This window comes from Silene latifolia, chromosome 7 (genome assembly GCF_048544455.1).
Source record: "Silene latifolia isolate original U9 population chromosome 7, ASM4854445v1, whole genome shotgun sequence".
NCBI classification, from domain to species: domain Eukaryota; kingdom Viridiplantae; phylum Streptophyta; class Magnoliopsida; order Caryophyllales; family Caryophyllaceae; genus Silene; species Silene latifolia.
The window spans coordinates 59875593-59947681 of NC_133532.1; the positions used below are offsets into that span (position 1 = coordinate 59875593).

A 72089-nucleotide genomic window follows, 5' to 3' on the forward strand; every position below is an offset into this window, starting at 1 on the left:
ACGTGCAGCTGCCAAGTCGTCCTCTGGGCCGTCCACTGACGGTGATGCTGCTGCTGCTGCTGCCGGTGGCGAGCGGCACCAAGCATAGGGAGACGGGCGGTCGTCACCAGACTCACCTGGCCCTTCGGACAGCTTCAGCTGTTCGGGGGCCAACTTTTGAGCCTTTCCTCCCTGCCATCCTTTTGGCGCTTCATGTCTTAATGTTGTAATTTTTGTTGTTCCTTCTTTTTTGTTAAACTTTGGTAGGTTGAGCTTAGGCTATCCTTGTGGGGACGGCCGTCGACTTTATTTTGTCTCACTTGTAAACATTTTCAATGAAGTTTGTTTATTTGCCTTCGGCTTGGCCGAGGCTTTGATCTCATCCTCCATTCAATTGTCTTCTTACGTTTTTAAACATATTGAGCGCTTTTTTCGTTTTACATTCGGCTTGGCCGAGGCAATTAGATTGCGCATCTCAACTGTACTTAAACGTTTTTAGCATATTGGTCGTGCCCTCTCTTTGCTGACCCGAATGGCCTAGGTAGCAAGATTCACGTTTCCCAATTTGCTCAGCAACATGTTGGCATGTCGGTCGCTTCCTCCTCCGCTCTCGGTCTGGCCGAGGTGGTCAGATTTGCGCTTCCCAACTGCTGTTGTAAACATGTTAGCATATCGGTCGTTTTCCCCCGTCACTCCCGGCTTTGGCCGAGGCAATCGAGGTTACGGCTCGACTGCATTCGTATCTATAGACATATTGATCGCTTCATCTGCCACTCCCGGCTTGGCCGAGGCAGTCAGATTTGCGTTTCTCAACTGTACTTATACGTTCTTAAGCATGTTGGTCGCTTTCGAGTATCAATCGCATTTGTAGTGATTTGCCGGCTTTGGCGTGGCGTCTACTTTGGTACGACTACGGAGGGGACAAGCATTTCGATGGAAAACTTGGATCATTCTTCATAAGATATAATCACGCGTTGGGGTGCCCACAACAGTCTCGGACACCTCCGCCGTTATACGAAATATTTCCTAAGGCTGTCTGTGTTCCAATGGCTCATTAGAGGCACACCCTCCATGTCTGTCAGCCGGTATGTCCCCGGCCTCATTTCTTCAACCACCTTGTAGGGTCCCTCCCAGTTGGTCGTCATCTTACCATGGATGTTTCCTTTGTTGGTTGCGGCCGACTTTCTCAGGACTAGATCTCCTACTCTCAAGTCCCTTTTGTGGACCCTACGGTTGTAGGCTCTTCTCATTCGGTTTTGATATACTTGCGCAAGTTGAGCCGTGCCGTATCCCGACTTTCTTCGACCAGGTCTAGGAGGCTCTCAAGCCTTCTTCATTTTCGATCAAGGTTAAAGGTTTGCGTTACGAATGCTCGGCACACCGCTTCAATTGGCGGGACAGCCTCAGACCCATAAACAAGGTGGAATGGACTGTACCCTGTTGCTTCTTTCTCCGTGGTTCGAAGGGACCACAGGACGCCGGGTAGTTCATCAGCCCATCTTCCCTTTAGATCTTCAACCTTCTTTTTCAACCCGTTCAGTATTGTTTTATTAGCTGCCTCCACCTGCCCGTTGCTCTGAGGGTGGCAGACGGAGGAGTATGTGAAGGAAATGTAGATCTATATACATAAACATACTCATATATGTTTTAAATTAATTTGTCATAAAATTAAATAAAGGTCTTATGCATGCAAACAAGGTAGCAAAATAAAGAAGAAATCACCCTTACATTGTAATTTCGGTTCTTATGGGCACAAGTGAGTTCTCCTACTCACTTGTTCTTGGGCTCTCCAAATGGAAGAACAAGGATTCAAGTATAGAATCCCTCCCAAAAGCATATACCCAAGGAATACTCATAATAACTAATATTATTTAGATCTAGTAATAATATTAGTTTTACTATAAAATTGACACAATATAAATTGTAATTTTACTCTTGAATATTTCGGTCAAGAGAGGAGTAATTTTTGTGAGTTTATTTCTCTAGAAAAATCATACATTGTAGAGATTATCCATTTTCTTACACTAGAAAATTGTATTTTGTATCACAAAAATGAATGAATAATTAGAGAGGAAAAATTGCTCTCTTTCTTTTGATAGGGCCGAAAAAGAGAAGAGAGAGAGGGCCTTGGGTAGGTAGCCCAATACCTTTTATTTTTGCTCTTCTCAAAAGCATAGGTGTGCATGGCTACTCTTTTAGGTATAATTATTGTGTTTTCCACTCAAGATAAAAACACAATGTATATCATATACTTCCTCCATTATTTCGGCATATACAACATAAAATGGATGCTCCATTTTATTTTGTCATTTGTCAATTGTAACATATGTGACATGTTACTTGACATATGAAATTGTAATGTATTTTTAACATATTAAAAATCAACATACTCATAAAATATGTCATTTACAAAATCGACTAGTAATTCGTAATTACTTGTACCAAAAGTTCCAAATTATAAACTACAACATTCTGTATTTATAATAATTTATTCATTTTGTTTCAATTGTTTCTGTAAACAATAATTTCATCTAAGTAATAAAACAATTCGATTACTTAGACCGTGTCTTATTTAATCATATTTACAATAAGATACGTAAATTATACTCACAAAATTATCCGTCAATTTTAAGCAATTTAATTAACTCGTATCGGTATACGATTAATTAAATAATCAATTAAGAGTATTTCCCTATAGGTATGACCTAAGGGGATCAACTGATCACCACCGTCGCACGACAGTAATGTCAAACTCTAGTCAGCCAATCATTACCGATATGTGTGGACCAGTTGACTTGTAAAATATTACATCCCACATGTATTCTTAAAATGAGATTTAATAATGATATTTAAATCATGTGATCGCACTATTGTTGAGGACACATTTCCCAACAATCTCCCACTTGTCCTCGACAAGTGTGCGTCACCAATTCTCTTGTCCGATTACTATCTCCCACTCAATGCAAGGTGTCTTTCAGGTCGTACTTGCAAGTGATCATATCGAGAGTGGTTTCCTCGATCTGGAGAATAACTGTTTGACCGGATTTATCTATCATAGATACCTTCCGAGCGTGGCCACGCATTTCCAATTCATTACTCCTCGAGTGGCCCCGAGATATTGTTTTAACCCTGACAAGGGGATGGACAATTCCTATCGCACTCATTCCCTTCGACTAGCCACGACCATCATAACCCAAAATATGCCCATTTGACCCCATTTACGAAGGTCGTAGTAACACAAATCAAAGTTAATCAAAATCGTGCCATCTTAGGCGAATAGTCTTTAGTCAAAAGAATCGACTCATTTGAATACTATAGTAGCTCTCGCCACGACCAGGCTATATAAATTGCCCGAACTCTATAAGCGGTCATAAGGCCCGACAAAATGTTCCTAACATCTGCCTATGTGATCGACTAGTCATCTCACATGACTCTATGGCACTTGAACTTGCCATCAATCGCATCACACTCTAGTCACTTCGAGACGTCACCTCATACAAGTAACTATGGGCAAATACAATGTTAATCCGTGTTCACTTTAACTGGGTTCAATTGTCTCCACAACCCGTTTGGATGTAACAAAGTATAATAAAAGAGTTTTAAAATAAAACTCGAACGACAAATGCGATTATCACACATGAATAGTCAATGCCCGATTACTATTTCATGTTCTATAATCTAATTTGATCTTGTACGTAGTTGTTCATTTCAATTCAATTGAAATGACATGACTCATCATGTTTAGCCTTTGAGAAGGCTTTGGTTAGTAGGTTTTATCAATTTCTTGTACCTTACTCAACCTTACTACATACTCGTTTTCCTTTGTAATGTATACATTTGCATTACAAAACTTTCTGAGTACGTGTCGAAATCCAATCAAGACATAGGCCCTCTAGCCTAAGAATAGCTCCCACTTTGTTTTCACGATTAATGCGGGACTCATCCTCTTGCACATCTCATGATTGCGAGTGTACTAAATTTCGTTATAAATATCTCTCATTGTTCTTTATTGCCTAGAACGATTCTAGAAAATCTACTTCTTAATTAACATAGCCACAATGGTATCTTAACCATCTTAATGTGTTTTGATTATGGTTTTGTCGGAAAACCATGCGCAATCTCAATTGTCAATTGTCACTTGTGTAACACCCTTACACAAAATTGCATCATAAACACTTTGCTTTACTTCTTTAATGCTTCTGCAAGCACTTAAGGGTAATCTTTATAACTTACTTGGTAAAGATTACTTAAATTCGATTTTTGAAAACAATTCATCATACTCAAAGCATATGAAGTGTTATACATCATTTCTTTTTAATTGATTCGGCAGTGGAAGCAAATGAAATCAATCAAATATGTTCAATTTAATTGAACTAGTCATGAATCTTATCAACATAAGACTTCTTAACGACGCTAATATCATGTGGATTTATCTTCATAAATCCGGATATTCAAGATGTATTATAATACTCCAAAAGTCTTAAATCATTCGCAATGATCAATATGTCATCCACATATCGGACTAATTAAAATTTCCGTAACTCCCACTAAACTCCATGTATAAACACAACTTCTCGACTTATCGAGAAATGTTTTATCACATGATCAAAATGTTGATTCTAACTCATTGATGTCCTACTTAAGACCCTCTCTCAAGTTTCACATTATCTTAGGGTTGCAAGAATCTACTAAACTCAAGACATGTATTGAATACATTCCTTCTATTGAAGAAGTGGGTTTTAGATTCACTCGCTATGTATTTCATAACCTCATAATGAAACACAATCCCTAAGAAGATCCAAATAGACTTAATCATTTCAATTAGTGCAAAACCCTTTGCAACCAATTTTGCTTTGAAATATCTCTTTATTAGTGCAAAACCCTTTGTCACTAATCAAGCCCTTTTGATTCGGATTTTTATGACTCTAAGCCTTGTATTGAGTTGTGACTTAAACACTCTTATGTAAGTCATATGTTCATTACTTTCTAGAAGTAATCAACTTGAATCAAACAATTTCTTTTGTAAGTTATAAGCTCCTTTCTTTCTTAAAAGTAGCATGAATTCATCATTTTTAACAAGTGACGAATTTAACCTCCTAGGTTTTAAAGAAACAATATTTTACACAAAACGTCTCATGTAGCCAAGAAATACCAGTTTATACCAGTTTCTTGCGACATAACATTCTCTGTGGCTCTTGAATAATTTTCTCCCACTCTGTCTTCTAGAAATAAACTTGCATTTTAGAAAGACAGCTTCACGAGCCACAAACCCGGTGTACTCGTGATAATTGAAAAGGGAAAAATGAACATTTGTTTCTTGTGAAAACTTACAAACATGGTACCCTTACCATTTCATATCTCATATGATTCGATTTAGTGGAAAAATAATTTAGACAAAAATGATAAAATCCCCAAAAGGATCAAGTAACTCAAAGTAACTTGATTGAAGTCCAAACCATATCGAATAGCGTTTGATTTCTTATTCAATCACACATTATTTCATAATGCGTGCTAAGAGAGATTAACTTGTGATATTAGATCACATTTCCATTGGCTTATATCAAAGTCTTCACTTTGATAATCCCATCACGACTAAATCGTGATTTCTTTAACTCTTTAAACTTCTTTAAAGATTTTCTATTTACCTTATTAAGTTAACACATTAGCGTCAACTTAAATCGTTGGTAAAAGAGAATGATCAACCTATTATGGATCAATGATTTATAACCTCGATCTCCTTTTCAACCAAAAGGCACGAGACATCTTGCTTTGAATACAAGATACGCATATACCATTAACAATCTAGTGGTTTCAAGAGTACTCGATAACTCTTTGCATTCATCATTCCAAAATTTTAAGGTTTAATCTTGGGTTACCAATTTTGAGTCTTGCATCATCTTCATGATATATTATTCTAGTTTGGTTTAGAATATAATCACCTTGATGATGGGCTAGTCATACATCAAATCATGGTGTATAGGGTCACAAAAGTGAAACCTCTTTTGTATCTTTAACAAATTGTATTCTTATTTAGAGTTTATGTACTTAATAGTCACAATTAAGTACAACTCCAAACCCGAAAACTAGATTTAGTACACAATGACTCTATATCTTGACTTCATTGTTGCTAGTCGTCATATTCTAATCATCCTATGTATCAAACATAATGATGAAAACCACCACCGGTTTCTAATATTGACGAAGTAATACTAGCAAAATTATGTTTAATCAAATAAACATTTAACGAAGAAGGTCCCATTAGATGTCCCACAACTAACTTGTTGATTCTTCAATAATTTGGGGTAGTTTCCTTTCTTGTGTCCAACATTTAAGACAATGGAAACTTTATTGGTCGGGATTGGTAGGTTTAGTATCGTCATTCCTCAATGACTTTACTTTTAACATTACCTTGTATCAATTCCATTATTATCTTTACTTCTTGAACCTCGTCCTCATCTTAACGGTTTAAGAGAATGCTCCCACTCATTTCAATGAGTCTTTGCTTTGAGAAGCAAAATTGAATTCATGAAGATTACTCTTCATTTGTTCGTTTTAGTCTTAAAACTTTCATTGAAGTGGTTGCGTTATTTTGGTCAATTACGAATTCTTGACAAAACTAATTACCAAAACAATTTATCGCTTCAAGGTACTTAATTCATTTAAGTACATGAAAAATAATCCATTGTAAGTAGATGTGTTAGTCAAGAATCAAAAACCTGTTTGATAATGAATAACTTTAATCTATACTCTTTACCAAAGATCCTTAGCAATGGTTCATATGAGGTTTTAGAAGCAAATTCATATTTGTCTTTAGTTACGATGTTTTAATGGAGTTTTGAATCAAAAACGAAATGATATCGTATATTAATTGTGATAAAGAAATAGAACAATATAACAACGGAATAGTGGAAAACTTAACATTTATCGTTTTATTAATACTTGAAAAACAAGTATAGCATTTACATAGTGACCTCTACCCAACTATGATAAATGATTCCAAGACCCAAATTCATATTGACTTAGGCACGGTGGGGCCGATACATCCTTTATCAATATAACTCGGTGGATTAACGTTTAATCGATTCTACTTTTAGAACTCTTGGTCGATAATATTACATTAACATTTATCTTTAGCCCAAAACACATTCGACAAGGGCACGGTGGGGCCGATACATCCCTTATCAAAAACTTTTGTTGAGTTCAATCCAAATTTCGAATAAATGTGTCCATGATCCAAACCCACATTAACTTGGGCACGGTGTGGCCGATACATCCCTTATCAACATGAATTCGGTGGATAGACATTTATCACCCACTTCCCCTACGTAACAAGGTTTGTACCCCGGTGGGGCCGAGCGCACTCCCTCGCGAAATAGGTTTTCATGGTTTCTACTATTTGGTAAGGCTATGTCTCAATTGATTGTTTTAGCGAGAGGTCATGTCAATTTATTATCTATCACGTTTTAAGTGAACTAAAGCGATGAACTACGATAATTTTAATTGACACGGTCGATGAACTCGATAAAATAGGATGCATGTTTTAGTTATGGCGATTTAGCGATGCATGCGACATAAAATAAAATGCAAGCATAAAAATAAATAAATCCTAGTATGGCCTTTCCTAAAATAGAAAAACTATTTAACTATTACATATTCGGAAACCAACTCCATTGGTCCCTTGAACTTCGGTTGTGGCACGCATCTCGAGGTAACACCGTCTTTATGTATCGCCATTCTTGAAGAAATCCGTCTTTTGGAACTCCGGAATGAATAAAATTACATAATAAATTACATAATTTCCTATTATACATTTGTAACTAAAATAAAATAAATCTATTAAATTACAAAACGGTGATACGAGATCACAATAAAATTACAACCGAATCGATATTCCCATACATTTCGGGAAATACCAATTAAAATCTAAGGTCATACTAAGTAAAATTACATAATACAAAATTACATAAATTAAAATTATGGCAATCATAAAGAAAAATGCAGCATTATAATATGTATGAACATGCTCAATTTTATGCTAAATCGCCTTTAAATAGCCAATATCGTATATTACTCGGTTTTTTGACGTTTGCGTGATTTCAACATTTTATAATCACAAAAATACATAAACTCATATTTATGCATAAGTTAATTACCCTAACCTCTTAGGACTCAAAATTTAGTCTTCACTAATAATTTGACCATAATTAACCTATATTTTATAGAATTGTTCATAAATGGACCAAAAATTACAAAAATAAGCTATAAACTTCAAATAAATCACAAAATTTCAAATAAATTCAAAATTTGAAATTTAAATTCATGAACATTCTGGAAAAATACCATGACACTCATAATGTTCAAAATCTTAGGTTAAAAATTTCGAAATTTTTCCGGAAAAACAATGTTGCGGTTTATCGATTTTTAATAAAATAATCATAAAAACATGGAAAAATTATTTTCATTAACTTTTCAATTTTAGATCTGAAAAAGATAATAAAATGCAACATTAGAAGTTTTTCCTAAGTCATAGATTATGTTTTATTAATTTTTCACTAATAATGTCACTATTTATGCTATTTCTCTTCAAAAATCCATAAATCATGCAAAAAGACTTCTTTAGAGCCAATTATTTTACACACATCTTGTAAAATTGCATGTGACAACATATTAATTTTCTATGACCAGATTCGAAATTTAACTCATATTAACCTATTTTTCACCTAAATCCGAATTTAATAATGAAAAATCCATTTTTCCAGCATAACAAGTCCAAAAATTATGAAAATTTACAGGTTATCTCAAAATAAAATATGTGACAACATATCCAAAAATCAATGGAAAATTCGAAGTATAGCTAATTTTAGACCAAAAATGACATTTTTACTCATAAAATCATATTTAAATGCCATTATTGTATAATATGAACAATAAAAATCCGAAAAATTAACCAAAATATCTTAAAACATTTTAGGACCAGAAATATTAACATGCATGGATTAATTTCGTGATATATCATAATAACACAAATTTTACAAGTTTTATATGTTATTCTTATAACTCTGAAAAACTTTTAACCGATTTGCATGCAAACAACCGTGGCTCTTGATACCGATTGAAGGAAATGTAGATCTATATACATAAACATACTCATATATGTTTTAAATTAATTTGTCATAAAATTAAATAAAGGTCTTATGCATGCAAACAAGGTAGCAAAATAAAGAAGAAATCACCCTTACATTGTAATTTCGGTTCTAATGGGCACAAGTGAGTTCTCCTACTCACTTGTTCTTGAGCTCTCCAAATGGAAGAACAAGGATTCAAGTATAGAATCCCTCCCAAAAGCATATACCCAAGGAATACTCATAATAACTAATATTATTTAGATCTAGTAATAATATTAGTTTTACTATAAAATTGACACAATATAAATTGTAATTTTACTCTTGAATATTTCGGTCAAGAGAGGAGTAATTTTTGTGAGTTTATTTCTCTAGAAAAATCATACATTGTAGAGATTATCCATTTTCTTACACTAGAAAATTGTATTTTGTATCACAAAAATGAATGAATAATTAGAGAGGAAAAATTGCTCTCTTTCTTTTGATAGGGCCGAAAAAAAAGAAAGAGAGAGAGGGCCTTGGGTAGGTAGCCCAATACCTTTTATTTTTGCTCTTCTCAAAAGCATAGGTGTGCATGGCTACTCCTTTAGGTATAATTATTGTGTTTTCCACTCAAGATAAAAACACAATGTATATCATATACTCCCTCCATTATTTCGGCATATACAACATAAAATGGATGCTCCATTTTATTTTGTCATTTGTCAATTGTAACATATGTGACATGTTACTTGACATATGAAATTGTAATGTATTTTTAACATATTAAAAATCAACATACTCATAAAATATGTCATTTACAAAATCGACTAGTAATTCGTAATTACTTGTACCAAAAGTTTCCAAATTATAAACTACAACATTCTGTATTTATAATAATTTATTCATTTTGTTTCAATTGTTTCTGTAAACAATAATTTCATCTAAGTAATAAAACAATTCGATTACTTAGATCGTGTCTTATTTAATCATATTTACAATAAGATACGTAAATTATACTCACAAAATTATCCGTCAATTTTAAGCAATTTAATTAACTCGTATTGGTATACGATTAATTAAATAATCAATTAAGAGTATTTCCCTATAGGTATGACCTAAGGGGATCAACTGATCACCACCGTCGCACGACAGTAATGTCAAACTCTAGTCAGCCAATCATTACCGATATGTGTGGACCAGTTGACTTGTAAAATATTACATCCCACATGTATTCTTAAAATGAGATTTAATAATGATATTTAAATCATGTGATCGCACTATTGTTGAGGACACATTTCCCAACAGTATGCAAATTTGATACCGAGCTCTTCCAACCAATTCATCACCGTGTCGCTCCAAAACTCTCGGCCGTGGTCAAATACAATGACTTGGGGTAACCCAAAACGAGTTATGATGTTCTCCCAAATCACCTTTCTTACGGCCGTAGTGGTCTTGGCAGTACCGCGACGCCTCGACCCATTTGGTGAAGTAGTCAACGGCGACAATCAGGTACTTCCTTCCTCCGGAGGCCGTCGGAAATGGTCCTAATAAATCCATCCCCCACTGCGCAAATGGTAGGGGATTAAGTACCGGTTGCAGGTCTCGGGAAGGTGCATGTATTACCGGAGCATGCATCTGACAATTCTTGCACTTCTTGGTTTTTGCCCTGGAATCTTTCAGCATGGTAGGCCAGAAGTAGCCGGCTCGGAGAGCTTTGTGGGCTAGCGTTCTCGGCCCCATGTGATGTCCACAGATGCCTTCGTGAATCTCTGTCAGTATAAGCTCCGCGTCGGCTGGGCCGACACATTTCAAGAGTGGTCTTATTACGGACCTTCTGTACAATTCTCCTTCGAACACTAAGTACCTTGCAGCGATCCTTGTATATTCTGAGACAGACTGCGGTCCTCCGGCAACTCTTTTGTCAGCTTGTATTTCATTATCGGAGTCATCCACGTCGTCTCGGCTTCGATGTCGCCCACCATGCCGACGGTCTCGGTGATGCTTTTAGCATTTCGATATCCACCAAAGACGGTTCGACCGACATTTTTGATGCTTGAACTAGCAAGTTTTGAGAGAGCGTCGGCTCGGTTGTTCTCGGACACAGGGATGCACCGTATTTGGAAAGATTTCAATTTTGAGGTGTCGGCTTTTACCCTCTCCAGGTACCTTACCATCCCATCGTCTCGAGTCTCATACTCTCCTCGGATTTGATTAGTCACTAAGAGCGAGTCTGTTTTCAACACAATATGCTCCGCCCGCGAGCTCTAGCTAACTCGACTCCTGTTATCACCGCCTCATATTCGGATTCGTTATTTGAGGCCGAGAAGGTAAACTTCAAGGCGTACTCAAACTCGTTTCGATTAGGGCGATGATAAGGATGCCGGCTTCTGAGCTGTTCGCCGTGGAGGACCCGTCGGTATACACTTCCCACACGCCGGGATGTGATTCTTCTTGATACGTGCACTCGGCCAGGGAGTCCGCAAGCGCTTACCCCTTTATCGAAGGCCTCGGCTTGTCATCGAATGCCGGCCGGAGAGCTCCACCGCCCATTTGATAAGTCTGCCGGATTTTTCGAATTTTTCTAATGCTTTCTCCAATGGCTGGTCGGTTAAGACCGTCACGGATGTGCGTCAAGTAGGGTTTCGGCTTCCTTGCGGCAACGACGACGGCGAGGGCTGCCTTTTCGATTAGTGGGTAATTTCTTTCGGCGTCCCGGTGTATGGGCGATAAAGTAAATTGGGTATTCTTTGCTTATTTTCTTCCCCGACGATTACGACACGACCGTGGCCGAGGTAATCTGCTAAGTATAGATATATAGCGTCTCCCCAGCGTCGGCCTGGACAGGGTCGGCGGTGTCGAAGGTGGGCTTTCATTTGCACGAAAGTCGTGCTCGTTCCTCCCCCGCTAAAGTTTTTATTCCCTTTCAAAGACTTTAAAGAACGGAGTGCTCTTGTCGGCCGACCGAGAGATGAAGCGGGCGAGAGCCGCCATCCTTCCGGTCAGCGTCATAACCTCTTTTCGATTTCTCGGCTCCGGTAGGTCTAGTATTGCTTTGACTTTCTCCGGATTGGCATCAATTCCCCTGGCGCTGACAAGCACGCCGAGGAACTTGTCGGCCCGGACACCGAAGTTACATTTCTTTGGGTTAAGCTTCAATTTTATATTTCCTTAGTGAACAAAATGTCTCGCCTAAATCGGCTAAGTGCTCGCTGTCAGACTTGCTTTTTACAATAGCGTCGTCGACGTAAGCCTCGATGTTTCGCCCTTTTTTATTTTGGAACACTTTGTCCACCAACCTAGTGTAAGTTGCGCCAGCGTTCTTCAAACCGAACGGCATCATTTTATACATGAATGTGCCGTGAATGGTGATGAATGCGCATTTAGGCATATCTTCCTCGACCATAAATACCTGATGATACCCTGAGAAGGTGTCTAGCAGGCTTAGCATAGTGTAGCCTGCTGTGGCGTCAATTAAACTATCTATTCGAGGCAAGGGATAGCAATCTTTAGGGCACGCTTTATTAATATTGGTAAAATCAACACACATCCTCCACGCCCCTGACGATTTCCTCACCATTACAACATTTCCTAGCCACTCAGGGTAAGTACAAGGCATGATAAAGTCCGCCGCTAATAATTTGTCTACTTCAGCTTTGATGGCCTCATCCTTCTCGGCCGAGGAGTTCCTCATCTTCTGCTTGACCGGCCGAGCGGTGGAGAGTACGTTCAGCTTGTGAACGATCACCTCCCGGCTCCACGCCTAGCATCTCGGCGAGAGTATGCGAAGACATCTTTGTTCTTCCTCGCAGGTCTAGGAGATCGCCCCCGAATTTTGGCTCCAGTTGTTGACACCGATTCACGGTGCGCCCTGGGTCAATTTCCACTTCCTCGGTCTCGGCTCCTTCGACCATGCCGACATTAGTATTCATCGGTTCGCCCTCCTGTTGCAAGGATGGGCTCTTCTCTTTCTCCGATTTCTTCGCCACTTTGAGGGATTGCATGTTGCACCCCCTGGCAGACACTTGGATGTTGACTATTTCATCTTTCTCGTCCTTTGAGACGAGCTTTTGTGCTTCCCCCCGGTCCGAGACGTACATCAATGTCAGGGCCCGGATGGACATCACTGCATCGGCCTCGCTCAAAGTGACCCGGCCTATGAGGACATTGTAGGCAGACGAACCATCGATAACCACGAACTCAGATAAAACATTTTTAGCCGCATCCGCTTGGCCGAACATCACCGGCAGTCTGATTGACCCCAGGGGGTACCAGGCCTACTCGAGAAGTCAGATAGCGGGTTAATGCGAGGGCTCGGTCTCCAATCTTCAGACCGAGATTAAGAAAGCACTCCCCGAACATGATGTTCGTGTAGGCGCTGTGTCAATCGTGCACCTTTTGACCAAGTGGTTGGCTATATCCAGGTGGACTACAAGCGGGTCGCTGTGCGGGGAGACGACTCCCTCGTAGTCCTTCTTTCCAATGGTTATATCGGGGATGGTGGAAGCGGGGATCGCTGTTTTAGGCACAAAGTTGATGGCTTGGTATAACTCATTTAGGTACCGTTTGTCCCCATTAGCTGACCCACCGTTCTCGTTTCCCCCGATGACAACCTGGATTACTCCCATCCGTTGGAAAACTGATTTTCTATTCGCCCCGTCGGCGCTTGTTCCTGGGCCTCCAGCTACATACTTGTTGAGGCTCCCCTTTCGGATTAGCTCTTCGATGGCGTTCCTTAGATGCCGACGCTTGTCGGTTTATGGCTGTGTGGCCGTGGTACTCGCAAAAGCGGCTTGTGTCACCGTCCCCCTCGCCTTGGGGGCCTTGCCCACTTCGTCCGTCATTCTTGCTTAGGGTAAAGACCTCGGCTGGAGAGGCGACCAGGGGGGTGAGACTACTGTACCGCTTCTGGTAGTATGGTCCCGAACTCCCCCCGGCGCCCGCCGAGTGTTGTTTCCTATTAGATCTCTCAGGCCGTGACCTATTCCCGTCACGGCGACCTTCATCTATGTTGTCCCGGCGGCTCTTCCTCTCTGGGTGCCCAGCTTCACTGTGGCCTACCCAGGTTTTGTGATAGTCTTCCACCTTTACGGCTCGGTCGGCCATCTTTCTCGGCGGAGTCTAAGTTGAGGTCTTCGAACTTGATCGGCTCGTTTTTGAACTCGCCTTTCGGAGGCCTTTCATCGCGCGAAGGCCGCCGGTTCGGTGTTCACTCACGGATCTGCTTGAACCTTAGCGTCGAATCTTTTCACGTAGCTTCGGAGGGACTCGTCCTCCCCCTGTCGGATAGTTAGGAGATCCGATGTTTCCACGACCCTTCTCTTGTTGCAAGCATACTTTGGGCTATGAAATTGTCTCTCGTGTCGGCATAACAAAGATATCTGAGCCATTAGGTAGCCCCTTGTACCAACTCTGAGCCATCCCATGCAGGGTCATTGGGAAGACTCGACACCACACCTCATCAGGCTACTCCCATACCGACATGTACGACTCGAAAGCCTCGACATGGTCGGTCGGGTCGCTATCCTCTTTGTATGATATGGGCGGCGGCTTGACTTAGTCGGCACGGGGATCTCGAGCACATAGGTGCGGGAGGGGTCGTCGACCACGTGTCGAATGACACGCGGCGATCGGCTCCTCGCAACCTTAGTCCTGCTTCTCTCCCTCTGGCGGGAAGGGCTTCTTGTTGTCCGACTTTGGTGAGTCGGACTTCTTTCATTCCTTCGGTGGCCTCGTTGTTGCCGCGGCGATGCTTGTCCTCCCGCGAGTGGGGAAGGACTCGGGTGCCGCCACGCACCACGGGCTCTGCTGGCGTTCTAGCATGCCCGACTCCTTGTATCGCTCCGGACAAGTTGTTCGAGTCACTCTATGGGCCCCGATCACCCGTGGATGGCCGCTGCCGCCCCGTCGTCGTGACGGGATAACCGGCATTACCCATCGGGTCCAGGAATAGCTTTTAATTTGGCCGCATCGACCACATGTCCCATGACATGACTTGGTCGGTAGGCGGCGTGGTGTTCGGCTCTTTCGGCATCCGGGCGCCGTGACGATGACTCGGCGGTGGGGGGCTCGCCGATCTCGAATGAACGTGTCATCCTGGTAGAATGCAGTTCCTTCACTCACAGTTTCTTGTTGCTTTGACATCTTCTTAGCTCGCTGAATGGTTTTTTTTTTTTTTTTTTTTTGGTAATGTAGGTGACTAGCTTTTAGTACGTTCTCCCCACAGACGGCGCCAATTGTTCCGGGTGTAATTCCGGAGCAGGATTGTGACCACTTGAGCTTGTAGAATGATGTCGTTGCTCGTCTCTTCCTTTCACTCTTTTCTGTAAAGATTAACAAACTGAGGGCTCGGCTTGGGGCCAAGCGTACTCACTCCGACGCTCAAGTCAGTAAACTTAGAGAGATAAGTTGTATGTTTAACTTGGCAAAGTATATTGTAGAGAGATAAGGGAGTTTTATACCAGATTATTCAGTTTCTTTCTCAATGAGAGATGTGGAGTATTTATAGACTTTCACCTTTTGTCACGTAGTGGCCAAGTGGCGTAGCAGGTGGAAAGACGGTCTTACCCTCGGCCGAGGGACCCATGACAGGCCGGTAGGCCTGGTTGACTCCATGCCGAGGGGACTGGATGCGAGTATACGGATATGCTTCTCGGCTGGCTAGTTGCCGAGCCGAAACCCAAGTGACAGGCCGACAGGCTTTGTCGGCTAGGCCGTTTTTCTTTTGACTTGTTGTCTTTTAGCTTTGACCTTGGTCAATATGTTCACTTGGTCAACGGGTGCAGAATATGCCCCATCACCATATTTAAGCTTTAGCACTTTAGAGAGAAAATTTTAGAGAAATTTTATTCTCTTAGTATATAAGAGGATTTTGACCATAATTACCGTTGATATTTATGGTATATAACTATTAAGGAAGTAAATTTTGTAATAAGAGTTAATATAGATATTGAGATCAATTAAATAGAAGGCAAATATATTATTGTAGAGTGTCACCTAGGTGGGGAAATTTAGAGACGTATTAATCTTTTAGTAGATAGAGGATTTTATTTTATTTTAGAATATTCTACCTCTCAACTTTTTCATTTTCTAAGGTGTACACTCTCTCTTCTTACCAAAAAAACGTTGATAGTTAATAACTCTCGGCTACGAGTTCTGAAAACGATAATTTTATTTTTTCAAATTGACCGTCTTTACGAGATCTTCAATTTGAAAAAAAAAACTTCAGTGTTGTCTGAACTCGTAGTCGAGAATTATAGTCGGTCAAAGTTTATTCGTTAAAGAAATTTTGATCAATCATAACTCCCGGCTACGAGTTCATAAAGCGGTGAATTTTTTTTTTTTTTAAATTCAAGGCCTTTGCGAGATTAGTGGTTTAAAAAAAATTAATACCATTTTCTAAATTCGTAGCCGAGAGACATTGTCGATCAAAGTATTTTTGTGAAAAACGAGGATCTAGAAAACGAAAAAGTTGAGGGATACAACTCATACAAGTGAGCATATCTCTTTTATTTTACAATCTTTCTATAGAGCAAGGATCCTCTTCGGAGAGTCCATTTCTCTCTCACAACGCAATTTAATATTGTTGTTTTGATTCCACTTGCTTTTAACTTTATTTTTCATACTAAAATCGGGTCCGTTAAATTCTTTGCAAGATGAAATCTAGACCGTTTATAGAAAATGGCTTCTCCATTTCTTTTAGGAAATAGAGAGAATCCTAATGTCTTTCTATATGGGTCACCTTCATAAATTTTGGTCCACATGTATCCTATAACAAGCCCAACATTGCCCCTCCCCCGTCCCTTTTTGGTTACAAAAATAAACAAACGACTGGAATGAAGCAAGTATTATGTAGTACTCGCTAGTGTGACAGGATTTGGACTGTTCATAATTTTAAATCTGCGAACCAAATAACAGGCCAAATCCTGTTCTGATGTTGGTAAAACATCAACATATTCTTACATTCTTTGGATCACACCTTGACCTTACCCTTGAAGTTTGCTCCATTTTTGTATAGATGAATAAATTCATTTGAAATATTGATAGAATAGTACTACAAACTAAGCCACAATCCAAGATTTTATCAACTAACTGTTCATGTCAATTGTTTGCTAGGTAAATCATTTTATTGGTCTCTGAACACGGAGTAAGATGCTTTTTGTTTGCGTATTTTTCGCGTACTCATGCTTGGCCTTGCTAATGTCCACTGGCATAGCCGATGCTACAACCATTCAACTCCTTGAGGATTCTGAAACCTTATTCTCCCCAAACGCTAAATACAGGCTCGGATTCTTTAGTCCTCCAGACAACACAAATAGGTATCTTGGGATATCGTTCAATGCAGTTTCTCCAACGTATTACTTTTGGATAGCAAACCGGAACAACCCTGTTAAAGATTCTTCAGGTGTATTAAGAATATCTGAGGGTGGGATTCTCGAAATTGTCAACGGGAGAAACAACACTTTGTGGTCATTTAATTCGTCAAGTCAAGCACTTAATGCTACTCGGAAGATTCAGCTTTTAGATTCCGGGAATCTCCAACTAATAGAGCTCGATAAAGGAGGGAATAGTAGAGTCATATGGCAGAGCTTTGAGTATCCTACTGATGCACTCTTGCCGAGCATGAGCATTAGCATTAGCATTCAGAATACTACTGCCACAAAGTTACAAGCTTGGAAAAGCCCGTCAGATCCATCAGAAGGAAGGTTCACTCTCGCTCTTGATTCTGCAACGAATACTCAAGTAATAGTGTGGGATGGTGATCAACGACATTATAGAACTGGTCCATGGAACGGTAATCTTTTTCTGGGTTTAATCTATCCTGATTCAACTAATGACTATGCCGACACTTTCATTCAGAAAAATGTTGCTCAAGATGAAGTTATATTTCTTTACATTGGAGTAAATCAGCTGTCCTTTCCACACTACTACTTTAGCTATGATGGTACTGTAAGTGAGATATACTGGGACCTCGGTAAGAAGTCGTGGCAAACACTGTATAAGGTTCCAGATGACCTGTGTGATTATTACGGCAAATGTGGGGATTTTGGTATCTGTGACCCAGTAAAGTCGCCTATTTGTCAATGTTTGAAGGGATTTGTACCAAAGAATAGTCGGGAATGGAAAGCAGGGAACTGGTCTAGTGGTTGTGTAAGGAGGACAACCTTGCAGTGTGGAAAACAAGGAGGTGGTAAACCAGATGGTTTTCAAGTCCTGAATACCGTAAAATTACCTGACCTTGAAGTGTGGTTACAGGGAATAAATCTAATTAATTGCAGAACCATGTGTTTAAATAACTGTTCTTGTCTAGCTTACGCGTATGATCAAGGTGCTGGCTGCATGTATTGGACTAACACTTTGATTGACATTCAACAGTTTCCTAGTAGTGGAATTACACTAAATCTTCGTCTGGCACACTCAGAACTCGGTAAGTTTTAATTAAAAAATATATATCTTCATGCTGGAATGAAATTCAGATCCATTTCCCAAGGCGCCAAAGATTCACACTTTTCTTTGATCCTTGATTGTGATAGAATAAATCAAAATTACTCGCTAGAATGGCTGCACTTCTTTTTGTTGTGAAGTCACCGTCATTCAAAGCTATTTTCATCAAGGTTTAATGGAAACTGCCTCTCCCTGTTGTCAACACAGGGGAGCCCTCGAGGCACTGGGGTAACGTTATTATTGTTCTTGTGGTTTAATATGCAATTTTTTTTCCTGACTTGCAGGTAACAAAGGTAGACTGAAAGCTGTTATTGCAGCAACAGTGACAGTTGGAACTGGCTCAATCATCGCACTCATTGTTTTGCGGATGTGGTTCAATAGGTGGAAAGGTAACATGTTTTTTTCACAACTTATGTGAAGAAACCCAAAGTTCCCACATCTGAGGGTTGTCCCACATTGATAAAAGAGGAGAAGAATTACCACCTTATAAGGCAAGGGGCTACACCCTCTATCGCCAATTGGTTTTAGAGTGGAACCCTCTTGGGCCTCTATTGTGGACTCTTTACTAAGTCTTGGTTGCGAGTGCAAGTGCGTTTCGTAGTGTTGGACTCTATCTTGAAAAACTTTCACGTTCTTAGTCTAAAATGAATGTCATGCCATTAGAGCTGGCCAAAGGAACGGCGTGCTGACCTGCCACACGAGCCACTAGGGCCCGGCCTGCCTATCGACATACAAGTACCGCCCAATACACAGACCGGGCCCGGGTTCCATATATCCAGCGCGGCCCGCACATGGCCCGCTATAGGGAAATTTTTGAAAAAATATATGTGAGGCCCGCCAGCCCGGCCCCTTGCCCGCCTCTGGCCTGGATCATACATAGACCTATCAAATTCTGACTCACCCGTTTTTTAGGGTCAAGACTCGGAAATTTTGACTCGGCGACCCGTTACTTGAATCCGAAATGATCCGTTATTTTAGGGCCGACACCCAACCCGAACGGGTCGACCCGTTGGATAAAAGGTAAATCAGGAATTTTATTAAAATTTTATTATTTTTATATTATATATGAAAAAATAGATAAAAATTATTTTTTTATTACTTAAAATTACAAACACGATTAAAAAGTTCATTTTACTTAAATTTTATAATATTTAATAATAAAATAATTATTTAAAATACTGTTTTTAAATACTTATGTCAATATAATTAATGTAAACATTGAATATAACTAAAATATTAATTTTAAATATGTTTTACATTTTTAAGAAATATTTTATTGATTAAAAAAATCGTTAAAAAAGGCGTTAATAAAATAATTTTTAGACTCATACTCTGACTCTAACCCGGCCCGCGACCCGTATGACCCGACTCGTATCTGGCCGACTCATATTCTGACTCAACCCAGGACCTGGCCCATTTGACAGGTTTAGTCATACAATCAACCAGCTCGACCTGGCCCAGCTAGATGAACCCGGTCCGGCCCGGCCCGAACCCAGCCTGAGTACAGCACTAAGTGCTATGTATGAAGAAGGGTCATGAATCATGATGACCTACGAACGTGTCCATTGTGAAGGGATGAGTAACATAATAGATACTCCCTCCCTTCACGTCCAAATTCGCCAGACCACTCTTTCTTTTTAGCGGATTTTTGAATTTATAGGGTGTTCCGATGTGAAGGGAGAGTATGTATTTGTGTTGGTAGTAAATAGATAGTACTGTAATACTCAAAAAAAATTGCAATTTGCAAGTCAATATCATATACATATTCTTCCCAACAGCAAAACAAGCCAGTAAGAGAAGCATCTTGGACCACCTAAAGCATGGGGATCATAAGAACCAAACGAAACTCGAAGAGCTACCTTTGATAGATTTTAAAGATCTAGCTGTTGCTACGGACAACTTCAACGATAACCAGATGCTTGGACAAGGTGGTTTTGGGCAGGTCTACAAGGTAAGTTTGGCTACATCCCAAGTGTGGTAGACGTTGAGCTTCAATAGGAAACCTAGTGGCCATGTAGAATCAATTGTTGAATTCTGGTTTTCAGGGATTACTGGGAGATGGGCGAGAAATAGCTGTGAAAAGGCTTTCAGCTGCTTCTTTACAAGGAGTACAAGAGTTTACAAACGAAGTTATTGTTATTTCCAGACTACAGCATAAGAATCTGGTTAGCCTTATTGGTTTTTGCGTAGAAGGCGACGAAAAATTGCTTGTCTATGAATATATGCCTAATAAGAGCTTGAGCGCGTTCTTGTTTGGTATGTATTACAATTTCCTCCTATTTATCGTCTTAATTCTTCGCACATTTCCAGTTGCTGTTTATGGGTTTATTAATGTAGTATTCTGACTTTTAAGAAAATTCACTATTAACATGATTTGTAATTGTATGTATCTAGATTCCACCATGCGAGAACTTCTTGACTGGCCAACACGCTTCAACATCATCGAGGGGATATGTCGAGGCCTGATTTATCTTCATAGAGATTCTAGGTTAAGGATTATTCACAGGGATCTCAAAGCAAGCAACATTTTGTTGGATGAACAGCTCAATCCAAAGATTGCAGACTTTGGCATGGCAAGAATCTTTGGTCATGGCCAAGACAAAGACGAAACAAGAAGGGTCGTTGGCACATAGTAAGTAATAACTAGACTGATCGGAGTTAACTGTCTTTCCCCTTCCCTCCCATTCCTCTTGAATATAAAGCCGTTCAGAGCTTTGAAACCTACTCCTACTTTACTCTGCTTCTTATGATCTCACGTTCCCATGTCGAGGGTCTCAGGCACAATTATGACACATGAACACGTCATTCTAAGCCAAAAACATCATAAATTTTCAGATACTTCTAACCGAGTCTAAGTAATATTAGGTGTAAGACGACGTGCTAAGAAAGTAAAAGCTCATATGTTAATGATAAACTTGTAATTGCATTTTGTTTCGTCAATGATGTAGTGGCTATATGGCGCCCGAGTATGCAATGGATGGTCACTTCTGGAGAAGTCGATGTCTATAGTTTTGGTGTACTTGTTGCTAGAAATCTTGACAAAGACAAAGAATAATGCCTTCTGGTACGAGGACGAATCACTTACACTCCTCGGATATGTAAGTTGTATATCTCTGATAACTTCTTACTCCGCTTTATCTCTGTACTAGTATCTAATCAAGTTCGGAAAAATGTCCTAAATATGAATACACGAAGTTTAACATTTTCATATGTGGTTCCGGTATGGAAACTATGGGCGAGGGTGATGCGGGTCGATCATCGATCCATTAATATCTGATCCGCTTAACAAGAAGGAGATTGATAGGTCCATAGTGGTCGGGCTGTTGTGTGTTCAAGAAAATGTAAACGATCGACCAAATATGTCGAATGTGATGTTGATGTTTTCTAGTGAAATTGCAGATCTTCCACAGCCTAAAGAACCAGGTTTCAACAAAAGACATGTGTTTATGGACACCACCAGCACTAACCTCCATCAAATGTCTACAGAGCCTATATCTATAACAGCTCTTAGTGGTCGATAGTTCGTCAGACTCAGAGATATCAAGATCTTTAAGTCCATACAAAATTTATTAGGCATACATACATTATTGAAAAATTGATAGCGGCTCGACGGTGTGAAAAGATACCATAGCGCATAAAAACACCGATTATCGGTTATTTCTGTTCGTTTTTTGCGTTCTATACTCGGAGGGGACGAGCATTGAAGCTGTAAATCCTCCATGAAGGCGAGAAGCAATTTCACAGCCGACTTAGCCATGATTCACAAATAGGATCCTACAACCTTATACAATAGGAATCCTCTGTGATCTTGACTCTATCAATCAATACTATATATTAATTCCAGAAACCAAAGGACTTCAATGTAATTAAAGAAAGTTATACAAATTAATTATTTTATATAGTTTTAAATCCATAGCACCGTGTGATGGACCCAATTAAGAGATCTCAATGCAAATACTATATAGTTTGGGTTAAAATTAAATTATATAGAAGCTTGATAATTTTCCTAAACATGGTCAATCCTTAAAATAAAACAATTAATTAAGATGATCAATTTCCTTAAAATAAAATAATTAATTAATATGGTCAATTTAAAGGAGACTAAAAGAAAGAAGATGGTTGATAATTTTCCTACATATTTATAGAAGACTAGAAAATGGTCAATTTCCTTAAAATAAAATAATTAATTAACATAAACATGCACACTTATGGTATTAATTATTATCATCATAAAGTTATATACTAAATTTAAAATCTATGCAATTTTATTAAACTTTATTATAGTTAATTAGATGTATAGAGATGTTAATTATTTAAAATAAAAAAATATAATAAGTAGGTTATATATAATTCAAGTTAGATTCCATAATATATAATATTGCATAATTCTTTCGATTTGATTTAATGCATATATGTAATATATTTATATAAATATAGAATCCTCTTATAATTGCATGCCTAAAGAGTAAAAGTAATTTCGTCAGTAAAGAAAAGAATTGTAGTAACATTGTATATAGCTATATGATATTAATCACTCATTTGAATAGTAAAGTAATAATATTATCAACGAGATTAGTGAGAGCCGTAGAAACAACAACGGGAGTAGTGAAATAATCAATATTAAAGCGGGCGGGAATAATGAAATTATCAAATGCGGCAGTAGTGACAGTAACAATAATTACGGCGGGAGTAGTGAAAGTAACCATGATAACGGGCAAGTAGTGAAATGTTATTACTATTGTTTCATTAATAAGAGGAAAATATTAATAGCGGGAGTAATGAATTTGTCTCAAAATTTATTTCATCGTAATTTTAGGATTTGTTATAAAAAATATATTAATGATAAATTTATGGGTTATGCAATTTAAATAATTTTATTTAATGAAAAAAAAAATAATGGTAAGTAGAGGTAGCCCGGGCGAAGCCGGGCACCAATACTAGTATATAATATAATGAGATAGAGTTTCTATAAGACAATATATTCTAAAATATTATGAGATATGGACAATTCATATAATAATATTTTATAATAGTTTTGTTTTTTTTTTGTAAAATTATTATTTTGAAACCTAAGGGCATCCGCAAAGTAAGGCTCCCCATATTTTCTCTTTTCTTTTCTTATTCATCCACCTCATTTTTCACCGTCTTTTTCATTTACTCTCCTCATTTCGTAACTATATCTATGCAACAATGGAGTTCCCCAATTCACACACAAAAATTTGAAAACCTCTCCAAAAGTTTGCGGATGCTCTAATAGAATGGGCCTCTTTTTAGTTTGGACTTTAAACAATCGGCCTTCAAACGATACTCAAAATCGACCCTAACGACTTTTAGGGTGTGTTTGGATTGAAGGATTTGGAGGAAAAAGAAAGGGAGGGAGAGTAGGGGATTTAAAATCCTTGTTTGGATAGCAAATGAAGGTGGAGGAAATGGAGGAGGAGAGATTTGGAGAGATCCAATTTCTCCCCTTCAAACCTAATTAAAATCTCTTCATAATAGGCAAGATTTGGAGAAAAATTGTATCAAAACACCCACACTCCATTCCCCATCCTCTTCCCTTCTCTCCCTTTCCCTTCCCTCCTTTCCCCTCCCTTTTCTTTTCCTTCACTTTTACCATCCAAATACACCATCAGACTTTGTATCCCGTGGGAGTAGTTAGTGAGCAACGAAGAGTACTTCCAAAGAGGCGACGACCCCTCTTCCCCCTCCTACACGTTAGAAAGTTAATTGGAATGGGTCAAACAACTGGACACATACATCGGTCCGTCTCATTGAAGACGGCCACTATCTGTCACAAGCTGAAGACGGATAGTGGCCCTCTCACAAAAATGTAAGTGAGAGGGCAAGTGGGAGTATCCATTTTTCCCCAACTTGCATTATCTATTTGCATTTTGTGAGAGGGACACTATCCGTCTTCAGCTTGTGACGGATAGTATCCGTCTTCAATGAGAATTTGTATAAATTAACGGTCCGTCTCATTGAAGACGGCCACTGGCCCTCTCACAAAATGCAAGTGGGAGGGCAAGTGGGAGTATGCATTTTGTGAGAGGGACACTTGAGGTTAATTTCCGAGTGATTGTGAAGGCATGCCAGTCTAGAAATTCTCTTTTGTTTTCATCATTCATTTCCAGTCCAGATTCTTTCAATTACTTGAAAAGGAATTGACCTTTATTATTTTTGAACGGTCCGGATTAAATCTTAGAACGATCTAATAGTTTTAATTATTTTATAAAAGTAATGTTTTAATGAATGGAGAGAAAAGATATAGGAGTATTAGAATAAGAGAGTATTAAAGATGAAATGGAGAGAAAGTAATGGATAGGATCCAAACTCATTCATTCCTTTGTTTATTTGATTTAATAACTGACAACGCCTCGCCTCATTTATTCCCTTCTAGGACTAGTATTTCCGAAGACTTTTAAGTAGGTTATATATTCGATATACTATTATCAGTTGCATAGTTTCTGGGCATTATAATAAAGTTTGTATTTTATTTTTAAAAATTATGAATTTTACTATAAAATTTTTAAGTTCATTCAATTAAACATTAAACTCAAAATATTAAAATATAACTCAAAAAATTACATATAGGCTCAATTAAATTTGAGTTTTGAGTGAACAAAATTAAAATCTAACTTATTAACTTTAATAAGCTCAGAAAAAATACACATATGCTCAAAAACAGATAAGGTATGAGGTACTACATCCGATGTATGTTCCTTTTTTTCCCTTTTACATATACCTGTTAAATCCCAACCCGCCCAAAAACCCCACTCCTCATTCCCGAATCTGTTTTTCTTAGGGTCATGACCCGGTAAATTTCAACCCGCAACTTGTACTCGAAATTAGACCTGACAAAAGCAACCCGACGCGATTGACCCGACCCGAAAAAGCTGACCCGAGACCCGAAGTGACCCGAACTGTATCACCCGAATGTGGCCCGAAAACCCGAATTGACCCGACCCGACCCGAACATGACCCGAGCTTTCTTGACCCGTACTGGCCCGACCCGAAAATGACCCGATCCGAAACCACCAAACCCGAAAATGACCCGACAAAATATAACTCTAATTAAACCGAAAAGACTTGAAATGACTATTTCTCTATTATTCATTGACCCAAAAATGACCCGACCTGAAACAACCCGACCCGCTTGACCCGAAACAGACCCGTCAACAAACCTGAAACAGACCCGTCCCGACCCGAATTAACCCGAACACAACGAGAGACCCGAATTGGCCCGATCCGAATTGGCCCGACCCGAACCCGACCAGTTTTGCCAGGTCTACTCGAAATTGCCTGTAAGTTTAGGATCGAAATCCAATCCAAACGGAGTGATCCATTTGATCAAAGATGAATATTCTAACTCTAATGGCCTAACCCAACTTATACAACCCGACTCGTTTGAGGGGTCTACAGTCTATTCTCACATCTTCTTCATTCTCTTGTCCACACTTCCTCGCTTTCAGACCATTTTGTACCAACTAGGGAGTACAAATCCACAATCTTGAAATGTTCAAACACCCAAAACTCTACTCTATATTATATTCAATGTTTCAATTTACAAGCTTCCCTCTCCTACACTTTCCACTTTATTTGATCTTCGCCTTCATTGGTTTGTTCTCTAATTCCTTTTCACTTCTTTATTTCTTTCTTCTTTTTTCAGTTGCTGACGACTACTCTCCTCTGCCAGGTTATTTGTTTACCTATTAGTATAGATCTCGCGCGCGGGGGTATATATATAGAACTTTTAAGTTTTACTGTAATATTTGTAGATTTTAGATTTATATCTCATGAATTTTCTAAAAATTAATCAAGAGAAGTGAGTAATTCCTTGAAGTGTATTTTTTATGAAAATATTTTAATTATCTAAAATTATTTTAATAAATTCTTTTCTCGTCACGAAGTTAATAATAGGGGTAATAGTGTAATAGTTTATGTTTATGTGTAGTAGTGGTTTATAGTTTTATAAAAACTAGTATTGATGCCCGGCTTCGCCCGGGCTACCTCTACTTCCCATTAAATTTTTTTTTTTATAAAATAAAATTACTTAAAGTTGCATAAACCATAAATTTATCATTAATATATTTTTCTATGACATACCCTAAAATTACGATGAAATAAATTTTGAGACAAATTCACTACTCCTCTATTAATATTTTACTCTTATTAATGAAACAATAGAAATAACATTTCACTACTTGTCCACTACTTGCCCGTAATCATTGTTACTTTCACTACTCCCGCCGTAATTATTGTTACTGTCACTACTGCCGCATTAATATTAATAGTTTCACTACTCTCGCCGTAATTATTCTTACTTTCACTATTGCCGCATTAATATTGATGATTTTATTACTCCCATTATTATTTCTACCACTTTCACTAATCTCGCTGATAATATTGTTACTTTTACTATTCAAATGAGTGATTAGTATCATATAACCATATCCAATGTTACTACAATTCTTTTCTTTACTGACGAAATTACTTTTACTACTTAGGCACAATTTTAAGAGGATTATATATTTATATAAATATATTACATATATGCATTAAATCAAATCGAAAGAATTATGCAATATTATATATTATGAAGTCTAACTTGAATTATTTATAACCTACTTATATTATATTTTTGTATGTTAAATAATTAACATCTCTATACATCTAATAAACTATAAAGTTTAATAAAATTGCATAGATTTTAAATTTAATATATAATTTTATGATGATAATAATTAATACCATAAGTGTGCATGTTTATACTAATTTATTATTTTATTTTAAGGAAATTGACTATCTTCTAATCTTCTATAAATATTTAGTAAAATTACAAAACATCTTCTTTCTTTTAGTCTCCTTGAAATTGACCATCTTAATTAATTATTTTATTTTAAGGAAACTGACCACCATCTTAATTAATTATTTTATTTTAAGGAAATTGATCATGTTTTAGTCTCTTACAAATGTTTAGGAAAATTACCAAGATTCTATATAATTTAATTTTAACCCAAACTATATAATATTTGCATTGAGATCCCTTAATCGGGTCCATCACACTGTATTATTGATTTAAAACTATATAGTATAATTAATTTGTATAACTTTCTTTAATTACATTGAAGTCCCTTGGTTTCTGGAATTAATATATAGTATTGACTAGTATTGGTGCCCGCCTGCCCGGCTTTGCCCGGGCTACCTCTACTTACCATTAATTTTTTTTCATTAAATAAAATTACTTAAAGTTGCATAACCCATAAATTTATCATTAATATATTTTTTTTATAACATATCCTAAAATTACGATGAAATTAATTTTGAGACAAATTCACTACTCCCACTATTAATATTTTACTCTCATTAATGAAACAATAGTAATAACATTTCACTACTTGCCCGTAATCATTGTTACTTTCACTACTCCGCCATAATTATTGTTACTATCACTACTCCCGCCGTAACTATTATTACTTTCACTATTGCCGCATTAATATTGATTATTTTACTACTCTCGTTGTTGTTTCTACCACCCTCACTAATCTCGTTGATAATATTGTTACTTTTACTATTCAAATAAATGATTACTATCATATAACTATATCCAATGTTACTACAAATTTTTTCTTTACTGAAGAAATTACTTTTATTACTTAGGCATGCAATTTTAAGAGGATTATATATTTATATAAATTTATTACATATATGCATTAAATCAAATCGAAAGAAGTATGCAATATTATATATTATGGAATCTAACTTGAATTATTTATTACCTACTTATTATATTTTTGTATATTAAATAATTAACATCTCTATACATCTAATAAATTATAAAGTTTAATAAAATTGCATAGATTTTAAATTTAATATATAATTTTATGATGATAATAATTAATACCATAAGTATGCATGTTTATACTAATTAATTATTTTATTTTAAGGAAATTGACCATTTTATAGTCTACTATAAATATTTAGGAAAATTACCAGACATCTTCTTTTTTTAGTCTCCTTGAAATTGACCATCTTAATTAATTATTTTATTTCAAGAAAATTGACCATCTTAATTAATTATTTTATTTTAAGGAAATTGACCATGTTTAGGAAAATTACCAAGCTTCTATATAATTTAATTTTAACCCAAACTATATAATATTTGCATTGAGATCCCTTAATCGGGTCCATCACACGGTGCTATTGATTTAAAACTATATAGTATAATTAATTTGTATAATTTTTTTTAATTACATTGAAGTCCCTTGGTTTTTGGATTTAATATATAGTACTAGTATTGGTGCCCGGCTTCGCCCGGGTTACCTCTACTCACCATTATTTTTTTTATTAAATAAAATTACTTAAAGTTGCATAACCCATAAATTTATTATTAATATATTTTTCTATGACATATCCTAAAATTACGATGAAATAAATTTTGAGACAAACTCACTACTCCCGCTATTAATATTTTACTCTTATTAATGAAACAATAATAATATATAACATTTCACTACTTGCCCGTAATGATTGTTACTTTCAGTATTCCCGCCGTAATTATTGTTACTGTCACTACTGTCGCATTAATATTGATAATTTCACTATTTGCTCGTAATCATTGTTACTTTCACTACTCCCGCCGTAATGATTGTTACTGTCACTACCGCCGCATTAATATTGATAATTTCACTACTCCCGCCGTAATTATTGTTACTCACTATTGCCGCATTAATATTAATTATTTCACTACTCTCGTTGTTGTTTCTACCACTTTCACTAATCTCGCTGATAATATTGTTACTTTTACCATTCAAATGAGTGATTACTATTATATAACTATATCCAATGTTACTACAATTCTTTTTTTTACTAACGAAATTACTTTTACTACTTAGGCATACAATTTTAATTGGATTATATATTTATTTTACATATATTACATATATGCATTAAATCAAATCGAAAGAATATGCAATATTATATATTATGGAATCTAATTTGAATTATTTATAATCTACTTATATTATATTTTTGTATGTTAAATAATTAACATCTCTATACATCTAATAAACTATAAAGTTTAATAAAATTGCATAGATTTTAAATTTAATATATAATTTTATGATGATAGTAAATGTGCATGTTTATACTAATTAATTATTTTATTTTAAGGAAACTGACTATCTTCTAGTCTTCTATAAATATTTAGAAAAATTACTATGCATCTTCTTTCTTTTAGTCTCCTTGAAATTGGCCATCTTAATTAATTATTTTATTTTAAGGAAATTGACCATGTTTTAGCCTCTTACAAATGTTTAGACCCAAACTATATAATATTTGCATTAAGATCCATTAATTAGGTCCATCACACGACGCTAGTGATTTAAAACTATATAGTATAATTAATTTGTATAACTTTCTTTAATTACATTGAAGTCCCTTGGTTCTGGATTTAATATATAGTATTGATTTTGCTTTTTTTTAGTTAAAATATTATATTTTTAAATTTGATGATTAAAAGATTATTTTTAATGAAAAATTAGTTTAATGAATAAAAAATTAATTTATTTCCATATTTAAGCTTGAGCACTTTGGAGAAAAAATTTTAGAGAAATTTTATTCTCTTAGTATATAAGAAGATTTTGACCATAATTATCGTTAATATTTATGGTATATGTTTAGGTATTTTTTATCGAATTGATTGATTCGGGTTAATGTAGTCTTACTCGTTGGTTAATTGATTGATTGTTTGTATGATGATGTTTAAATAAGGAAATAAAGTACGAAATATAAATTGACACGTAAGATTTGGTGACGCGGAAAACCCAATGTGGGAACAACCGCGGGAGGGACGATACCCTGCCAAATATTGTACTATGCTTAAATGGGAAGACGATTACAATTGAAACGTAATGCTTTCTTTGCTAGCACGAGGTATCGAGCTCGTAAGATCTTGGATGATAGTATGCGTGTGTATGTGAATGAGTTGATATCTTGATGAGAATCCCCTTCTTTGATTGCTTCCTCGGCTATTTATAGGGTAAGAATCCTAGGCATGTCCTTCCTTGATTATGGAAAGGGAATATAACTTCCATAATAACTCTTTCCATGTTTGGTCGCCTACCTCCATTCTCCCTGATCTCCCTGACGTCTCCCTAACTTCTCCCTGACTCCCCCCTGTCCTTATTCCAGACGCCTCCTTCGATGGGCTCCAGTCCTCTCCTGCGTGCATGTCGGCCCATTCTCCTTCTCCGTGCTTATTCCAATCGTGGGCTCCCTTTCTTCTCATTAGACCCATTTATTTATTAAGTGGGCTTTTCCCTATTGTGTGATTTTTGGCCCAAACAGTTTACCCCAAATTTCTTGTGAAGTACGCTTCGAGGTGTCGAGCAAGGAATTTACGTAATCGAATGCTAAAACCCTAAGCCGTCATTTACACTCCTTTTCATGCAACTCGATCACGTCAGCCGCCCACCCCCTCATTTCTCGCACCCTACTCCCTCTCTCTTCCTTTATAACCTCAACATCCACCTTCCACTTCCATTAATCTCAAATCATTTCAAAAACTGTCCCCCTCTCTAAACCCCCAACCTTCCTATTCTCTCACCTCGTCGGCTCCACTGTTTCACTCTCCATCGTCTCTTTCACCAGGTATCCTTCCCCTTTTTCTTCTTAATTTATGTTTTCTCTTTCTTCACCATGGGTAAAACCCGACAATCGTCATCGACTTCCGCTCCTACTGATCGCAACCTTGACCCAGTCTTTCCTTCTCGGGGACTCTTTACTTACCCCCATGACTGTGACTCCTTCTTAACCCCCGCTAACATTCCCATGATCAAGGGCTTGCTTGGTCTTGGTGATGGGGTGGATATCGCCATCCCTGAACCGGGTCAGAAAGCTGATTCCCTTCGTCCCGAATGGGTTTGTTTTTATCTGTACCCGTTTAAATATTGCCTCCGTTTTCCTTTTCCCAAACTCATCCAAGATTTCATTTTTACGAACAATTTTGCCATGGCACAAATTTCTGCCACCGTTTGGAGGGTTCTCCTCTACTCCTTGGCCGCTGGTCAAAACACTGGTAATCTTATCTCCCTGGGCGATCTGGCCCATATGTACAACATCAGGTCCCTGGGTAGGGGCCAATTCTCACTCCGGGGACGTGGAGAGGCTCCCTTCAGGCATGTGTCCAAATCCCGAGATGAGAAATGGTTTGAGGACTTCTTCTTCGTGAGGAAGGACTCCATCCAACCGCCTGCTGATTACATCTTCGAGAAATGGGTCATAACTTCGAGTAAGTACCCTCCCTGTCACCTGATTTATTTATCTCGCTGCTTACTAGCTTACTTCATCGTCCTCGTGCAGGACCCTATGACCTGACTCGCATTGGTGCCAAGATCCCTGCCTGCAGCAAGCTGTTCTGTATCTCTGAATCCGAGAGAAAGTTTCCTGATCTGCTTCCTGGTTTCTCATCTGCTTCCTCCTCCAACCCTCTTCAGTCAGCTCACAGCATGTCTTCTGGTAAGCTTCCCACAATTGTTTCAATTTGCACGCAGCTTCTCCTGATGCTCTAAGTATCCTGACGCCTGAGGTGATGCCTGTTTAAAGGTTCCAAGGCTGATCCTTTAGAAATCATCCTCCAAAGTGAAAAAAGAAAGAGATCTTCTGCCAGTCCTGACGTGGCATCCGCCTCCAAGAGGAGTGCTCCTGCCGCCTCTTTCCAGACCCCTCCTACGTACTCCAGTTCTGCTAGGCCTGAGCCCGTAGAGGTTGACCCGTTGTCTCGCCATCCGCCTATTCCTCCTGTCAGTCCTCGTGCCTCAGCTAGCGGAGGCACTATTGCTCACTTCCCAGAAAGTTTTGGGAATGTGGACAAGATACCATACTGGCCAGAGATCGACTAGTTGCTCTTCCCTCCTCTAAACGAGACGTTCTCAGAGTTTTCTCCAAAGGAGATGGCTGAGAATGACGTGCACAACGCCTTTATGGTGAATGATCTTCGTCTTCTACTTGTTTTTTAAATTTTACCCTTTGATTTCTCTTGCTGACTTCTGACTTTTCTTGCCCCAGACCCTTCAGTCCGCACTTTACAATAGGAAGATGATCAACATAGTGCAGACCACCAGTCGCGCCACCAACGCCAAAAACCAAGAGCTGAAGAGGACAATTGCCGACTTGGCGCACCAGCGATCTGATCTGAAGGAACGCGTGGTGGAATTGAAGGTTGAGCTTGATGTCGCCAAGAAGAAGCTGAAGGAAGGAGCTAATCAGCTGGCCCGCACTCAGGAGGTGTGCAGCACCTTCTCTTACTCCCTCACGCGTTCTGATGAGAAGATCAGTGAGCTGATCTCTCTGGCCACCAATGTTGTCGCCTATGCTACCTGGCGGGGAAAAATCAGCGGGATGCATGCTGCTCTTGAGGAGGCTCCCACCCAGCAAGCTATAGAGGAGGAGGAGAGACAGCTGGGGATGCTCTACCCTACCCAACCTGATCTGAGTGCGCTGATGCCTGAAATTGGGGAGGTGAATTCTCCTGCACTGGCTCAGCAAGCTGCTGGTGGAGATGCTGGAATATCCCAGGATGCTGCTGACGGAGCTCAGGAAGCTATGGCAACTGAGAATGTGCAAGCTGGTGCGGTACCTGAAATAGGGGTCAGCAGGCAGAGGAGGTGCCAGAAGTGGAGGTCATTAATGTGACCGATAATTAAGTATTTTCTTTATGTTTAATGAACTTTTTGGCAGTCTGGCCCAGAGGTGGCAGACTTGTAAGTTTTTAAACTCTTTTTGGTTGTTCCGTCAGGGTGGCGGTTGAACTCAGGGGCCGTATTTTGGCCATGTTTTGGAATGCCCCTTGCCTTAATTTCTGGCAAGTTTCAGTTTATATTCTGTGTGCTTGTTTTTAGGCTTCCCTAGTTTAGGAGGTTGCCGTGTCAGCCTGTTGGCTGATTTAGGCGAGTCTTGTCATCCTGGAAAGGCGACTTTCGACTCGACTAGTTGCTTTCGACGATGGGTGATTTAGGCATATCTTGCAACGTAAGGAGGAGTGGCCGTATCAACTCGAGAGGTGATTTAGACCGATCTTGTCGGCTGAAAGAGGCCGATCCGGACTAAGCTAGTTTGTCGTGTCACCGATGGCTGATTTAGGCGTATCTTGCATTTTGGGTTACTTAACCTTGTTCATGACGCAAGGTGTGTTCATCACGTTTAAAGCCAACGGGGGCGTAATTTAGGCAAGTTTATCGTCATTCTAGGACCAATGGGACGCCGGGATTCTCAGTAGCGTAGAAATCCCTACGTTCCATGTATGTGCATGCATCTTTGGGGCCCGATTAATGAGATTAGTGCGAGCTACTTCCGGGGGTGGTATCGGGGGTAGGCGGGTAAGCGTGTTTAGTCCGTCATCCGGCTCCCTTTCGTATGTTCCACATCACTTTGGTGAGGGTGCTCCTTGTGGAGAAAATAGGTTAGGCATATTGGAGTGCCATGTGCCTTGTCACCCCGCGTTGGCAGTTGACAGTCCTACTAGATAGCCTTTCAACGTACCATAGACACTAGGATTCAGAGTGATGTACCTAGAGAAGCCTGAAAATAGGAAAATCTATTAAAATATTGTGAAGTACATGTCGCCATCTCATGGGGTACCAGAGCAATTGTGGTCCCAGGACGCTGCCAGACCACACTATCTAATAGCAGTTTAAAATCTTAAAATAGTTAGAGACACCAGAAATAGGAGTGAAATTGGCAGTAGGCCTACTACCGGATTTTTATTTTTATTTCAAAATGATTTGGCTTTTCATAGTACATCATCCTGAAGGCTAAAATCTACTTCTTATTAAAAGTAATATCTCTTTAGGTGAAGTATGTTCCATGGGCGTTGTATGATTTGACCGTCCATAGTCATCAGTCTGTATGCACCATGGCCAACAACTCCTTCTACCTGGTATGGTCCTTCCCATTTGTAGGCGAATTTGCCTGCCTTTCGATTCTTAGTGTTTTGAAACACCTCTCGGAGAACCAGGTCTCCTACCTCCAGGAGCCTGACTTTCACATTCTTGTTTTAACTTCTGGCCACTGACTGCTTGTAGGCAGCCAGACGTATTTTTGCGCTTGCTCGCAGCTCATCGACTATGTCTAGGCTTCTGACCATCTCTGCAATGTTCAGTTCTCCTGTCATACATCCATACCTGTGGGTGGGAACTAGAACTTCTGATGGGATGACTGCTTCCGCGCCAAACACCAGGCTGAAGGGTGTTTGACATGTTATTACCTTTGGTGTCGTTCTATCTGACCATAATACTAATGGCAATTCATCTGCCCACTTTCCTCCTAACTCCTGTAACCTCCTTCTCAGATTGTCCATGATGATTTTGTTGCTGGACTCAGCTTGCCCGTTGGACTTTGGAGTCCTGGGTGCTGACTTTTTAGGGTGATGTTCCACCGGCACAAAGATCCCGGTATCGTTGGATATGAATTGTGAGCCATTGTCACATATGATTTCTGATGGGATACCAAACCTGCAAATGATGTTTCGTTTTATAAACAAAATGACTTGTTTGTCCTTTACTTATGTGAATGCTTCTGCCTCTATCCACTTGGAGAAGTAATCTGTCATCGCCAGCATCCATGTCCTGTTTCCTGTGGCTCTTGGCAGAGGTCCTACTATGTCCATGCCCCATGCCATGAATGGCCAGGGAGAAATGATAGGGTGCAAGGGTTCTGCTGGCTGATGGATCATTGGTGCTAAGCGCTGGCAGGCGTCACAATTACGTGTATATTCTGCTGCATCTGCCTTTATTGTGGGCCAGAAGTATCCTTGCCTGAGGGCTTTATTTGCCAGACCCCTGCCCCCTGCATGGTTTCCACATTCGCCACTGTGGAGAGCGTGTAACACAGTCTGCGCCTCTTCCTTGTCCAAGCACCATAAGTAGGGGCCTACCAGTGATTTCCTGAATAGTATATCGTCAATAAGTATGAACCTGGAGGCCTTCACTCTGAAAGCCTTTACTTCCTTCTTGTCATCTGGTAGCTTGCTATGACGCAGCCAGTTTAGGTAGGGTGTGCGCCAATCCCAGTCATCTGCCTGTTAGTTCGTTTGATCGGCTGGCTGAGAGTTCTCACCTACCTCTTTAGCTGCCTGGACTCCTTCTCCATTCTGTGGATCCTCCAGTTCTCCTTTATCTATTTCATCTGCCTTCTGGATGGAAGGCTCTAGCATGTGTGCTATTGGAATGCTGGAAAGTTCTGTCGGTTTTAATGTTGCCCCTAGAGTTGCTAAGGCATCTGCTTCCACGTTCTGATCTCTGGGGATTTGCTTAAACTTGCAAGTTCCGAATTTCTATTTTAACTCATTTGCTACTTTTAAGTATGCAACAATTTTTGAATCTCTGACTATAAACTCATCATTTACGTGGTTCACTATTAGTAGGGAGTCACTGGATATGCGCAGGTGCCTGACTCCTAATTTCAGAGCTAGCTTCATTCCTAATATCAAGGCCTCGTACTTTGTTTCATTGTTGGTTGCCTTGAATTCACATCTTACCGCTTGTGCTATCAGGTCTTCCTGTGGTGGCCGCAGGATTAACCCTACTCCTGCCCCCTTTTGGTTGTAGGCTCCATCAATATGCATCTGCCAGATCAGACCTCTGCCTCCTTGTTCCCCATAGGGTGAGGATTTCCTCATCTGCCAGATTTTGGATGGCTGGGCTGAAGTCTAACACAAAATCGGCCAGTGCTTGCGATTTGATTGCTGTTCTGGGGTCATACTGGATATCGTACCCACTGAGGTGTACAGACCACTTCGACATTCTGCCTGACAGTTCAGGCTTCCTCATGATAGATTTCAACGGTTAGGTGGTCACGACATGTATGATGTGGGACTCAAAATAGGGGCGTAGCTTGCGAGATGCTACTACCAGTGCTAGTACTAATTTTTCAAGAGACATGTACCTGGTCTCTGCTGGTAGCAGAGACTTGCTTACGTAGTATACTGACTTCTGCTCCTTTTCCTGCTCTCTAACCAGAACAGCGCTCTACCAGCAGAGACTTGCTTACGTAGTATACTGACTTCTGCTCCTTTTCCTGCTCTCTAACCAGAACAGCGCTCACTGCCACCTCTGTGACGGCCAGGTACAGGAATAGTGGTTCTCCTAGTTCCGGCTTCCACAGCAGTGGTGGGCTGCTGAGGTAGTGCTTCAACTCTCTGAAAGTTTGCTCGTGATCCGCGGTCCACTCAAACTTCTGGCTCTTTTTCAGTATGTCGTAAAACAGCCTACACTTATCTGAAGATCTTGAGATGAACCTGCTTAAGACTGCTACCTTTCCAGCTAGTCTTTGAACATCCTTAGGCTTTTCAGGTGATTCTAGTTGTAAGACGGCTTTGATCTGCTCGATGCTAGCTTCTACCCCCCTTTGAGTTACAATGTAGCCTAAGAATTTGTCAGAGGATATCCCGAAGATACATTTAGATGGATTTAGCTTCATTTTGTATTCCCTCAGGGTGCTGAATGTTTCTGCCAGGTGCCGCATGTGATCTTTGGCTTATTCTGATTTTACCACCATGTCATCAATATATACCTCCATAGTTCTTCCTATCTGCTCTTTGAACATGCGGTTAACCAGCCTTTGATACGTGGAGCCTGCGTTCTTTAGGCCGAATGGCATGACGTTGTAGCAATATATTCCTCTTTAAGACATGAATGCCGTCTTCTCTTGATCTGCAGGATCCATCTTGATCTGATTGTATCCACTCCATGCGTCCAGGAATGTCAACATCTCATGTCCAGCTGTTGCATCTACCATTGCATCAATATGAGGCAGCGGGAAGGGATCTTTAGGGCATGCCTTGTTGAGGTCAGTGAAGTCCACACATACTCTCCACTTCCCATTCTTCTTAGGCACCACCACCACGTTAGACAACCATTCTGGATATTTTACTTTTCTTATTTTCTTTGCTGCCAGCAGACTATCTACCTCTTGGTTGATCACCTTGTTTCTTTCTACTGCAAACTTTCTTCTTCTCTGCTGGATGGGTTTACACTTTGGGTCCACACTAAGCTTATGCGTTATGATGGACGGATCTATTCCTATCATGTCATCGTGTGACCATGCGAAACAATCCATGTTATCCTGCAGGAATTTGATTAGTTCTTTGTCGTAAGCTTTCTCGTGCATCCCGCTCCACCAGTTAGCACGATTCTTTAAGGTGCAGTTTGTCCAAGTTAATTTGATCTAGCTCTTCTATCGGGGGCTCGATGTATTCGTCATGGACAGGCTGCTTCTGTAATTGCTATGCGGGAGGGTTGGCATAGCACTTTAGTGTCTTCTTATAGCAGCCTATAGCTTCCTCCTGATCTCCTCTTATTGTCTCTACTCCCCATGGTGTGGGGAACTTTATGCATTGGTGATATGTTGAGGGATCGCTTTCCCACAGTGTAGCCACGGCCTTCCCGAATGACATTGTAGGTGGAAGGTCCGTCTATAACCGGATACCGACTTGCTTGTTGACTCCTCCCACATAGGTTGGGATGACTATCTCGCCTAGTGAGTTGGGCTGTCTCCCCCACCGAAGCCTACTAGCGGAATAGTCTTCTTCTTCAGATCCTTCTCGAATCCCATGTTTTCTATGGTCTTGACATGATCGGGTTGACCGAGTCTGCCTGTATCTACCAGGACCTTTCTAACTGTGCAATTGGCCATTGATAAGGTGATAATAAGTGCGTCTTGATGCTCTCGTTCGTCGTATGTATCTCCTTCATCAAAGCTCACAGCTGGTAAGTCGCTGTGAGAAATTCTGTAAGAATTTGTTGGCCTATCTCCTTTGGTCTCGGTAGCATGTCTCTTATCTGCTGAGTATGTCAGCCCACTTAAGTCTGAGCCGCCTGTTATCACGTTTATGATTTTGGTGCATGTGGGTGGGGTTACAGGTTTGGTGGTGCCTACCTTATCCCGTTGCTTGCCACCACGTGGTAATAGGTGGCTCAGCTTTCCTTGTTCATATAGGCGCTTGACCTCTCTCCGTAATGTGTAGCAATCCTCAGTATTGTGCCCAATATCACGGTGGAATTCACACTTCTTTTTGTTATCCTTTCTCCATGCTTGTCCTTCTACTGGTGGGTTGGGCCACCTGACTCCATCTGAGTGCCTTCAGGATTCCTCCGACGCCCGTAGTGAATCCATATTCTGCCAGAGTAGGGAGTTGCTGATTTTCCTCGATTCTGTTGACTCCCCTTCCATATGGCCTATATCTCTCGTCCTTCTTGCTGGTGGTTTGCTTTCTTCCTGATTTTTCCACGGCTGAGGTACTAGAAACACTTGGTGTATTAGGTAGGTGGCTCGCTAGGATGTATTCTTCCCGGTCGATTGCGGCGGTACGCTTTTCTTATCTTTGCCTCAAAACTATGGCAGGGATGCATAGTCAGCTGTTTGTATAGGTCAGAGTCATGGTGGAGGCCTCTTCTGAAGGCTTCTACCGCTGTCGAAACGTCGCACTCTCGTACTGCTACCTTCTCATTGTTGAACCTAGTATTGTACTCTCCAATGGTCTCTCCTGCCCCCTGGGCGATTCTGTACAGATCTCCTGCATGCTTCCGCGGCTTCCTGCTGCTTGCAAATTGTTGAGTGAATGCGTTCACTAATTCAGTAAATGTGAATATCGACCTGTTGGGTAGGCTCACAAACCATCGAAATGCCGGTCCTGTTAAGGTGGATCCAAATCCTTTGCACACGCAAGCCTCCTTGACTTGCCCCCTAGGCTGTTACTGTCATCATCTTCTGCTTGTACTGGCTTATATGGTCAAAGGGACCTGCTGTGCCGTCGAAGAGAGGCATATTTGGATTTGTGAATCCCTTTGGCATGGCCGTGATGGATATGGTGTCCACGAATGGTGAGTCGGCATAGTTGTCTAGTCTTGCTTTCTCGAGTGGGGTGGCGACCACAGGACCTGCTCGATATTTCTTTTAGCTCAATCTGATTTGTTATCTTTCGAATCAAAGTCCGCTTTGTCATTGTCTGTTTGGTTCAATATACTGCCTCCTGACCCGAGCTCTTGAAGGTTCTGATGTGTTCCAGCAGCTAGAGGGGTTGAAGTAACGATTTTCCCCTGTTGCTAGTTCACTTGCTGGTCCACTCGGATCCTGCTCCAGGGGTCTGATCAGTTGCTGCGAAACTGCTGACAGGGATGCCACCCGTTCATGTCTCCGCACAGCTGGCGGATGGCCAGCTGTCTTGTGTGAGGTATCCCAGCCCTTGCGGAGTTATTCTTCCATCCGTCGGTACTGTAGTTAGATCCAACCTTGTTACCAGTTCGGCTGGTATCTGTCGAAGTGGATTCCTGCTGCCTGATGCCCCATGTGTCAGATATACTAGTGGAGACCTTCCTTCCTCTGCCCTGCTCATCGGGGTGGAAGACTGCTGTTTCAGGATGTCTATCTGCGCCCAGAGCTCTCTGTCCCTCTTCCTTACTTCAGCTTCTGCTTTCCTCTGGTCTTCTCTCATGTTTTCCATGGCTTTCTGGAGGTTCTCCACGCCAGTGAGCAAGATTTGTGTGGGACTAGGTGGCGGGGTGAGGCCTGAGCTTGCTGCTCCCTTATCTGATTCGGCTTGGGTTATGACAGTAGGAGTCTTAGGAGGTAGAGAGGTTTTTGTTGTTTGTGTTGTTCTCGAAGTATGTCCGGGAGCCTGTGTTGCCACTGTTGATGCTGGATTTTGAGTAGAAGTGTGTGGTGGCGACGGTTGTCTGCTCCCTGACACGGCGTCCGATGCTTGCTTATCCATCGTGTATTTAGAGTATCAACGATTGACGACCACAATGCCCCACGGTGGGCGCCAAACTGTTTAGGTATTTTTTACTGAATTGATTGATTCGGGTCAATGTGGTCTTACTCGTTGGTTAATTGATTGATTGTTTGTATGATGATGTTTAAATAAGGAAATAAAGTACGAAATATAAATTGACACGTAAGATTTGGTGACGCGGAAAACCCAATGTGGGAACAACCGCGGGAGGGACGGTACCCTGCCAAATATTGTACTATGCTTGAATGGGAGGACGATTACAATTGAAACGTAATGCTTTCTTTGCTAGCACGAGGTATCGAGCTCGTAAGATCTTGGATGATAGTATGCGTGTGTATGTGAATGAGTTGATATCTTGATGAGAATCCCCTTCTTTGATTGCTTCCTCGGCTATTTATAGGGTAAGAACCCTAGGCATGTCGTACCTTGATTATGGAAAGGGAATATAACTTCCATAAAAACTCTTTCCATGTTTGGTCGCCTATCTCAATTCTCCCTGATCTCCCTGACGTCTCCCTAACTTCTCCCTGACTCCCCCTGTCCTTATTCCAGACGCCTCCTTCGATGGGCTCCAGTCCTCTCCTTCGTGCATGCCGGCCCATTCCCCTTCTCCGTGCTTATTCCAACCGTGGGCTCCCTTTCTTCTCATTAGACCCATTTATTTATTAAGTGGGCTTTTCCCTATTGTGTGATTTTTGGCCCAAACAGTATATAATTAATAAGGAGGTAAATTTTGTAATAAGAGTAAATATCGATATTGAGATCAATTAAATAGAAGGCAAATATTTTATTGTAGAGTATCACTTAGGCGGGGAAATTTAGAGACGTGTTAATCTTTTAGTAGATAGGGGATTTTATTTTTTTTAGGATACTCTCACTACACTCTCTCTTCTTACAAAAAAAACGTTGATCGTCAATAACTCTCGGCTACGAGTTCTGAAAACTATAATTTTTTTTTTTCAAATTGACCGCCTTTCCGAGATCTTCAATTTGAAAAAAAACTTCAGTGCTATCTGAACTCGTAGTCAAGAATTATAATCGGTCAAAGTTTATTCGTTAAAGAAATTTTGATCAATCATAACTCCCGGCTACGAGTTCATAAAGCGGTGAATTTTTTTTTTTTTTAAATTCAAGGCCTTTGCGAGATTAGTGGTTTAAAAAAAATTAATACCATTTTCTAAATTCGTAGCCGAGAGACATTGTCGATCAAAGTATTTTTGTGAAAAACGAGGATCTAGAAAACGAAAAAGTTGAGGGATACAACTCATACAAGTGAGCATATCTCTTTTATTTTACAATCTTTCTATAGAGCAAGGATCCTCTTCGGAGAGTCCATTTCTCTCTCACAACGCAATTTATTATTGTTGTTTTGATTCCACTTGCTTTTAACTTTATTTTTCATACTAAAATCGGGTCCGTTAAATTAACAGATGAAATCTAAATCGCTATAGAAAATGGCTTCTCCATTTCTTTTAGGAAATAGAGAGAATCCTAATGTCTTTCTATATGGGTCACCTTCATAAATTTTGGTCCACATGTATCCTATAACAAGCCCAACATTGCCCCTCCCCCGTCCCTTTTTGGTTACAAAAATAAACAAACGACTGGAATGAAGCAAGTATTATGTAGTACTCGCTAGTGTGACAGGATTTGGACTGTTCATAATTTTAAATCTGCGAACCAAATAACAGGCCAAATCCTGTTCTGATGTTGGTAAAACATCAACATATTCTTACATTCTTTGGATCACACCTTGACCTTACCCTTGAAGTTTGCTCCATTTTTGTATAGATGAATAAATTCATTTGAAATATTGATAGAATAGTACTACAAACTAAGCCACAATCCAAGATTTTATCAACTAACTGTTCATGTCAATTGTTTGCTAGGTAAATCATTTTATTGGTCTCTGAACACGGAGTAAGATGCTTTTTGTTTGCGTATTTTTCGCGTACTCATGCTTGGCCTTGCTAATGTCCACTGGCATAGCCGATGCTACAACCATTCAACTCCTTGAGGATTCTGAAACCTTATTCTCCCCAAACGCTAAATACAGGCTCGGATTCTTTAGTCCTCCAGACAACACAAATAGGTATCTTGGGATATCGTTCAATGCAGTTTCTCCAACGTATTACTTTTGGATAGCAAACCGGAACAACCCTGTTAAAGATTCTTCAGGTGTATTAAGAATATCTGAGGGTGGGATTCTCGAAATTGTCAACGGGAGAAACAACACTTTGTGGTCATTTAATTCGTCAAGTCAAGCACTTAATGCTACTCGGAAGATTCAGCTTTTAGATTCCGGGAATCTCCAACTAATAGAGCTCGATAAAGGAGGGAATAGTAGAGTCATATGGCAGAGCTTTGAGTATCCTACTGATGCACTCTTGCCGAGCATGAGCATTAGCATTAGCATTCAGAATACTACTGCCACAAAGTTACAAGCTTGGAAAAGCCCGTCAGATCCATCAGAAGGAAGGTTCACTCTCGCTCTTGATTCTGCAACGAATACTCAAGTAATAGTGTGGGATGGTGATCAACGACATTATAGAACTGGTCCATGGAACGGTAATCTTTTTCTGGGTTTAATCTATCCTGATTCAACTAATGACTATGCCGACACTTTCATTCAGAAAAATGTTGCTCAAGATGAAGTTATATTTCTTTACATTGGAGTAAATCAGCTGTCCTTTCCACACTACTACTTTAGCTATGATGGTACTGTAAGTGAGATATACTGGGACCTCGGTAAGAAGTCGTGGCAAACACTGTATAAGGTTCCAGATGACCTGTGTGATTATTACGGCAAATGTGGGGATTTTGGTATCTGTGACCCAGTAAAGTCGCCTATTTGTCAATGTTTGAAGGGATTTGTACCAAAGAATAGTCGGGAATGGAAAGCAGGGAACTGGTCTAGTGGTTGTGTAAGGAGGACAACCTTGCAGTGTGGAAAACAAGGAGGTGGTAAACCAGATGGTTTTCAAGTCCTGAATACCGTAAAATTACCTGACCTTGAAGTGTGGTTACAGGGAATAAATCTAATTAATTGCAGAACCATGTGTTTAAATAACTGTTCTTGTCTAGCTTACGCGTATGATCAAGGTGCTGGCTGCATGTATTGGACTAACACTTTGATTGACATTCAACAGTTTCCTAGTAGTGGAATTACACTAAATCTTCGTCTGGCACACTCAGAACTCGGTAAGTTTTAATTAAAAAATATATATCTTCATGCTGGAATGAAATTCAGATCCATTTCCTGAGGCGCCAAAGATTCACACTTTTCTTTGATCCTTGATTATGATGGAATAAATCAAAATGACTCGCTAGAATGGCTGCACTTCTTTTTGTTATGAAGTCACCGTCATTCAAAGCTATTTTCATCAAGGTTTAATGGAAACCGCCTCTCCTGTTGTCAACACAGGGGAGCCCTCAAGGCACTGGGGTAACGTTATTATTGTTCTTGTGGTTTAATATGCAATTTTTTTTTTTTTTTCTGACTTGCAGGTAACAAGGGTAGACCGAAAGTTGTAAATGCAGCAGCAGTGACAGTTGGTACTTGCTCAATTATGGCACTCATTCAGTAGGTTAATTTGAGAATTTACATCAAATATGAATTTTTTTTTTCTGACTTGCAGGTAACAAAGGTAGACTGAAAGCTGTTATTGCAGCAACAGTGACAGTTTTGCGGATGTGTATGTCAAATATCAATCATCGCACTCATTGTTTTGCGGATGTGGTTCAATAGGTGGAAAGGTAACATGTTTTTTTCACAACTTACATTACTGATAAGTTTATACCACTAGCTTGTGATTATTAACAATCCTGATAGTTCGTAAGCTGTTGTGTATGTCAACGCAATTGAGCTTCTAATTGTAGTCCTCACTACTAGGACACGGGTATGTTTCCGTAGTGTTGGACTTTCATGTTCTTAGTCTAAAATGAATGTCGTGCCATTAGAGCTGGCCGAAGGAACGGGTCAGCACGGCGTGACCCGCCACACGAGCCACTTTGGCCCGGCCCGCCTATCGACATACAAGTACCGCCCAATACACAGGCCGGGCCCGGGTTCCATATATCCAATGCGGCCCGCTATTTTAGGGAAATTTTTGAAAAAATATATATGTGAGGCCCGCCAGCCCGGCCCCTTGCCCGCCTCTGGCCTGGATCATACATAGACCTATCAAATTCTGGCTCGACCCGAAATCGACCCGTTTTTTCAGGGTCAAGACTCGGAAATTTTGACCCGGCGACCCGTTACCCGAATCCGAAATGATCCGTTATTTTAGGGCCGAGACCCAACCCAAACGGGTCGACCCGTTGGATAAAAGGTAAATCAAGAATTTTGTTAAAATTTTATTATTTTTATATTATATTTGAAAAAATAGATAATTTTTTTTTATTACTTAAAATTACAAACACGATTAAAAAGTTCATTTTATTTACATTTTATAATATTTAATAATAAAATAATTATTTAAAATACTGTTTTTAAATAATTATGCCAATATAATTAATGTAAATATTGAATATAACTAAATATTAATTTTAAATATGTTTTACATTTTTAAGAAATATTTTCTTGATTAAAACAATCGTTAAAAATAATTTTTAGACTCATACTCTGACCCTAACCCGGCCCGCGACCCGTATGACCCGACTCGTATCTGGCCGACCCATATTCTGACTCAACCCAGGACCTGACCCATTTGACAGGTTTAGTCATACAATCAACCAGCTCGGCCTGGCCCGCCTATCCCATTAGCCCGTTTAGGGCCTAGCTAGGTGAACCCGGCCCGGCCAGGCCCGAACCCAGCCTGAGTACAGCACTAAGTGCCATGTATGAAGAAGGGTCATGATGACCTACGAACGTGTCCATTGTGAAGGGATGAGTAACATAATAGATACTCCCTCCCTTCACGTCCAAATTCGCCAGACCACTCTTTCTTTTTAGCGGATTTTTGAATTTATAGGGTGTTCCGATGTGAAGGGAGAGTATGTATTTGTGTTGGTAGTAAATAGATAGTAATACTCTAAAAAAATTGCAATTTGCAAGTCAATATCATATACATATTCTTCCCAACAGCAAAACAAGCCAGTAAGAGAAGCATCTTGGACCACCTAAATCATGGGGATCATAAGAACCAAACGAAACTCGAGGAGCTACCTTTGATAGATTTTAAAGATCTAGCTGTTGCCACAGACAATTTCCACCATAACACGTTGCTTGGACGAGGTGGTTTTGGGAAGGTCTACAAGGTAAGTTCGACTACATTCCGAGTGGTACACTGAGCTTCGATAATCAACAGTTAAATTCTTGTTTTCAGGGATTACTGGGAGATGGGCGAGAAATAGCTGTGAAAAGGCTTTCAGCTGCTTCTTTACAAGGAGTAGAAGAGTTTACGAATGAAGTTATTGTTATTTCCAGATTACAGCATAAGAATCTGGTTAGCCTTATTGGTTTTTGCGTAGAAGGCGAAGAAAAATTGCTTGTCTATGAATATATGCCTAATAAGAGCTTGAGCGCGTTCTTGTTTGGTATGTATTACAATTTCCTCCTACGTATTGTCATAATTCTTGGCACATTTCCAGTTGCTGTTTGTGAGTTTATTAAATGTAGTATTCTGACTCTTAAAAATCACTATTCACATGATTTGTCATATATCTAGATTCCACTAAGCGAGAACTTCTTGACTGGCCGACACGCTTCAACATCATCGAGGGGATATGTCGAGGCCTGATTTATCTTCATAGAGATTCAAGATTAAGGATTATTCACAGGGATCTCAAAGCAAGCAACATTTTGTTGGACGAACAGCTCAATCCAAAGATTGCAGACTTTGGCATGGCAAGAATCTTTGGTCATGGCCAAGACAAAGACGAAACAAGAAGGATCGTCGGCACATAGTAAGTAACAACTAGACCGAACAGAGTTAACTGTCTTTCGGTTGATTTTGGAAGTATAACGGTTGGTTTCATTGAGGTCTTAACCCCGAATTTGGATAGCAAGTTGAGATTTGTAGGAGATGGAGGGAAGGCGTTCAGAGCTTTAAAAGGTTCTGAAAAAACAATGATAACTCATTCCCCTTCCCTCCTATTCCTCTTGAATAAAAAGCCGTTCAGAGCTTTGAAAGCTACTCCGTACTTTACTCTGCTTCTTATGATCTCATGTTCCCATGTCCAGGGTCTCAGACACAATTATTAGACATGGATACGTCGTCCTAAGCCAAAACATGATATATTTACAGATACGTCTAACTGAGTCTGAGTAACATTGGCTGTAAGACGTTGTGCAAAGAAACAGCTTATATGTTAACGATAAACTTGCATTGTAATTGCATTTTATTTCGTCAATGATGTAGTGGCTATATGGCGCCTGAGTATGCAATGGATGGTCACTTCTCAGAAAAATCAGATGTCTATAGTTTTGGTGTCCTGTTGCTAGAAATCTTGACAGCACAGAAGAATAATGCCTTCTGGTACGAGGATGAATCACTTACACTCCTCGGATATGTAAGTTACGTACCTCTGATAACTTCTTACTCCGCTTTTATCTCTATACTAGTAAGTAGTAATCTAGTATCTAATCTGAAGTTCGGAAAAAGCGTGTTAAATATGAATACCCAGAAGCTCAACATTTTCATATGTGGTTCCAGGTATGGAAACTATGGGTAGAGGGTGATGCAGGGTCGATCATCGATCCACTAATATCGGATCCACTTAACAAGAAGGAGATTGATAGGTCCATAGTAGTCGGGCTGCTGTGTGTTCAAGAAAATGTAAATGATCGACCAAATATGTCGAATGTGATGTCCATGTTTTCTAGTGAAATTGCAGATCTTCCACAGCCTAAAGAACCAGGTTTCAACAAAAGACACATGTTTATGGACGCCACCAGCTCTAACCTCAATCAAATGTCTGGAGGGGCTTTATCTATGACAGCTGTTAGTGGTCGATAGTTCGTCAGAGCTATTCAGATATTTAAGTCTATACAAAATTTATTGGGCATACATACATTATTGAAAAACTGATAGCGCCTTGACGGTGTGAAAAGATACCATAGCGCATACAAACACCAATTATCGGTTATTTCTATTCGTTTTTGGCGTTTGGTGCTCGAAGGAGACGAGCATGGAAGCTGTAAATCCTCCATGAAGGAGAGAAGCAATTTCAACATAATCTGGGGTCAGGTGATGATGGATTCTGCCCAGTGAGCCATGGTTTAAGTTGATTCGAATGTCATCTTACCTTTTTCTTTTCTCGATGTAAATTTTATGGTAAAACGAGGTATTGATTAGAATCCTTCCTTTATTGACTCAAAAATAAACTTCCATTGTAAGGGAATGCAATCGCTTGCTTTGCCATTTATTCAACTCGAGGCTGGACCTGGAGTAATCGAATAGTATGCGTGGCAAGCGTTTCATAAAAATGTATGTGTATTGATATCGTGAAGCATTGTCACATTCAAAAGATGAATGTGGCGGAGATGCGCATGTTGAGGTGGATGTGCGGACATACAAGGAAAGATCGGTTAAGGAATGAGGTGATTAGGGAAAAGGTAAAAGTGGCGCCAATAGAGGACATGATGATGGAAAACCGACTAAGATGGTTTGGCCATGTGAGAAGGAGACCTATAGACGCACCAGTTAGGAGGCTGGAGACTTGGAGAACAGAAAAGGTCCCTAGAGGCAGAGGAAGACCGAGACAGACATGGTTGAGAGTGATAGAGCACGATATGAGAGTTATGGGGCTTGAGGAGAATATGGTGACGGAGAGGGCACAATGGAGGGAAAGGATACATGTGGATTTTTAGTATTTGATGTTTTTTGACAGATTTAGTTTTTTTTTTTTTTTTTTTTTTTTTTTAATTTAAAGAAATTAAATTATTTATTCGTCTCTCCTTTATTACACTTTTTTACCAACCACTTTCTTATAGATTTTACCTGGTTCATTCCGAATCCTTAACTCTATTTCGGTTTTTAAAAATCGTTTTAATCTTTTCTCTCGATTTAAATTTTAAGTTTTTATAAAAGAAAGACGGAATTCGATTTTAAAACCCCTAAGTTTAACTTGACTTTCCATTACATTTTCGTTCTTCCTTTTTGTTTTTCATCTTCCCTTTTTTTATTCGCATTTTGAGGCGTGCGTTCACCCATGGACGGTTCGAAAGGATGATTCATGTCAGCCGATCCCAAATCATTTTGGGATTAAGGCTCTGATGTTGTTGTTGTTGTATTGATATCGTGAAGGGACATGTAGAACCTAAATGTGACCAAGAGCAACTTTCTCAACAACAAAAAAAAAAGTTAAATATCCATCTCGATGTGCTTTGTTCGTTGAGGATTGACGGGGTTGGCAGCAAGGTAAATATCGCTTACATTGTCGTAATATAGATATAGATTGGCTTGATTAATGATGAGATTAATGGATTAAACAACAAATTATGTTAAAACGAACGTATGGACACGTGTATAAAGTTCAAGGGTATATTCCCGAATTTCAAAGTAGTACATCTAAGAATGTCCAAAACTGAGGGATACAACGAAGAATTTTCCAAAAGGATAGGGTTATTTAACAAGAATATTCCAAATTATTCGGGTGCTTCTCAAATTACTCTGAACTTTAATTTAACTAGGAATATACTCAACTATAACACCCATCCGCTTCTATTAGAATTGCCTCCTTTTTAACCTGAGTAGTAGGTAAATCGAACACGGGACCCACAACTTCATCTTCTACCACCCAATTTTTCTGCCATTACTATTTCTCCTTATGCTGTTATACCAACCTCCTCCCTCTTCAATTTTTTTATACCAAAATTTTCTTCAACACACAACATAATCTCTTATTCCAATCATAATGTAACCCCAACTTCGTCTTCTTCATTTTACTTAACTTTACTCCCGTTCTTTTATTTTTCAATTTAAATCCCCTCTCTCTCTCCTATTGCCACCCATACATCAGTACATCACCCTCTCAACCACCACCCACACCATCCTTAACCGCTCATTATTTACAGCATTGTCATCCGTCATTCACCACGGCCACCCATATTTCGCCGCATCTTCAATCGTCGGTCACCATTCTTCACCTTCGCATCCTCTTCTCTACCATTTCGTCTATAAAATAGAGGTCACTTTGACCGTCGTGCATCGCTTTTTTACCTTCAACCACCGCGATCTCGCTCGTGCAGCCTCAAACAGTCTTGTCTCTTTGTCGTCGTCATGTACCTCTTCACCAAAAATAGATTTAAATTTCTAAAACCCTAGATCCCCAAATCAATTTGGGGGTAAATATTAATTTTGTGTCTTGGGGTCGTGGGTGGTGGTGTAATGACGGTCGGGAGTTGGGTCTAGGCGATCCGTGATTTGTGTAAGTTGTTATGGGTGGACAATGGCATATTTTGGTGAGACCCCATGAAATTATCTCTGCGATTATGCAACATGATAGAATTGGAAATTAATTGTCAATTATGTATCTTAATGATGGAAGTAATATATTCCTACCACTGATTCCTGAAGCGACTAACAACTTGTATTAATGAAGTAGCTTGTAATGTAGCACTGAGTATAATACGAGAAGAGAGCGGTAATAAGGAAGGAGAGTGACTTACTAAACAGGTAGCCGGTTACCCGAGTATAATTTGAGAAGATAGGTCTAATAGTATAGTTTATTGTAAGTTAAATTGAAGTTCAGAGTAATTTGAGAAGGGTGACAATAGTTTGGAGTATTCATATTAAATAACCCAAAAATAAATAAATTAAGAAGGCTTCTCATAAGTGTTTTGGTCCCTGTATTCAGAAATGGCCGTTCTGATCATCTCAGCAGCATGAGGTTGCACAAAAAGGTGAGTGTTATCGAGAACTCGGATTATGAATTTTTGGTTATGCGGCAGTGAAGCATTCATATTAATGACAAACTGTGCCATAGGTATATCACTGCAAAATAGATCAAAAAACGATAATGAACATTATTATACATGGGCATGCATATTGTAACAATAAGGCATGAGGCAAGTACATTCATTAGCCACAGATCACATGCATTAGTTGAATTAGCAGAGGGAAATTGAAGGATACGTAACCAAAAATTGAATTTTTGGTTATGCATCGAGAATCAGATCTTCGTACCTTAACCAGCACACATTTGGTTACATTATGAATCTTTATTGGTCTTTATACTAGATAGATTATCAGTTAATAATCAAGAAAGAAGACCAGAAAAAGAAAACTCAACACAAAATAGAGTACAACTTCTTGAATCAAAACTAGCACTACCAAACTTCAAACTTTCAAAGGGAACTGTTATGCAAAAATGTGGAAAGAGGAAGCATTTGAAATCCCATGTTTACGAAACTAGTTGACTACCACAGTAGAGATATAAAAACGTTGAAGAAATTAGAAAGTTGTATTATACCAGGAAATGAAGAGCCCTTTCGTGGCGTTTACCATGGTAATATGAGAAAATAGAAAACCTTGACCTGATGGATAAGATGGAGAAGAGTCAAATCAGTACAATTTTCTTCTAGTAGAATATCTGCAATGAAGACATCATATTTAATTAGACAAATTAAACAAAGGCGCTCAATCGATCCTAACAAAAAATAGACAACTGTGAGAGATAGCTTAGGATATGGCCCTTGGGGATACGAGCAATGTTACATTTTAGAAACAAAATCAGCAGAAAGCTATGTTTTAGACTATAAAGCTACAACTACAAGTTACTACTTATTAGCGTTCTGGAAATCAAATCGACATGGACTATACAGTGCACATGAGCTGGCATCCGGACAGGCGGACACCCTTAGTGGCTAGACGCAGGTTCGTGACTCAGAAACTACAATTTGATCAAGATTGTGCAAGACCACGATGATAGACATCAGTTCCAAGCTTAGTTTTTAAAGGCGCGAGACAGTAAGGTGTCCCTAAGAGATTAGGACTCATGAAGATAACCACGCTATTATAAGAGATACATTTTTATTTTGAAATAAAGTTTTGTGCTTAGATACTCCTTTTTTGAATTTGACGAAGCCTAACATATAAAGAAATAAAACATCGATAATTGGCAAAGGGAAGACTAGCATAAAAGTAAAGAACCAGCAGCAAACTGTATGAAAATTGCATAATAGTGCGCCTAGCCGCCTAGCTGCAGCCTACATGTGCCTTGTTAGTTCTCCATAAGGCACATCTAAGTGACCAAAGTGCCTCGCTGTACGTTTTTGATAGTGCCTCGCTGAACGTTGTGTCTAGGTCCCAAAGTGCAATTTTTGAGCGTATGGTTCAAGAAAAGAGAACGAAAGAAGTAGGTTTTTCAAAATTGAGAAGCAGTTTTGAGGTGAGGTGACGACGGAAAAGGTGAAAGTAAGAAAATGCCAATCCTATTCGCTCACAAAAGAAGTAAATATAGGTATAGTGGACAAAGTTAAAAGCATAAAAAAAGCACAAGAAAATGGTGGGAATTGCACAGTAGTATGTCTTGCTACAAGTGCCTTGTCCATAAAGCGCACTTAAAGCGCCCCAAGGCATTTTTGTTGTGTCTTATTGTAGCTTGCGTCTTAGTACCTGAGGCACAATTTTTTAATCTAAGAGTTCAAGAAAAGAGATTGAACAAGGAGCTTTCTCAAAATTGAGAAGTAGTTTTCGAGTCAAGTATGAACAAGGTGAAAGTAAGAAATATCAGTGCTGCTGGCAAAACTATCCTCCTCTCCCTCCCAGTCCCTTACCTTTCACTCTAAATCCATCCATCCAAACAAATGGTTAAACTCTGAACATACCAATTAACAACATGAAATTTAAAAAAAAAAATATAGGGGTAAATATGATCTTTCTTAGTGCCCAAAAAATATTTCTGAGCACAAATCTGAGTCTTTCATATAGTTCAGAAACTATGCATCAAACTACCAAATTGACGGAATAGTAAGGTCATAGAGCTATACAAACATATTTGCTCATTCCTACACTACCTACTTGACAAAAACTCAACCCACTTATTTTGGGTAAGTATTGTTTCGAGGGTACAATATACTTCTCCACGAAATTAAGAGAAGTATACATTTATACCCGGGTAGGAGAGAGGAGGGGGCAAAAAGCAATATTAGAAATCGTAGAACAATACATGGATGGCGTGTAGAAAGATGAGTTCCCCAAAACATACGATATACCTACCCAAATGAGCAGCCCACTCCACACTGTTTACATTTCAGTTTCTGGGAAGAGCTACTTGTATATTATCTTCAATGCCTCAACTCTCTTATACACAATCTTAAATCTAGATATTATTATCGGCAGGTCGCTTCATCCTAAATCTACATCATGTAAACATGATCATTAATAACATAGCATGCAACCAACAAAAACAATCAAGTTTCAATTTATTTAGTAATGTTATCACGCCACCAAAAATAAGAGTAGTTTATTTAAATAGTATATTTGTCAATAACGCCAACAAGGTATTTGTGTCCTTATCACTCCAACCTAAACCCATCCTTGTACGTTTCATGTCACTCGTAAATATATATTTGTTTTATGTTAATAGGGAAAACAATCGGTGGCAATTCCCCACAGTTCTCCAAATACACAATGTAAGGTACAAAAGTACTCTACATATGTATTTAGAGAACATTAAGGCCTTGGTTGAATAACAAAATAGGAGGGAAGGGAAGAGGAGGGGGAAGGAGGGAAGAGAAGGAGAGGGTGAATGGGGAGTCGATGTTTGGATACAATTTCCCTCCAAGTCTTTCCTATTTTGGAGAGATTTTGATTTGCCTTGGAGGAGGGAAAATAGATCCCTCCAAATCCCTCCCCCTCCATTTCCCTCCCTCTTATTTGCTATTCAAACAAGAGATTATAAATCCCTTATTCTCCCGCCCTTTCTTTTCCCTCCAAATCCCTCCATCCAAACACACCCTAAAGGAATTGCAGCCAAACTTTCCTCATATTAACATAAAACAAATATGTATTTACAACCTAAGTGACATGAACATACAAAGACAGTCCCAAACCGAGGACTATTCAAGAATTACTCATTATTTTTGAACGGGTACTAGGTCTATTATGTGAACCACATGAATTAACATAGTTAAATCACAACAAAACTCCATATGTCTCATTCATTTGTTTACCTTTATATTATTTGTGAAATATATTTTAATCAAAGGTAAACAAATGATTAGGACGGAGGGAGTACCACAATTAATGTCAACTTGAATTATCAATACCAATTACAACAAAACAATGTAATCAACTATATATGACCAAAACGCTCACAATAATATCACCATTAAGCTAACTAATTAAGGCTACTATCCTACGGTCATCACACTATCCTGACTAAGACTACCTAATTAAGGCTACAAATTAAAGAGATCAGAAAAGTGATTAAGTAGACAGAGATGAGAAACACACCTGGTAACGTGTTTAGTTCTTGTATGCTTCCCTCAATGCAGCCGTCTGTTTCTATGATATGAGTGTCGAACACTTGTGCAATTCCCTCACTATCTTACTGCATCAAACACACCTGGTCAGCATCAACAATAAACACCATTTACTAGCTAACTAAACACATTACACATTTAAACACATAAACATAAAACCCATCAGTTTTTTCTTTTCATCCTTTCTATATCCTATGTTTAATTTAATTTAATGGGGGAAAAGGTGCATAGCATAGCCCATAGAAGCTAACTATAGTAAGGCAACTGTGTAAGTATTAAATAGGTAAGGCCCTCCGTCGCCTATTTGCCTGAGCTGGTTGTAAGAAGAATGATGGCAGCATTAGTCTACAGCTAATCTGCCAATCTGCCATTGCATATCTAATTAACCACGCCCTATTGTGTTTTCTACTTTCAAGTTTGGTTTTCTTGCATTACATACTTGACAAACATTATATTTGCATCTTTTTTAATGAACAGGGAAAGAGAAACAAGAAACAATTCTGGGTTCCTGCCATAGCTCCTTTGATCTCAGCCATTTTGTCAACGGTTTTCGTGTTTGCATCAACGTAATAACACTACATGGTGATTGGTGACTACTTAATAAGTAGAAAATCAAACATTGCAAAGAATCCGCAAAATAATATGTGGCTCATACATATCTTCATTAGTTTTGTCATCTGTGATGTTTATAACTGTTCTACTTCGATTCGCATTCACTGAGTAGTAAATGCCGACAAAAGATGAAGAAAGTCCCATTACGACTACCTTTTAACTAGAAAGCAGCAGCAGCAGCTTGTAACAAGAAGAATCAAGCAACAAAAAATGAGAAATTGAGCATCATAATCAACCAATTTAATCATTCATCATAATAACCCAATTACATCCAAATTTAACAAAGAAACCAATTTATATAATCAACACATCGAAATAAATAAGGGAACCACATAACATAAGGTGAGATAGGAAATCTGACCGGAAAAGATAAAGGAGGAGGAAGAGGAGCAAGGCAGCGGATTGGCGGGACGAAGTGAGAAAGAGAGAAGAAGGTCCAAGGAGGGAATGAGAAAAAGTAAGAAAGAGAAGGAGGAAGGACGACCTGGTGGTGGGTCGATAGGAGGAGGAGGGTGGTGTCGTGCTTGGATTTAGGGGAGTCAGAGAAGGAGCATTTGATTTGGGGTTTAGGGATTTGTAAATTGGAGTGTCCTCTTTTTCCGAAGAACTAGTTGGAACGCACGCGGCATCTAACTTTTCGGACTTGCTGCGGTAATTTAAGCATATGTGCAATTACTGTGCGACGTAAACTAAGAGAACGGTTAGTAATGTTGAATCTGAAATATATACACAAAGTTATTCTATTTATTTATAAACATTTATATATACAAACAACACACATGGGATATATTATACATTTATTGGATCCCTATAATTATTTACATTATTATATTATTAGTTTTGAACTGGCGTGGAGAAGGTTGGCGATCGATCGTCAAATCGAAATGGACAGAAGCTCAATTTCGGGAGCGATTTCATGCCTGGTAGCTGTGTATTACTCTTGTTTTAGCGTTTTATAGTTTTGCTCAAGCATCTTTAGGCTGTAGTAGTTATAATCGACGACGTCAAACCCATATAAGTCCTTAAGAAATTTAATAGCTTTTCTTGAACAGCTCTGCTGCGACATTTCGACAAGCTTTGAAGGCGATCCTATAAATTTAACACTTTCCGAACGAGAACTAAGTCAACGTATTTGAACGTAGGCTCTTAATTCGTCTTCTGTTGCTGTGTAGATGCCAAATTCAGCTACAGGTAGATGGAGTTGTTTAAGTAAATCGTTTAATATAATCTTCAGATTTACCCCCATCGGACATCGCTCGATTTCTGATGCATCTGAAACATGTAAAATATTTAAAGTGAGTCTATAAACAAAAAAGGTAAACCAAACCGTAATATTAACGCATGAATATGTTAAAAGAACGAGTGTTTTTTAAAGTTAATTTAAAAGGATTTGAGAAGAAGTTTTACCCATAGGAAATGATCTTCTGCAAGTACTTCTTACTTATCTGTGAGGCTTTGCTATGTATTTATAGAAAAATTCTTCTGCATGTTAAATGATGTGGAAGGTTTTTTTTTTTGGCATCTGTATGGCACGTGGAAGGCTTTACATTTTAAGTAAAATGACGTGTTCGAAAAAACTATTTTCGAGATAAAGCACATATATGTGTAATGCCATTTGGATAACATGTGTATCTCAATAACTTTCGTAACAAACCGATGTCTACTAGATAAGGTTTCATTTCCATTTCGGATTTATCTTTATGACTATAACTAAGAAAATGTGCTCCAAATAAATCTGTATGATGATGTGTACATTATTTTGTCTGTTTATGATATAAATTTTTTTTTTTTACGAATAATTATTCGATTAAATATGAATTTGCTTTTATTTTTTTATTTTAGGTGTGAATGCATGTATAGCTCTCTGCACATTCGGGAACACCCCTCTCCAAAGCCCTCGGATTCCCTCGACTTGAATGAGCTTTCTTAGGGAATCAGTTGGGCCGGAATATATGCGTTGTAGACGTTGGCTTGCCCGGGAACCATCAGCATGCAATCGCACTTTGACTAAATCAGCTGGACTTGCCACCACCTGCAAGCCTTAGGGTATGAACTTAGGTGTTGCTAATCTTTACGTGCGACATTAACACCAAAAGACGATGACATACAGATCATCAAATAGCACACGGATACATCCGCTATCAGAAGACAACGTCACTTCAAAAAAGCCTAAACAAACAGTAAAAGAACTCGGAAAAATAAAATTGAGTAAATTATGGAGTAACATATAAAGTCAAGATGTCGTTTCTATATTCTTAGAGTTACTGGCACATTAATGTCGTGCAGAACTGAAGAAAATAGTGATAGTTTTGATATACAACTCAAAATTCAAACCAGATTCATTCGTCTCTAAACTCAAGAATGTACTAAACATGACAATTGAGCAGTAATATTCAACCACAACGGTGTTTTCAGTACACAGCTACGTATCAGCGACATTGTATCAACGAGGACAGGGAAGAAAATGACTGACCTAGCAAATTGTCAAGAGCTAACAAATATTCCTCACGGTTTATCCACAAGCAATCCATTAGGTTCAAAAGCAAGGCTACACTACAATGTCTCCACCTCAAATATTCCTCTTTTCATTCATGTGATTAGCAGCCTACTCGATCTCCACATTTTCCAGTTGCCAGTTTCATTTGGAAAATGCAAGAATCTTTTGAAGGTTCGGACATTTGTTTGGAGTATTGGATTGGGTGGGATCAATAGTTGCAGCGGAAAAAGCCTACAAGCAGCATTTCTCTTAGTATTACATGATGTATCAGAGAAGCTGTAAAGGGTATCTAATTTTCCACAGTGCCATTGCTTTATCTTTATGGATTCCACTCTCCTATGGAATCGATATTTGCCTACAACCTAATTATATCAAGCTAAAAATGAATAAGGAGAATAAAGTTCATTGGCATTATGCTTATGGCAATACCAATGAACTTGACCATTCATCATCATTCAGTTTATTACAATGCAATAAACAAACCCTCTTCTCTACTCAATTACCAAAAATTGTACTCGGTTTTCTTTCGATCACCAATACAGTAGACTACCAACGTTTATGGCAAATATTGGCAATACGCCGATACTTAATACTCCCTCCATTCATTTCAATTCTATACGTTCACTCAAAATTCTCCTTGCATATTTTTAAAAACGTATCTAAATGAAATAAATGTACATAGTATCACTTCTTCTGTCCCGGTCATTTGTGGTCATTTTCCATTTTGGGTGTCTCAGTCAATTGTTGTCCTTTCTATTTTAGGATTGCATTTGATTAGCAATTTGATCCTTCACACTCAATTTGGTCTACCTGTCATCTTATAATTCACCCTATTCCCTTTACTTGGTCTTTATGCCAAAAAAGACCAAAAACAAAGGACAACAATTCACCGGGACGGAAGGAGTATATAAGATCAAATGGCATTAACATAACATTATCACAAGACAACTAACCATATCAAACAATCAGAGATCATCATCAACACTCAGATATTCAAAATGTTAAATCCCAGTTCAAATAATCAAAAGCTACAACAATCAAAACAAAATTAGAGTCTTTTAATAAAGAAGAGTGGTACGATACTTTACTCGTCTTAGACAGATAGAGCCGTCTTAAATGAGAATTTGTGTTTAACATGTTAGCACTCAAATCAAAAACTCGAATCAATCAAAAGAATCAACCTTTACAACAAACCCCCGTCTTAAGTTAAGACGGTCTTAAACAAGAAATGGCGAAACTGAATACGTGAGCAATAACAAACCCACCCACCAACAAAATCCTTAGAAAAAAGAGAAACATCATCATCACCATCACCATTGAAAACAACAAGAGAATTCCTCTATTGTTCATAACCAACAATTCTAATAGGAGTATAAAATAAATGTGTAGTTAAAGCAGGTGATAAACCATTATATAAACCCAGAAAACCATCATTTTTAACAATGTTGAATGCTACTTTGAAAGCATTGGTGTTTGATAATGGCGATACTTAATTATCATATTCACTACTTACACAAATTTTTCTTCTATTATAGTAGACTTGCTACATACTATTCTGAAAGAAATAAACGGCCGTTGGTATTTTATAACGGTAACGGTTACGTTTACATAACTATAGAATGGATTGACTTCTCTGTTATATAATGTACCTATAAGTAGTCATTTAGGAGTATTTCCAACAACAAATAGCATAAATTTTGTCAAATTAGGTGCATACCTGTAACGATATAACTTAATCCGTCACTTGAAATCATTAATGTATCACGAGGGCATATATGAATGCTCATTTTTTAATTCGTATACGTTTACGATTAGCCAAACGACGATGAAGATCAGTCCGATGTTAGAGGACGACTGAAATAAAGCAGCAAGAAGCCGTTATTAAAATTGCAAAACCTGATATATATGTAAGTAAGATGCGTCTTTCTAAGTAAAAAGAAAAAAAGTAAACTAATTAAGAAAAGAGTTCACAGATGAAGTAGTCTTTTTTCCAACAAGAAACTAAACTTATACCGATTCGGAAAACGCTTTCGTTGCTCTAAACTTGTGTTTCTTTAATATGCTGCGGGCGAAAGCGTACTTGTCTAACTGGCCCACCAACGTCGAATGACCACAGTTTTATAACAAATTCGTGATTCTTTATTCTAAGAAGAGCTTCATCGATTAAGGACAGCCGTTCCTAAAAGAGAGAAATAATAGTGGTCAAAGACTATAGTATACAATTGTAATAGATAATTATAAATTAGTAATAGGAAAATGTTTTCAGTATAACACTACCTCTGTTGACAGAGCTAGAACTTCAACGGTAATTTTTTTTAGAACTACTTCTGCCAGTGAATCGAAAAGCGTTAAACGCATTTCACCTGTGTTGTCGCTGAAAATAATTCTAAGAGCGCAGCTATCATAAACGAAAAGTAATAATGTTAGACATTCTATATAGTGGCAGATTATAAGTTGTAACGAAAAAAATAATGCCTTTTACTTACGTGGCTTTTGAAATGCCTTCATGAGGTTTATCGGAAAGGGTACACTGAAAGGTTTCCCCAACTGGGACGGATGTTCCTTTTCTACAGACATTACATGATGTGTACGCAAAGTCACCTGGATTTGTGATGGACTTTATTTTTCCTTGTATGAGTATAATTTTTTTCTCCTATAAATTGGTGAACAACGAAATCAGTAAATGTTATGTAAAATATATTGTTTGGCAAGTGTCAGCCGTACTTATATTTGTGTAAAGATTTACCGCTTGATCCGCAAGAGAACTTATTGGGAGCAAAGTCTCTATGTTTTCAGTTGAGGTGCCGCGATTTGTTGAGCTTTCACTTCGATTTGTTAAGTTTTCGCCTGCAGCATTTGCTTCATAAGTAATAGCAATACTTCTGAGGTTCTCTTTATTGTTATTTGCCCTGCATTTAGGCGGTAGTAAGATTGGGTTGAATATGAGCTTAAACTGCAGAAAACTAAATTTTATCATACCATATCCGTAATTCTGATGCGGCTGAAATATCGCTGTCTAGTATGATGCTTGAAAAACGGGTAGTACCCCAGCAACCCCCTGTGTATTGTATTGTTTTATCATATTCTTAATAAAGTTGATAATTATTTTAAAATACGGTAACATACCTCCAAATCTGGCTCCTCTAACCCGAGTGATCTGCACAACTGGTAGAGATTCTATGATACGTGCAATTTTTTCTGTAGGTTCTAAAGCATTCAAACGCCAAGCGGTTACAACGACAGGCTGCATCCTGTATATAGAAGTAAAGTGAAATAGAAGAAATTTTTTACATAATGGGCATTGAAAAACTGCATTTCTTAAGTTTGTTACCTCTAGTCAACAACAACTATGTCTCTTGCTTGTTGGGTATCACCAGATGTTCTCGTCGTAACTGTTTTTAAGGATCCAATAGAAATAGCTACGCTAACTATATCTACATGGAAAAAACAAAAAATTGTGAGCAACAAAATTTGCCAAACTTCTATAAAATAACAAATATGATAAAATATAGCGGCAATCACAAAATTGTTCTTTGCGATCTAGACAACTTGTTAATGCATTTACTGGAACCCAGTATGTCCTTTCATTTTCAGTGGGACCGAGATCAACTACATCCATACCTCCTTTCAATGTCATTTGATAGATATTGTTTTCATATCTGAATTTTTCAGGAATGAGTTTAATGATTGGATTTGGAATTTCATACTCGTGACCTTCACGAAAAATGTCTTTATAATAAACAATATCTTCCTCATAGATAGTTGCTGACATTTCTGTTCCCTGATGCATAAGTAAAAGAGCAAAATAAAAGTTAGAAAACTTTAGTAGTTCCAGCTGTAAACAATAAGTATATGTTGTATAATATTTTGATTTATACCTCTCTGTCACTGAAGAGCAAATTTTGAAGAGTTTTATCTCCTAGCCTTGCCTTTTTGGAAGCGAGTAAGGACTCCAGCCGTACGACTACTGTGAAGTTCTGAGTACGATCAGTTGCAGAGGCAAGAGGGATTCTTGGAGGGGTCATTTCAATCTACAAAATAAGATAGTTTAGGTTAAGATATTGAAGCTGTGAATATATGTCAGAGAAAGTGTAAAAATGAAAGCGAAGTAAAAACAAATACAGTAGCACAAAAATAGAGGAAGTCATAGAAGAGTGTTTCTATATTTTAGACACAACAATTATTGGCGGAACAAATTTTTCAATAGCTGACAGATAACAATTTTTATTTTTCTTTTTTAAGGGGTAGTGCAGTAGTACATAAATAAAATTTAATGATGACGCAAGAAATAGAATTATTTTAATACGAAAATCATAAAGAAATGGAGGCAACTACGTTTTACACACCGATTTTTTTTGTTTTTTTTTTTGTAATCACAAAATGAAAAAAGAAATATAAAATGCCAAAAAAATAAAATTACATACCAATAAAGTTACAAACAAAACTGATAAGCATAAAAAATTATGTACAAAACACTACTGGAGTAACAAATCTAGGAAAAAAAATTAATTACATAAATTTTAGAAACATCCATTTAGTTTTATCTAGCATTATGTAGTACTTCGTAGCATACAATATTTTTTGTACGTCTCCAACTGTCATTCAAAGTACAATGCGGAAGAACTGCTACTGTGACATCTGAACTTTGAGTTGCTCTTGAAAGAGCAACGTATAGCTGGCCGTGGGAAAATACAGGACGTGGTAGATATATACCAACTTTACCAAGTGTTTGACCTTGTGCTTTATTTATAGTCATTGCAAAACTTAATTTTATGGGAAACTGTTTTCTTTTGAATTGAAAAGGAAATTTGTCAGTACGGGATGGTTGAAGTGGAATTCTTGGTATAAAAACTCTTTCGCCCTTGTGGTGACCGACAACAATTTCTGCGTCTATAACATTTCGATCAAAGCCTTTGCATATAAGCCGTGTACCGTTGCAAAGTCCAGAAGTTGGATCTAAATTCCTTAACAAAATAATGGGACTATTCTTTTTCAGTATCAATTCATGTGGTGGAAGACCGCTTGGCTGCAGTGTATTTAGAAATTCCATCGGATAGTGCGCAGTTGCTATGTCTGTTGCTTCGTCAAAGCTCCTGTAGGTAAATGGTTCACCTTCTTGTTTAAAAACTAACATAGCATTTATAGTCTGTGCATCATCATTTTTTGGTGTCAATATTGCTCTTGTCCTAGTTAGTGATGGATCTGTAGTTATTAGTTGTATGTCTGGATGTATTGTATTAATCAGCCGTTCTATTAGTTCATGTTCTTCTGTTCCAGATATAACGATTGATCTTGGTAATTTGATATCCTCTCCATTTTCATAAGGATGCGAGCCGTCACCAACACCTAAAACAAAATTACCAAATGCTGGATCGCGCATAGCACGCATATTTACAGTCAAATGTATTTTTTCAAGTTTTGGCCACAGCGGAGACATCACAAAACTTGAATTGATTGCCTCTCGCAATGTACTTTTTGGTATAATAGGCAGCACCTGTCGGAAGTCTCCACCAAATACAACAATTTTGCCACCAAAAAGAAGGCTGCTTGAGCAAACATCACGCATGGTATTTTCAAAGTGTTCGATGGCTTGGCATTTTGCCATAGGTGCCTCATCCCAAATGATTAACCTACATGCACGAATCAGTTCTGCTAGGGAACTTTGTTTTGAGATTTGCGAACTTTGATTCTCTTCGATATCAAGAGGGATCTTGAATCGAGAATTACATGTTCTGCCACCAGGGAGATTAGCGGCAGCAATACCTGAGCTTGCAACCGCAATTGCAATAATACCTTTGACTCTGAGATTCGCAAGCAATGTTTTATACAAAAAAGTTTTTCCTGTACCACCAGGCCCGTCTAAGAAAAAAGAACCTCTTTCATTTTTTGTAACCCTTCTGTAAATTGTGTCATAAGCGTACCACTGTTCTGTATTAAGCATGTGCACAACATTTAATTCCTCAGAACTTATTGGAATATTAAGTTCTTCTTCAATTTCTTTCATGTTGGATCTGTCTACATCTATTTCGTCCAATTTCAAATCCCCAAAATCGAAAGTACTGAAGCTTTTGCCCATTGATTCGACCATATAACAAATATTTCGAAGAGTCAGTTGTAGTACTTTTTGCCTTTGCGATGGAAATGCATATGCATAGTCCTCTGAGAATACTGGGTAAAATTTATCCCAAAGCAATCTAGGGTTTTTTGGATGACAGTAAATGAGCAAAGTTGAAAACAATCTACAAAGCGCACCTGACATATGATACCGTGAGGCTTCTTCTAAGCACTGTTCAATAGAATCATCTGCTTCAAGCAAACCTCGCCTGAATGCGAAGTCTTGAAACGAAGTACACATTATGCCATTAATGGATTTGAGGTCGTCAAAGGATGTAGGCCCTCGAACGTTTGCTAGAAGAAGACGTAAATAGTAGCGCTCTCCTTCATATGGATTTGCCTACACCAAACGACCTAAGGCAAACCCTTTCTCACGCGGAGTCCAAAATTTATCTCTTTTTCGATCATGCCATACATAATGTTCTGGAAATTGATTGTATAACAACGTCTTAGCAAAATTGTCATTCAAATTTCGCTCGAAGAAAGCCGTTAACATTGTTCTTTTACGTGCGTCGTCATCTAAAACGTTACCAAGGCTTTCCCAGGGGTGGAAACTAACAGTCTGCATGTTTGGTAGGTGCACTTGTAATGGAACAACGTTAGGATGTATCTCATTCAAATGAAATCCAAAAATCCGCCACGTGGCTTCTGGTGGAGTAATCCAGTAAGCGGATTGGTAAGCAGTAATCTCGTCAAACGAAGACTGATTGCTAGGATCAGTAACAGCAAACGACAATCGATCGTGGCCCTTATAAACGTACTTGTACATGTATTTAACTGCTTTAATGGTAGAACATATTTCTACGTTTAAGTGACAGTCATATTTGGCTAAAAGAAAAGGATTGTATGGAACAACCCATTGATTATTGAGCTCTGATCCTCGAACAATTACATGAACGCCGGTATTTCTTCTACGATATATAGGATATGAATCACGGCCATTAGTTGTCCTATCTGCAAACTCACGAGGGTAGTGGTTTTTACATCTATCATTTCTCATGCAGGGATTTGAAGAGGTAGCTCTACCGCAAGGTCCGTGCATCATGTGGCGAACAACTAAAGAGTATAGATGTGGGTTTTCAGCATTGTTAGGCAACTATGCACAGACGAAGTCGTCATATTGATCCGGAGTCCTTATTTTACTCGTCGAATCAAGAATGATTAGAAAATGGGCATGTGGCAGACCTTTTTTTTGAAATTCAACGACGTAAACATATCCAGCTACATGGCCAAATATTTTACGCACGCAGATGTCTTTCTTTAACACAAACAATTTCGCTCGAAAGACCCGCGAAATAAGGTCAGGTTTGTTCTGAGCTTCCTCAAAAGGCGATAGTTCTCGCTCAATTTCTGGCCAACGGGGGTTGCATGTCATCGTCAGAAATATATCTGGCTTTCCGTATCGCTGCACTACAGCCATCGAAGAAAGATAGCGACGTCTAAAATCACGATCACATCCAATGAAGGTGGCTGGCAATATGACGCAACGACCAATGTTCGCACCAGATCTCTGCCCAGTGGCATGACTATCTATAATTCCTTGATATAAGTCAGCTCGAATTATATTCTGATTATTTTTTATATAATCGAATCGAGTCGTCTCAATTTTAATATACATATCAACCGTATATTGTTGCAGAAGACGACCACTTCTTAACAATATCAAAGAATCAGCGGGACGAATCTGAAGTCGATATCAGTAATATTCTCTGCAGGAGACTTTTTCCTCTGACTCCGAAGTACCTGCCACTGTCAGTAGAAGGCAGTGAACGGTATTGGATTGAGGAGAAGAGATAGGAAAAAAAATATCTTGAAAAAGAGAATATAAAGATGCGGACCTTGTTCTTCGTTCTGAAGCAAATCGTCCGCTGTTTGTATTAGAATTTCATTGACCGGAAAATAGGGCAATCAGGACGACATCGACGATTGGAATTGAATTGATAGATACGACGATGACAACCTATTTCGCCAAAAGGAAATAAAATAGGGTACTGTAATGGATCATAACAACCGTAATAGTGTAGTATTCTGTGACTTGTTCCAGAAAGTGCATGTACAACTACGTCATGTCGCGGAGGAGCTGATGAATTTTCATCATCAATCCAAATTGCAGCAACCTGGGATGTCGTCGAGGCATTATGAGTTCTTTGATCTTGAAAAGGATCCGATTTTATTATGATACGGCTTTCGTCATCTATACCGATGTTCCTCAACGATCTAAAGAATCGCGTGTAAGGATTCAACTCCATAATGCCCATCAAAGCCTGAACTACGCGACGCTCTATATCTGATAAAATCTGTAGTCTGTGCCATAATTCTAAATCTGTATCAAAGAAATAGAGTTGGATATAGCGCGGTCGCTCGGCAGTAGGCAAAATGTCATTGATGAAATGATACGCCTGACCCTGAACTCTAAACGTATAGATGCCGCGATTTCTCTGCGCAAGTTCACGGTCCCTTTTTACTCCGAATGAAGTAAAAGCAAAAGAACTATTGTACAACATCACGTACTTTATGAAATTTTGGGATATAAAATCATTTGACAGGAATAGTAGACAGAGATTATTTGGCGGAACGGTTTGTGCAAGGCGTATATCTCCATGACAGCAACAAAAGCTTTGCAATTCATTTTTGAGCAGTTTTGCACCGCAGTAGCGACACAACGACGGTAAGGGAAAAACATATGGCTTAGAAGGTGGATTTGGAAAACCTTCAAAGACGTAAATAATTTTAGATAATGCGCACAGAATGAAGTTGTATACGATGAAGGTTAAATGATATTTACCCTTTCGACTAATATTTGACGAAACATGTTTTTTTTTCTTCGGTTGCTGACTTGCACGAGAACACGATGCAACGTGCTTTAATATATTCATACTAAAGAACTATTTTACAAAGAAGAAGTTATTTAATAGAAGCAATAACTAAAATCTTACAAGGACCAAGTAAAATATAAAAAATAAACAAATATTACAAAGTGACAAATTTCAAAGTTTTTCAAAAAAATGCTATTAAGTAATCGAGACCGTAAATTTGTTGTAAAACAATATAAGTACTTTTTTTTATTATTCAGAATATGCATGCGGCAAATTTTAATATATTATTTTAATGAGTAATACCTACAGATGTAGCGTCAATAAAATTGTCCGAACAATTTGTTGAATAAATATTATTCTATGTGTTAGAATAACTTATTTATATAGGTTCCAATATAACGCATCACACAAACCACTACTTTTGAATATGTCATCCCTCTGTCCGTGAAAGTTATGATCGCGTCGGCAGAAATAGAGAATTTAAGCTAAGATAGGAAATTTGAATTCCACAACAATGACAACTACAAAAAAATTATTACTTGAATTATAATTATATAGAGGTACTAACCTTTGGATTTTGCGTAGCGATTTGTGAAGGTAGTTTTGCTTTATCCCCAACAAGCGCATTTAGATTTATTTTCAAATTCTACTTACTGCAAATAGCAAAAGTGAGTTAGAAACATAAACGACTGGTAGCTTCTTAACCACAATATAAGGACGGTTATTTTATTTTAAATAAAGCATATAAAATACATTCTACAAAGAAATAGTCTCATACACTACGCCAAATAATCGGTGCAACAACGATTAGATAAGGTGATATACCGTTGTAATACAAAATACGGAACCGTTATTACATCGACCGTTGTTATTTCGCGACCACGGTTGTTTAAAAGGCGGAACCGTTATGAAATGTAAATAACGGGTTCAGATAACCGTAATACAATATTAAGAACGGTTCAAAAACCGTTGTCTATAATATTGAAACCGTGGTAGTATTTGTCTGAATGCTCTACGGAAACCTATGACAACGGTTTTACTGAAACACAACCGTTGTAAAATAGTAAATATGACAACGGTTTATGCTTATTAAACCGTTTTAAATGTCATGAATTCGACAACGGTTTGTGATTTTTAAACCGTTACATTATGGATGAATATGTCAACGGGTTTCTATTTAAATGCGACCGTTTTCAATAGATTTATTGACCACGGTTTTATTTTTAACCGTGATCGAATTTATAAATATTTTTTTAAAAAAATTGTTTTAGCAGGTTCCAGCAGCTGCTGAAATGCTAATTTTTGCAGTAGCGGGTTCCGCTGAAATGCTACTGCTGAAATGCTACTGCAAAATAGCATTTCAGCAGCTGTGCATTGCAAAATTTCAATCCTGCAATATCAAAATATTACACAGATTGATCTATTCAACCCAGCATCAAAATATTATAAACAGAATATATACACACATTCATAATGAGCGAACTATTGACACTCGGGTAATGAAAGAAAATAAGTGGCCCACTTATTTCTCATGTCGTCGAGGTCTTTCTTCGAATAGGTTGGGTCTTTGTTGTTGATTGTAGGTGGGAACTACAAATCAAAATATACTTAATCAAAATAGACAGAATAAGTGGAATATTACACAGAATTAAACCCAAGTTACGTTTGAAATAGTTATTAAAACACACTAACCGGTGAGGGTATGTCGATATACTTTCGGGTGATAATCTCCCACATGGACCGACAAAATAAAAAGGCGCAGTCGTTGCTGCCTGGTTGTTGTACAATAGACTATTATATAAATCACATACAAATAAGCTAAATTAGATCAACCTCTGGCATAAACATAAATTAAATGATAGGAGTAATTATTAAGAATACACTTACTTTTATCGTGACAAAAGTTGGACTTGATGCTCCAATTATTTGAAACATACTAATTCATAAATATATACAGGAAATTATAATTAGCATTTGACTCAGTAATACTGATGGGACATTAAAAGGATCCTAGTCTTCAAAGGTCATACAATAACAATTGACATTATAATGTAAGGTTGTAAACTTACTCAGTCATCATCTTTACAAATCTCTCAGTGGGACTATGTCCGCAAGAGTCAATCCAAGATACACTATGCCTTTTTGCACACCGATTGCAAATTAGCGACCAATACTTGCTATGAAATATTGAAAATTAAACTGTTAGTTCATATACATTGCATGCATGTAAGCGTGTTAATAAATGAATAGAATCGTGATTCATTATAATAAACTACTATACATACCGATTCTCATTGTATGAGGCAAACCATAGGCTTTTGGGCGTCATCAACCGTTCAACAATTCTCTCGTTGTACTCTCTATATGTGTATCCAAAGGAGTTATGAGAGAACAATTCAGGTGACACGAATCCGTAGTCATGAGAAACATAGTTCCTCTCAGCCATGTGTGTACACAGGTACCTATTACGTCAAATGGAACGAAGAATGTTATTTATTTTCATTGATGATTTAAATAAACATCACTATTCGTAAAACCAAATGCCAAGTTTTAATTAAAAAATTTACTTCATCCAAATTCCAATGTGCATAGCATCTAACTCGTCAAGGTCGAGAAACTGACACAGTGATTCCCCATCCATATAAATAATAAAACCGAAACCGATAACATCCTCTTCGATGTCAATCATGAGTACTTCCTCGACAGCTAGCTTCCTTTTAGCCAGCTGGTGCAAAGCTACGAACGTTGGAGTACTCAATTTTTGCTTATAATCATCGGTTTGATATTTAGCTTTAAGAGGAACACCAATGTTGGGTGTTCCTACAACCCCGGTCTACAATTTAGAAAAAAAAAATATATACATCACACGAGACGTCATATATAATTTAAATAACCAAAAAAAAGAGGAAAAAACTCACAATCTATTTTTCAAATTATCACTACCTCTTGAATTTTGGGTGGAGAGGCAGTCGAATTAGTGACTTTGGCTGTTGACGTAGTAGTCCTAATTTCAGCCATAATGGCTTCGTGTAACTCCTGAAAATGTAAAAATCCAAATACTTACTATATGTTAGATACGGTTACCCTAATAAATTTAAAGGCGTTCATTATATAAAATGTGTTCGCTTTAGCATAACTACCCCGGAGATGTCAACAGTAATGAATTCTTCAGGCCATTGCACAATAGAACCCACAACATCTTGCAAAAGCCAATTATCACTACATGGTACTATTAAAATACCATACTTCTCCAGATATAACTCGGTCACTTCCACTTCCCTCCATCCCTCACGGGGGGCAATGCCTTCAACCTCAACTCCCCTAACAACAACAATTCTGCCCGATGCCACTGTAGAGGTTTGGTAGTAAAGAACACGAGGCTTCTTGCAAACGACCTTCACATTTTTAATTAATTAGTATATATACATGCACTACTTTAAATAATAAATTTAATTAATTAGTATATATATAGAAATTATAAACTAGTCGTAGTAGATAATACCTCGTCAAAACCCGGAATTGGAGATGATAAGAACGTGTCTTCGGCTCCCACCTCCACGTCCTTCTCCCCTGCCTTCATGGCTTCCTCTTCATCTCCCCTATCTTGATCCTTTGCCATGTCTTTCTCACTTCGCATGCCCGCTTTTTTCTTCTTCTCCCCTGCTTCCTTTATGACTTGACGAACCATAACCAACTCTTCTTCAGATGGCTTAAACTCCGTTTCCACCATTCTGGGTATCAACCCGGCCATTGTTTGTAGCTGGGTTGTAGAAACGAATATGATTAAAATTAGTATAATTTCAGAATATATATATATATATATATATATATATATATATATATATATATATATATATATATATATATATATATATATATATATATATATAAAAATTATGTTGAATAAAATACGTATTTATATACCCTAACATCACCACTCATTGTCCTTCAAGTATTTTTCCCAAAATACTTAGTGATACCAACATGCGTCGATACCCCTCTCACACGACCTGGATGCTCTGCTTTGCCGATTGCCCTAACAAGAATGTTATCGCGTCCTTCAGACTTCAATTTTCCTTCCTGCATGTACCTCCTTCACACAGATCCTCTACATACACATGCAACCATTATGCAACTAAATTTTATTTAAACTCACAATTATACAACCGACCACCAGTGGTAGCAGTGACACGTTTATTCAAACTTACAATTTTCTCTTTGACGGCTGATGTGACCAATATTTGAGCATATTTAGTCCCCGAATTAGCCTCGTTCCTATGCTTTTTAGTGCATAATTGGGTCATTTACTATCTTTAGTCTTTCGTTTTGCATATTCTTTGAGGTTTTAATCCCTTGGTAGGAGAGGAGTGCAAACCTTGCATTTTCATGGCAAAATCACTACAAGAAAACAAGACAAAGGCGACAGAGAAGCTACAGTCGCCAATTTGGCGACAGAAAAAAAAACTCGGGCGACGGAAAACAGTCGCCAATTTGGCGACTGTAGCTTTTTATCCAAAAATCTGTATGAAATCCACGGCGACGAAAGTTATCAATTTGGCGACCAGCAGTCGCCAAAATTTAGCGACCAATACCCGTCGCCAATTTGGCGACCGAAAACAGTCGCCAATTGTGTGAACACAAATAAATCATAGATCCACCTCCCCCAGTATCCACCTTCTCATTTACATAAACAAAACCCACCATTAGTCACTTTACCGAAACGCATCCCAGACTCTGTCTTTTATTTTGTTCTCACTATACAAAAAACTACAAAAATTCATTTTTTAAATAGATCTTGGCTTCCCCAAACTTCATCAGTTCATCTTTCACTTGTGTTTTCCTAATAAAACCACAAAAAATCAATGATCTCCAAACATACATCTCGCTAAAACAAGATTAACCTTCACCAAATTTTCAATTTTATTACTTCTTTTTTCGGATTTCATCTTATTTTTAAAGGTATTGATTCGAATTTCATCTTATTTTTATCCTTGTCTGATTAATTAAAGGTATTGATTCTAATTTTTCTTTTCAAATTCAAATAAGTTATTATTATAGTCATATAGTGGTGTAATTGATAAAATAATTACTTACTTTACCAAACCCAAACCCACAAAAATTTGAAGACAAAAAGGAAAAGAGAAGCACAGAAGACGGATCGGGCTTTGATTAATGTGCAAATTCAGTGGCTGTTTTGTAATAGCTTTTTTGGCCGATATGTAATGTAAATTTTTAATGTTATTGATGTAAATGGCTTTGATTAATGAACAAGTTTGTATTGTAAATTTGTTGATGTAAATAACTTTGATTAATGAGAAAATATTTGATGTAAATTTATTGGAGTAGATTTATTGTAGGAATCTTGTAAATAAAGAATCGCTTTTTGGTTTTGTTAAGTGGCTAGGAAGCCTCTTTCTTTCTATGCAAGATGCAGATCTCGATTTTTTTTTTTATTTTTTTAATGCCAAAATTGGCGACGGATGGTAGTCGCTGATTTGGCGACGATGTTTATTTGGTAGTCGCCAATTTGGCGACCATAATCGGTCGCCCGAGTAATTTAGGCGACGAGGCCTTGCGACTAACGCGGGACGGCTGCTTTCGGTCGCCAATTTCCTTTTAGCGACTAAAATCAGTCGCCTATTTTGGTCGCCCGAGACTGAAATTCTTGTAGTGAATGGAGCTAAATTGATCGAATCTAATGACCAAGCATTAAAGAGAAGACAAGACTAGAAGGCCTATGTAAATAATGAAGTAAATGGGCAATGATGGGAAGATCCTTGCATCTCCAACAAGATCCTTGAGGATTGTTGGAGAAAGAAAAGAAGAGAAGCTGACTGGCTAACAATCCGGGCGTCGCAGTGCACGGGACGAGCGTCCTGGCCTGCTACAATCCGAGCGTCCCGTTGCCAAAGACGCTCGTCCTGGCCCCTCTCAATCCGAGCGTCGCCCTCAGCAAGCCGCTCGGATTCCTCTCCAGTGCAGGCTGTCCCTCCCTTAGTCCGCTCGGGATGAGCATATTCTATGAAGACTAGCGAAGCGGAGATGAGCATCTCCTTCGAGAGGAGCACTTCCTCAACTTTTCTTAAGGGTCTTAATCGTCATTTAAGCCCTTAGTAACCCTAATTTATGTACTTAATCCTTAGTATAAATACTCCATTGTACTAATTAGATTGGCATGTCCTTCTTATGCTCTTTTATGTTCTAATCTCATCTTAATCTTATAATCAACTCTTAATTAAGTATTAATACAAATCTCATTTCCTTAATTTTTCTATTGTTCATCATTTATTTTAGGTAATTGAAGATT

General features: G+C 38.5%; 4 protein-coding genes across 4 annotated transcripts; 2 read left to right on the forward strand and 2 right to left on the reverse strand.

Annotated features, from left to right (window-relative positions):
- Positions 1-17174: 17174 nt before the first annotated feature.
- LOC141590140 (G-type lectin S-receptor-like serine/threonine-protein kinase At1g11300) lies at positions 17175-21533 on the forward strand. Its single transcript, XM_074410749.1, has 6 exons — positions 17175-18507; positions 18809-18913; positions 20303-20475; positions 20570-20780; positions 20919-21156; positions 21473-21533. The coding sequence occupies exons 1-6, from the start codon at positions 17232-17234 to the stop codon at positions 21531-21533; spliced, it is 2064 nt and encodes a 687-aa protein (XP_074266850.1). The 5' UTR covers positions 17175-17231.
- A 4434-nt stretch (positions 21534-25967) lies between these two features.
- LOC141590141 (G-type lectin S-receptor-like serine/threonine-protein kinase At1g11300) lies at positions 25968-47677 on the forward strand. The gene is made up of 10 exons (XM_074410750.1): positions 25968-26139; positions 42201-43512; positions 43819-43866; positions 43950-43993; positions 44025-44067; positions 45398-45570; positions 45639-45849; positions 45981-46218; positions 46674-46824; positions 46968-47677. The coding sequence occupies exons 2-10, from the start codon at positions 42237-42239 to the stop codon at positions 47268-47270; spliced, it is 2487 nt and encodes an 828-aa protein (XP_074266851.1). The 5' UTR covers positions 25968-26139; positions 42201-42236; the 3' UTR covers positions 47271-47677.
- A 2393-nt stretch (positions 47678-50070) lies between these two features.
- Positions 50071-54809, reverse strand: LOC141591099 (general transcription and DNA repair factor IIH subunit TFB5-like). Its single transcript, XM_074411532.1, has 4 exons — positions 54717-54809; positions 53715-53811; positions 50728-50847; positions 50071-50249 (listed from the first exon to the last, which is right to left on the reverse strand). Exons 3-4 carry the CDS (start codon positions 50760-50762, stop codon positions 50072-50074), a joined length of 213 nt encoding a protein of 70 aa, XP_074267633.1. The 5' UTR covers positions 50763-50847; positions 53715-53811; positions 54717-54809; the 3' UTR covers position 50071.
- An 8497-nt stretch (positions 54810-63306) lies between these two features.
- LOC141590142 (uncharacterized) lies at positions 63307-65470 on the reverse strand. The gene is made up of 3 exons (XM_074410751.1): positions 64978-65470; positions 64152-64496; positions 63307-63920 (listed from the first exon to the last, which is right to left on the reverse strand). Exons 1-3 carry the CDS (start codon positions 65468-65470, stop codon positions 63307-63309), a joined length of 1452 nt encoding a protein of 483 aa, XP_074266852.1.
- Between the last annotated feature and the right edge of the window lie 6619 nt (positions 65471-72089).

What these genes read in the sequence shown, in the direction of transcription:
- LOC141590140 (XM_074410749.1), top strand. Translation starts at nt 17,232, where the DNA reads ATGCTTTTTGTTTGCGTATTTTTCGCGTACTCATGCTTGGCCTTGCTA. An exon ending in GTGGTTCAATAGGTGGAAAG is followed by an intron (nt 18,914 to 20,302) that starts GTAACATGTTTT and finishes TCTTCCCAACAG; the next exon opens with CAAAACAAGCCAGTAAGAGA. An exon ending in GTTTTGGGCAGGTCTACAAG is followed by an intron (nt 20,476 to 20,569) that starts GTAAGTTTGGCT and finishes TCTGGTTTTCAG; the next exon opens with GGATTACTGGGAGATGGGCG.
- LOC141590141 (XM_074410750.1), top strand. Translation starts at nt 42,237, where the DNA reads ATGCTTTTTGTTTGCGTATTTTTCGCGTACTCATGCTTGGCCTTGCTA. An exon ending in GTGGTTCAATAGGTGGAAAG is followed by an intron (nt 44,068 to 45,397) that starts GTAACATGTTTT and finishes TCTTCCCAACAG; the next exon opens with CAAAACAAGCCAGTAAGAGA. An exon ending in GTTTTGGGAAGGTCTACAAG is followed by an intron (nt 45,571 to 45,638) that starts GTAAGTTCGACT and finishes TCTTGTTTTCAG; the next exon opens with GGATTACTGGGAGATGGGCG.
- LOC141591099 (XM_074411532.1), bottom strand. Translation starts at nt 50,762, where the DNA reads ATGGTAAACGCCACGAAAGGGCTCTTCATTTCCTG. An exon ending in AAAGGGCTCTTCATTTCCTG is followed by an intron (nt 50,250 to 50,727) that starts GTATAATACAAC and finishes TCTATTTTGCAG; the next exon opens with TGATATACCTATGGCACAGT.
- LOC141590142 (XM_074410751.1), bottom strand. Translation starts at nt 65,470, where the DNA reads ATGTTGTACAATAGTTCTTTTGCTTTTACTTCATTCGGAGTAAAAAGG. An exon ending in CAGAATACTACACTATTACG is followed by an intron (nt 64,497 to 64,977) that starts GTTGTTATGATC and finishes AAGGAATTATAG; the next exon opens with ATAGTCATGCCACTGGGCAG. An exon ending in CGTTGAATTTCAAAAAAAAG is followed by an intron (nt 63,921 to 64,151) that starts GTCTGCCACATG and finishes GTGAGTTTGCAG; the next exon opens with ATAGGACAACTAATGGCCGT.